Source organism: Etheostoma spectabile, unplaced genomic scaffold (assembly GCF_008692095.1).
Source record: "Etheostoma spectabile isolate EspeVRDwgs_2016 unplaced genomic scaffold, UIUC_Espe_1.0 scaffold00000963, whole genome shotgun sequence".
Taxonomy (NCBI): Eukaryota; Metazoa; Chordata; class Actinopteri; order Perciformes; family Percidae; genus Etheostoma; species Etheostoma spectabile.
The window spans coordinates 1-68,253 of record NW_022602669.1 but is presented as its reverse complement, the minus strand read 5'-3'; the positions used below and the strand labels follow the sequence as shown (position 1 = coordinate 68,253).

At 42.6% G+C, this 68,253-nt stretch overlaps 1 protein-coding gene and 5 non-coding genes across 9 annotated transcripts; 4 read left to right on the top strand and 2 right to left on the bottom strand.

Annotated features, from left to right (window-relative positions):
* Window positions 1-24,093: 24,093 nt before the first annotated feature.
* trnan-guu (transfer RNA asparagine (anticodon GUU)) lies at window positions 24,094-24,167 on the top strand. Its single transcript has one exon. It is a non-coding gene; the product is annotated as a tRNA-Asn (tRNA).
* Window positions 24,168-24,568: 401 nt separating this feature from the next.
* trnae-cuc (transfer RNA glutamic acid (anticodon CUC)) lies at window positions 24,569-24,640 on the bottom strand. Its single transcript has one exon. It is a non-coding gene; the product is annotated as a tRNA-Glu (tRNA).
* Window positions 24,641-29,574: 4,934 nt separating this feature from the next.
* On the bottom strand, window positions 29,575-29,656 carry trnas-aga (transfer RNA serine (anticodon AGA)). Its single transcript has one exon. It is a non-coding gene; the product is annotated as a tRNA-Ser (tRNA).
* A 628-nt stretch (window positions 29,657-30,284) lies between these two features.
* Window positions 30,285-30,356, top strand: trnag-ucc (transfer RNA glycine (anticodon UCC)). Its single transcript has one exon. It is a non-coding gene; the product is annotated as a tRNA-Gly (tRNA).
* A 7,395-nt stretch (window positions 30,357-37,751) lies between these two features.
* Window positions 37,752-37,824, top strand: trnar-ucg (transfer RNA arginine (anticodon UCG)). Its single transcript has one exon. It is a non-coding gene; the product is annotated as a tRNA-Arg (tRNA).
* Window positions 37,825-51,722: 13,898 nt separating this feature from the next.
* LOC116674649 (protein NLRC3-like) lies at window positions 51,723-60,832 on the top strand. 4 transcript variants are annotated; one of them, XM_032507016.1, is made up of 11 exons: window positions 51,723-51,837; window positions 53,263-53,370; window positions 53,873-53,983; window positions 54,237-54,344; window positions 54,850-54,928; window positions 55,105-55,330; window positions 55,467-57,270; window positions 57,368-57,541; window positions 57,815-57,988; window positions 60,051-60,097; window positions 60,221-60,832. In XM_032507016.1, exons 1-11 carry the CDS (start codon window positions 51,740-51,742, stop codon window positions 60,775-60,777), a joined length of 3,486 nt encoding a protein of 1,161 aa, XP_032362907.1. In that variant the 5' UTR covers window positions 51,723-51,739; the 3' UTR covers window positions 60,778-60,832. The 4 variants fall into 4 exon arrangements, with proteins under 4 accessions (XP_032362907.1, XP_032362908.1, XP_032362909.1 ...); XM_032507017.1 differs by lacking the exon at window positions 53,873-53,983; XM_032507018.1 differs by lacking the exons at window positions 53,873-53,983; window positions 54,237-54,344 and having other exon boundaries at window positions 51,725-51,837; window positions 53,257-53,370.
* The last annotated feature ends 7,421 nt before the right edge of the window (window positions 60,833-68,253 follow it).

Below are 68,253 nucleotides of genomic sequence, written 5' to 3'. Positions count from 1 at the left end.
ATTCCATTTTGGCAATATTCTAAAGATGGACTCCACGAAGAAGGATTAGTGCATGTATAGGAACCTGAGCAAGCGTGTGTGATTCAGGCCCGTGTTGCAGGAATAAATAAGTATGCATTATTGTTACATTACCTTGTATGATGTTGGTGTGCTGTGTGTCTAAGTGTGGGTTTGTGGTTAGGTTTGGAACCAGTTGAGCCCAAATTCAAATATAAACGCAGACCAGAATATTAAACCATATTATTATTCCAGTCTGATGTCAGTAATACAACAATGAAAAGAACCAGGTAAACAAATCCAAAGTGATCCAAAGTGCAGAGCGGGACTGGACAGTGTCCGATAACCAGTTAGCCGGGGTGTAGAGCAGGATTGGTGGATGGCTGGAGTCCTTTTTATTTCTTGTAAGACACAATCAGCGGAACAAGGCGATGATGAGGGACACCATCGCCATCACGTCCCAGGCTCCCCAGACTGCAGCGGGTCCCCTCCTGCCCCACAGACTCTCTGAAGGGAGCCCCAACAGCCAGACCAGCCCCTCCAGCACCGCCTACCCACAGATGCTCTGGTCTGCTGCAATCATCAGAGGGCCGATGGCCCCGGAGCTGTATGTCATGGTTTGGGGTTTTAAATTGGGATTATTTTTCCCTTTTTTTTCCTTGTGTTTGTGTCTCAGTGTCCTCCCCGGTCTAGTGTGTCTGTCCTGTGGTCCACTCGGTGTCTGTCAGCTCTGTTTTCTGTCTTGTCTCGCCCTAGTTTTACTTCCTGTGATTACCTGATGTTTTCCACCTGCTCCCCTGCCCTCTCATCACCTGCCTTTTGTTACCTAATTACCCTGTGTATTTAGGTCTTTGATTCCCTTGTGCCTCATCCGATCCTTTTGCCTTTGCCAGCCTGTTTGTCTTGCCTGTCATCCGTCAGCTTTCCCAGCCCTTGTGATCCTGTCAGTGTTTCCAGCAATTCCCTGTGAGTTTTCCCTAGTGTATTTTTCCCTGTTGGATTTTTGCCTTCCCCCGTGCCTGTGTTTGGATTTTATCTCCTTTTTGCTCCTGTGTTTGCTGGACTGTCAGACAATAAACCTTTTTTGACAATTCCCACTACTCTGCATTTGGGTCCTCCTTCCGTTACCGTAACGTGTATGACATCATCGCCGCCCACCAAAATGCCACTGATGTAAGACGCCACTGGTGTGGCGGCGGGAACAGAGGCAGGCCGCTGCTTTGGACATGGCGTCCATTAAGGGGATGCCACACAAAGTGACCCTTTGCTGTTAGAGGAAACGGGTGCAGCAGGACAAGAGGGTCCTGGAGGAGGAAAAGGGTGTGATGGCCCTTCCCAATCTGCTGGCCTGTCATGTCTACTCCTTTTTGTTTTTCAGTGCTGAGAGTGGTCGGGAGGTGAGTTGGGAGGGTCGTCTTTACCTGGCCGGCTGGGCGTGGCCTTCAGAAGGCATAAAGGCCTTCCCTTCTCGGAGTCTAACTTTCTCTCAGCTGGTGCTACTGGAGCCTCCACCATTTTGTTCTTTGTCTGGTTTGTTGCATCTTACAACACACTTCACTTCATTTATCACTCATCCATGCACGGCAAACACAACTGATGTCTTCTATAATTACACATCCCACTGTTACCTTTATGTTGAGTTATGTTATGAGAGTATTTACTTGAATAAACTTTTTGGTATATCTGTGTGAGACCTCCCTTTTTGTGCCGGCTTTTAGCCAGGTGGTAACAAGGGAAAGCCCCAAAGCCAGCCGGGGGACCCCTGCGCCATTAGTGCCAAAACTAGAACCCTCAACACAGGGCACGCCTTTTACAAAGGCCAAATTTTACTGTGAGCTGCAGGGGGGTCCTGGTCACCGACGGCTGATGAGTGGCTCACAGGTCAAGCAGCCCCAGAGGATGCCGGGAAAGTTCCCAGAACCACACAATGGAACCTTAAAGGATGGGGAGGCACGCTGTCCGCCAGTCCCAGCAGTGCAACTCTCCAGGTTCCTCTTCCCCTGGCCCCTCCAGGAGAAAGCACATGTGCCGCAAGCTGTGTTTCTCCTCCAGCTCCTTCTCCCCTGCCTCTCCTTCCCCAGGGCCTTCCTCGAGAAGGTACATCACCCAGAGCCAAAAACTCTGCGCCAGCCCCTGCCCTGGGCTTTCCAACATGAAGATTTCGTCAATCGTAGGCAGCACATCTGTGCCAGCCCTGCTTCTTCTTCCTCCCCTGGCCCTCCTTCCCCTGTGCCTTCCAGGAGAAAGCATAAGCCCCACAAGCTGCACATCCGCCAGCTGTGCCTCCAGCCGGCACAAAAAGACAATGGGCACAGTCGTTTGGATGGGACAAACTTCTGTGCCCTGTACGCAGGGAAAAATGTGGAGCTGTGGCTGGCTGAAAGGAGGGCTCTAAAGTCAAACACAGGGCTGCCAACTCTCACGCATTGGCCGTGAGACACACGCATTTGACTGGTTTCACACGCGCACACGCCACACCCCAGATTTCTCACGCTGAAGTGTCAGCCCGGTCGGTCAAATTTCTGAAAGATGAGTTTATCTATGTTTTTACCTGTTGAGCCACTCGTGATCGACTAGTTGTGCTTTCAGAGACTGTGAGGGGGTTCAAGAGCGCTCCCTGTCTGTGGAATTTTCAAATTGTCGCAAAATGAGAAAAAAAATTTCACGAGCCATCCCAGGTGCATTTCCCCGGCTTCAGGTATGCGCTCTGAGTATCACAGACCCGTCCGTCGCTTCGTGTCCACTCTCTCTGTAAAGATAGAGGTGAGCAGCGCGGCTGGTAGTGTAGCAACTTCAGTCATTGTAGTGGACTCGCTCTGCTGGGGGCAGTGACGCGTTGCATGCATGCGTAGACCTCCGATAAAGAGCAGCGTACGGACACCTCTAAACTGTCAGAGACCAGAGACCCAAATGGGCCTCTATGTCTGTCAGACGGTCTGAATGAGATCCACCTGGGGCATACCCCCAGACCCCCCTAGGGAGAGCCCCATCCCCCCACATATAACCAATCCCAATTTAAACCCTAAAGGATAAAGACCCAAAGAAATTGCTTTGTACGCGGCAAAATATGGGTTGGCCCCCCAAAATCTCACTCCAAGGTTTTGGGAAAAGTTGGCAGCCCTGCAAACATGCTTCTGTAATTACTGTATTTTTGTCTGTCCTTAGTCCCACTGATATAACGCTGTGTTTTTACGGCTCTTTGGGGAATATCCGAGTTTGTTGTTATAAAAAGTGCCGTACTGTACGTGTTAGCATGTTTGCCGTCCGTGTAACTCCAGTCCACTTCTGTGCACAAACATATTTTTAATGAGTGCATAACACTTTATAAACTATTTATGTCTGTCGTAAGTCCCACTGACTTAACGCTGTGTTTTTAAAGCTCTTTAGGGAATATCCGAGTGTGTGTTGTTATAAAAAGTGCCGTACTGTACATGTTAGCATGTGTGCCTTAGACTAATACGTGGGTTAGCATGTTAGCTGGCCACTACCTGTGTATGCTGCCTAATGTTATGTTTGTCACCCAATTGTCTGTCTTCCTCTTTCTCGGCTGCACCCTTATACACACATTTCCGACATTCAAAAAGAAAGCTCAGCAACTTTAACCGGAGACATCTGGTTTCGGTAGATACAACACAAGGTCATGCTAGCATATCATTTATTACAAGATTTATAGACTACTCCTTTGGTGTTATCTTTTTAACTGCAACATTTACTCACCCTTACTGAAAACAACACCCTCAATGATGATTATAAGTCACACAATATTAAGCAAAGCAATTATAAATTCTAACAAAATCCAGGCAAAAGGAAAAAAAAACTGGTTCCTTAACCATGCATTTTCCAGGCAAGCACGGGCAGGAGAAGCATCAACCCCGGCAACTCCAGCATGGGCAGGAGAAGCATCGACCCAGCACGGGGAGCCCCTTTGTCACCTGCAACTCCGGCTACCGGTTAGTTTATGATTGAAAGCCTGAGAGGAACGTGACTTTTCATACACGTGAAATGTAATGTTGTGCAGACAAAAGTACATGGCAAATAAAGCAACCAAGATATTGGCATAAACATGCATGGTAGACATAGTATTAGGAGTAGGCTACTATTGTGCACTTGTGGTTTTTTTACTTGCGTGTGGGGGGGGAATAAATGCAGTCACCTCACATGTAAAACTGAATGTCATGAAGTTGAGATGTCTGGTATCATAAGATATCCCAGACATGCTGATTTTACTTTCTGAGTGCAAAGGTAACGGTTTAGCATTATATTGACAGAAAAAGCTAACTTTTCTAGTCTGTAGTCTGGGAGTCTATTCTGTGCTTAAATTGATATACTTGCATACAATATTCAGTTTTGCAAGCTCCAATATGAATAAATTTTTGAATTTTTTAAATTTTTTTGTCCAGGCCGGAGTAAACAACCTAGGGAGCAGGAGCACCTAGCTCTCCTGAGGGACATGCATGAGTCAGATCAGGAGCAGCGGGAGCGCCATTTCCGGATGGTGTTTGAACACACAGCCCAGGCAAGAGAGCAGGAACCAGCCTTGAGAAGGGAGAGATGGCAGCAGCTGCTGCCTTCAATCTGGCCTTCCTTGGGACTCTGAGCCAGCTTGTGCAGGCCATGCACAGCAAGCGGGACCCTGTTCCTCCACCCATGGACTAGACAGTACACTATTATGGATAAACCCACCCCCAGATTTTGTCCCACTAAAATAATGTGCAATATTTAGTACCATTACACTGTAGCTACCTCCTATATTTTGTATATATAGACTATTTTAGAACTGTGCACCTTACCACCCCACCTTTTTTATTTGCACTACTTACTAAATTACATATTTGTTGGCACGAAAAAAGGAGTTGCTTTTAATCTTTGGACACTATTTTTCACCATTTACAAAGCTGTGTATTTTGCCTTATTCACATAATGTTTGTTCTTTGCATTCTTGCACATTTGTTAAATAAACCTTTTTTTAAGTAATTTAATGTTTCTTTCATTGTGGTTCTATATAAAGGGCTATTAAGGGCTTTTGCATGTCAACAAAGTATGTCAAAGAAAGGTTTTTATACAGCTACTTAAGTAGCACATCAAACCCTCCCTGTACATCCCTGCCTTCTTCCTCTGCACCCTGTGACAATGTCACCACCGGCTCTGCTGGCCCAGATGCATCCCAGTCATTGTCATAAGCCTCTCCATGACTCTCACAAAGATTATGCAAAGCACAGCAGGTCAGAAACATAGATTTCACCAGTTGTACATCACAGTCATTTCTTTTCATAAAACAACGCCACCTTCCCCTCAATCTACCAAAAGCATTTAACAACCAACAACCCGTGCCCTGCAGATTTTCTTGTAAATCTGCTGTTCTGCTGAGAGGCGTCCAGTGTCATTGAATGGTTTTAAGAGCCAATTCTGCAAAGGATAGGCAGAATTCCCCAGGATGTAGTAGCCAGCATTAACCCTTGTCAACGGTTGTCCTTAACCTCAAGAGCAAACGGGTGTTAGGCCTTCCTATGGTTAAGGACTTCACCAAGCCTGCTGAGTACACAGGTATGTGTGTGATGTCAAAACAATTTATCTTGTTTAGATAGCAGCATGTCTTGAGGCTGGCCCAGACCCTGCTGGAAGCACAGAGCCTTCTGGGGCTTTCTGACAGGAGGGTAGACAGGCTCATTGTGCTCTGGTAAAAACTGAGATCTACCCTCCCAGATACCGGGAGAGGCTACGAAGGGGAAAAACTCTCTTTGCTAATAGAAATTTCTCTAATTGAAACATGCTGTTCAATTCATTCTGTGCTCTCATTGAGTCTTTTAGCGGTCTTCTTGGACCGAACTCGGGCCCTGCAAATTGGCCCAGCGCCAGTCTCCTGGTGGAGGCCATTTGCAGCCAGCTCTGCCAGCTCCACCCAAAAGGCCCACGGTCCGGGGACAGGTGGGCCCTGGTCCTCTCGGACTACGTGGCCATCAGAGCGGCAGTGCTAGCCAGCCCGAGGCTGATGGCTCAGACGGACATCCAGCTCGGGGGGGGGGGGGGGGGGGCTGTGTTCTACAGATCAAATAGATTGAATAAATTAGAGCCAGAAGAGGGTTTAAAAAAAATAATAATCTCCGAAGGCAGCGACGCAACACGAGCTGCATTCTACCAAGCAGCATGTCTGAACAAACCCCACGTTTACCAGAAACCTACTGGTTACTAAGTAAATACTACAACCAAAGTTAAAAACAGACCTAAAGCCTAAATGTTAATGGAAACGTGAACCTGAGTGACTGAGGGAGAGAGAGAGAGCAGTTAACATCTCAGTTTTCTGTGTGTGAGAGAGCAGAGCGGGACACACACAGCAACACAAGGAATCTGTATGTGTGTAGGGGAGGGGCGCTGTGACTAGCCTATCACAGAATAGTGTAGGGGAGGGGTGCTGTGACAAGCCTTTCAAGGAACGCAGACACAGTCAGCTAGCCAATGAGGAGTTTTATTCAATCTGAGCACAGATATTGATTCGTATTACTCGTATATAACTCGTACTTGGCAAAAGTGCTTTATCCGTACCGGATACTCGTTTCAGCCAAGTATCCGGCTCATCTCTAGTGAATGCCTTTTTTTAATTAATATTGATGATTATTGTATTAATAAGTGTTTCTCTTTGAGGTTGTCTTGGTTGTGAGTTCATCATCAGACACAAAAGCAGAGACAGTACATTTTACCAGTTGTCCACCGCTAGCTAAATGAATAAAAGAATTGGAGTTTTAAAATAGATATTAAGTAATAGCTGGTACTTTCTATTGCTGAATGAGCTCTATCTGGAGGAAAAAGGAGTTGCACCAAAGAAAGTCATTGGACTGTAATTGACCACTCATAGACTGTCAATGGCATACTTTGGGATGATGGTTGTCTATTCATGAAGCCATGCATTACTTTCAATAGTCAAGACCACTGAAACTTGATCAAAAAGAAGGTTTAGTTGAATGGAATCGGCTGCATTCAGTATTTTAGATGGCAAATCTGTGTAAGGAACCATTTCCACTGCTTCTATATCACAACACAGAAGATGCCAGAAGAAACATCGGTCCTACGGAGAAGCTCATGACAACTGAATCCCAGGATTTTAACTAAAGACTTAACAGTAACAGCTATTTTACATTGTGTTACTAGTTGAAGAATGCTAAAATGTGTTATAAATAATTCTAGGTTGTGTCTCTGGATAAATGATTGTTTTGGTAAATCATTCTTATTACTCTAACTTTAGCATTGACTTGACTGTTGAATTCAGTAAGTGCGACTTGTTGGGCCAGTTGAACATGACAATGCTACACACTAACTGAAGATAGATGGGATTGGATTTACATTCAGATCATCTGAAATGGAGAAACTGATGGTTATTGTGTTCATAAGTGCTTCTCTTTGGGGTTGTCTTGGTAGTGAGTTCATCATCAGACAAACAGTATCTCTGAAGAAAGGCAGAGACAGGCTATGTCACAATTCTTCCCAAAACCAGTAAAACAATCTGACAAAAGATGAGACGAACGCAGACACTAAATCCACCGGGTAACGAGGAAACACAAGGCAGGTGGCACCAGGGCTGGGAATCAGGTGAACAACATCAGGCAATCACAGGGGCGGGAAAACAGTAAGTAGAACAAGACTTGACAGAAAGCCAGACTATCAAAATAAAACTGGAAACAGAACATACAGACACTCTAGGGAAAGACAGGAACACCAATAACACAAGACACCAGGGCCTGTTGCATGAAAGTAAAATAAAGATATCCAGGATAAGTGAAAAAAGCGCAGCTTAACTTAGTGAGATGCGCTCATTGCGGCTTAATCGGTTGCATGTTGCTGAGCCAGGATAAACAAGTAAGGCAAATCAAGGCAGATTTATTTATATAGCTCATTTCAGCAACAGGGCAATTCAAAGTGCTTTACATAAAATCAGTTAAAAACCAGTTAAAAATAAAAACGGATAAAACACCAACCCCCTTGTTTAGTTCTGACTCTGGGGACAGAAAGCAGAACTGTCCCAGACTACCTGAGAGGTCTGGGGGGTCATAGTGTATTAGAAATGTATTTTTTCTCTAAACCGTTTTGTGATTTATAAACTAGCAAAAGTACTTTGAAATCAATTCTTTGAGACACAGGAAGCCAGTGTAAAGACTTCAGAACTGGAGTGATGTGATCCACTCTCTTGGTCTTGAGGACTCGAGCAGCAGCGTTCTGAATCAGCTGTAGCTGTCTGATTTATTTTTTAGGGAGACCTGTAAAGACACTGTTACAGTAGTCAAGTCTACTGAAGATGAAAGCATAGACAAGTTTTTCCAAATCCTGTTGACACATAAGTTGACCCTTGATATCTGCTTAAGGTGATAATGTGGCTGTTAATATTCAGGTCAGAATCCATGACTACACCAAGATTTCTGGCTTTGTCTGTTGTTTTTAAAATTGTTGTTTGAAGCTGAGCGCTGACTTTTAATTGTTCTTCTTTTGCTCCAAAAACAACCACCTCAGTTTTTCCTTCATTTAATTTCAGAAAGTTCTGAGACATCCAGCCATTAATCTGTTCAATGCACTTAGTCAGTTTTGTATTTGACTATAGTCCCTTGGCGATAAGGTTATGTAAATTTGTGTGTCGTCCGCATAACTATGGTAACGTATTTTGTTGTTTTCCATAATTTGAGCCAGTGGAAGCATGTAGATGTTAAATAGAAGAGGCCCCAGAATGGAGCCTTGGGGAACTCTCCACGTCATATTTGTATGCTCAGATGTATAATTGCCTATCAAAACAAAGTAGTTCCTATTCTTTAAGTAGGATTCAAACCAGTTTAGTACTGGGCCAGAAAGTCCAACCCAGTTTTCCAGTCGGTCTAGTAATATGTTGTGGTTGACCGTGTGAAATGCAGCACTGAGCCATTATCTGTGTTAAGGTGGATGCCATTAAAAGATTTTGACAAGAGCCGTCTCAGTGCTGTGGTGTGGTTGGAAACCCGACTGAAAAGTATCAAAACGGTTGTTTAGTGACAAGAAATGGTTGAGTTCAATTATTTTACTTAAAAACGAAAGGTTTAATATTGGCCAATAGTTGCTCATTAGTGATCTGTCTATATTGTTCTTTTTTAAGAGTGGCTTGATGACTGCAGTTTTCAGGGCCTGTGGAAAGATACCTGAAAGAAGAGACGTGTTCACAATCTGTAGAAGATCAGAAGCCAAACAATTCGAAACATTTTTTAAAACACCTGTTGGTAGAATATCAAGGCAAGAGGAGGAGGATTTCAGATGTTGTATAATGTCCTCCAGGTTTTTATGGTTGATCGTATGAAATTCTGTCATATTGGAATTGGTGTTGCTTGAACACTGTGACAACACATATCCTGAACTTGATATGGAGGCACTGACTGTTTGTCTAATCTTCTGAATTTTGTCTTTGAAGAAGGAAGCAAAGTCATTGCAGGCCTTGGTAGAAAAAAGTTCAGATGCTACTGGTACTGGAGGGTTTGTGAAACTATCAACAGTAGCAAACAAAGCAAGTGAATTATTATTGTTTCTAGCGATAATGTCAGAGAAGAAGGACCGCCTTGCATTCCTCAGTTCCAAATTATAAATGCGAAGTCTCTCTTTATAGGTGTCATAATTGACCAGGAGATTGTTGTTTTCGCCACCTTCGTTCAGCTTTTCGACACTCTCTTTTTTCTGTTCTCACCAGTAGGACATTTCTCCATGGAGATCTTTTCTTACCAGAGACAACTTTTACCTTAGTGGGGGCAATGGCATCAATAACAATTTAATTTTACAGTTGTAATGATCTACAAGCTCAGTCACTGAGAGCCCAAAGAGCCCGGAGAGGGCGGGTGTGGAGGAGAAAAGCTGAATAAATGTTTTACTGGTGTTTTCAGGGTTATACCGTTTTCTGATTATCTTTGTTTGGACACTTTTGGGCACAGAGATAGTGCCGCTGAAGAAAACACAGGAAAATTCAGAGAGAGCAATGTCAGCCACCACAAACTTGGAAATGTTCAGATCCTTTGAAACAATCAAGTCCAGAGCGTGCCCCTTATTGTGAGTGGGCTCTGTCACATGCTGAGTTGTGTTTTTTGAGAACTATGGACTGATTGTCCATAGTTCTCAAAAACACGACACAGTTCTTTAGTCCCCCTGTCCTGGGGGTTGTCAACATGAAGGTTAAAATCACCCACAATGATTACACAATCAAAGTTAATGCAGATTTTAGACAGCAGTTCAGTGACGTCATCAATAAAGGTTGCACAATATTTAGGTGGCCTGTAGATATTTAGAAATATAGCTTGAGGGAAGACCTTAATTGAAGAGCCACATATTCAAAAGAAGCAAAATTTCCATGACATATTTGCGTACAGTGGAATGAGTCATTAAACCCGGGGCCCGGGCTTGTCTTGGAAAGAGTCATGAGTGCCACTAGGTGTGCAGCCTGGACCCGGCACACATCAGTTAATGCTTGGTTGATTTTGCACACAAGCGTCCTTATCAGTCTGGGGGGAAGGAGTTAGCTGACATCCTGGCAGAGGTGCCTGGCGTTTTACTTTTGCCCGGGGTTGAGCGATGGGGGAAGGAAGGGGTGTAAATTTGGTTCCAGCATCTACCGGCTGCTTCATCTGGTCAGTGAACTCCAATGTGGGGATGGGGGAAAGAGGTGAAAGGGTGAGCGGAGAGAGAGAGAGAGATGGATCCTCAAAGGGTTCGGGGTTGGTAAGGGGGTTTGAGGGGTGCTGGACGGGTGTAAAGGGGGAGTTGAGGTTTCGTGTCTCTGCTCTGTAGTCTCCCACGGTCAAATCTTTGCTCAGGTGGGGGCTGTGCTGGATCACTGCCGCACTTTGTTATGTCTTCCTCTTGTTTAGATGCGTCTTGTCTCGTGTTCTTGGCAGAGGGAGCAGATGAGTAGCGCAGAGAGTAAAGTAGATTAGAGGTGAACCGCTTTACTCTTGGCTTGTTGAGGAAAAAAATCAGCTTTAAAATTATGTCTGCGCTCCCAGAAAATGTTACAAATGTCAATGAACTGCAAAGAATGTACGTTACATTCAGTTGAAAGCCATTTGTTTAGTGCCAACAGTCGGCTGAATCTCTCAGCTCCTCTTCTGACTGGCGGTATAGACAGACAGACAGACAGACAGACACATCTGCGTTTAGGGAGCTTACTGTGTTCAGCAGTTCCATGAAGTCCAGTTTTGTTAGGGCTGTTGCTAGTTGCACCCTGGCTGTGTCTCAAATCGCGCACTTCTGTACTAAATACTAACTATTTGAGTACATAGTGCGTTCACATTGTCGAAGTGCGGTCAAATGCAGTGTACCCGGATGGTGCACTCAAACCGGTCACAGAGTTAAGTGTACATCAATGCACACTTTCCACACTCAACGGTTGCCATCTTGGCTACGTAGTGGAAGGGGCGGAGCTAACAACCGTTGAAAAACTTTTGATAGCGGCGGCCGAAGACGCGATAGCGAGACCGACGGAGCAATACAAAGTTGAACGTGAGTCTTTTTGCTAAACATATAAGCCACTTATAAATGTATACTTGGTTAATTTTACAGTAGATAATAATTTTGTACCACGAATTATAACGTTTATTAGTACCATAATTTGACGTGCTAGCAAGTTAACCTTAGCTAGCTAACAGCGGCAGTTTAACCATATTGGCAAATAAGTTATAAGCTAACGTTACATGTGTTGTGGTATACTGTTGTTTGTGTTAAACCTTCGTCCCATTGTAGACGATTTTAGTGTTAGATGTATGATCTTAACAAGTTGTACATAATCCGATGTGAGCGTTAGCTCAGCAATACAGCGATCAGCTGATTGTCTGCAGGTAACGTTATGAGTGGCGTAACGCTAATGTTAAAACGTATCTGCTGTTACTGCCTCCACCTGATGTATATCCTGTATATACTGCCTCCACCTGATTTTTATCCTGTATAACCGCCTCTTCAGGGACCAACGAGGAATAGAGGGCCGTCATTTAGGGGTGACGATGGCCATCAGACTGTAGAAGGATCCCCTGAAGAGTCTGGAATCCCCCTCAGGTCCCTGTCCCCATCAGACTAGCTACGGCCTGGGGGGGGGGGGGGGAGCCTGCAGAACTACAAGCATATTTTTAAATAAAATTATATTAAAGTATTTAACTTTGTTGTCTTTTGTATTACACGTTGCATGACTGTAACAAGCATATAATGATATAAAGGAATGGGTCTATTTAAATGTCAATTCTGTTACCTCTGCTTTCACTATTGTATTGCCACTGTATGAAGACCATTTAGAACAAAAATACAACTTATATAAAAGATGTAATGATGGTTTGTCTATTAGATAAGTTGTAAGGGGTAATGCTTCATCACAACAGTCTTATCTATGGGCAACAATGTCCTCATGAAACCGTTGGGCATTAAAATGAACAGTAACGTAATGAATGAATATTTACTTTGCTGATTTTAGAGCAGAAACATAAGTATATACATAAAAGAGTGGACTGCAAATAATAGGTATAATTAATGAATTAAGAGTGCAGTAACAAGAACGAATATTACAATACAGTTGTGTGTACTGTTTTCAGCTAATGGGGGGGTGACATGATGGCGGTGTCGCAATTGTCATCCTGGCGGGACACGGAGCAAATATATCACATTATTTTTGTTAAAATATCAAAAACAAAGCAGGAATTATTTTTCGCGAAACACAATAGCAGACTGGAATGCTCTCCCATGGTGAAATTCCCAATTGTACAGAAGAAGAAGGGATGAAATGTGATCGTCATTTCCGGTAAGTGCACATGGAAGTGCGTGATTTGAGACAACACTCCTCTGTCAAAATGTACGCACTATGTAAGATAGTACGTAGTGCACAAAGTGTACTTCTGTAAGTGCACTAAGGGAAGTGCGCGATTTGAGACACAGCCCCTGTCTCTGCTCCCCTCCCCTCTGTCTGTCCTTGATTGTAGGAGTGAAGCCTGGTGTGCGGGAGTCAGGGTTCCAGCTGAAACTCATCAGACCCAATCACCTCTGCTTTAAATACCGGTCAACCTACCATTCCTTGTCAGATCCTAGTTTAGACAACGGTAGTCTCGCTGCTGACTCTACCATTGGATTAGTTTTTGTGACACTCATCTGCTTGTACTCATTGTTTTTTGTCTGCCACAGCTCTGTGAACCTGACTCCTGCTGCCACTTCACTCCTGCCATTCATCATTCCTGCCATTCACCACTCCTGCTCTCCACCCAGGATCACTGAATTATTGGACACGGTACCATATGCGCTATGCACCCTGGAGTACTATTGGACTTGGTTTTTCACCGTTGCATCCCGACATTGGACATTGGAAATAAACTTGTCTAAACAACTGTTATAGTAGGGTCTGCTCTGGACCAGGCTAGCCGCACAGAATAAATCTCCATGGTTACTAAATCAAAGCTAAATTCATCCAGGATAACTTGAATATCCGGCTTAATCCCTTATCCTGGTTTTGTACAACTAGGCCTCTGATCTCCAGCGGGACAATATTATAATTATTATTTTTTTTAATAAAGAATTATATGGGAAGAAAATAATATTAAAGTCTATTTTTAAATAAAAAAAGAGAATTTTTTAGAGCGCAAGGTTTTTACTTTGAATGTTACTATATTTCTTAAATCTGATCCAGATCACCCCCCTATCATTTTTTGTGAATTATTAATCTGTTGTTGACATGTGCTGGCATATTCATTGGTCCATAAATTATGAGCAGAAACATTAGCTGTTTCTCAATGTCAAGGATTTTTCCTTGGTAGGACTAGTCCTTCCAATTCAGGTCCTCCAGAGACAGGTCAGAGTCGTCCTTAGCATTCAGAGAACATGTCCAATGGAACAGGCTAGCAAGTCCACGTCATTGTGTTCTTAAATCATTGAATTTGTTTCTTAGACTTAGACTTATGTAGCCGAGGAGCTTGCCATGTTCTTCTTCCTCTCCCCCATTGCAGGACACGCTTTCTACAAAACATGGCAAGATGCAGTATATACAGTTAACGTCTTAAAATCTACTGAAGAAGAAGAAATAATGTAATATAGGAAGTCTACTTACTCATCAGGTCAGGAATTTTTTCTTGGCAATGACCATGAAATTCTTTTCCTGGCTGGCAGTAAGCTGATTGTCTGTGAAAACAGTTTGACATGCATGCATTTGGATGACAAAATATATATAGGACATACAGATTGATTTTCAGAAAGTAAACAATACCAGAATGAAAGAAATTGAAAACATTTACCTGTCTTATGGCGTAGGACCTTCTGCCGGTGGACCACAAGCTTTTCTGGACATCAGACACTATTCGTTTCAGTTCGTAGTGTAGTGTGAGGAAGTCTTTTTTTTTTTTTTTAGCTTGCTCTGCTTCAAAAATGAACTCTCAACGTGTTTGAAAAAAAGTATCACGTTGTTTAACATGTTTTTGATTGTGGTGGGTGCGTAGCCTTTATTATGAAGGTACGCTGTCCAACTGCAGGAAAGATAATGAGTTACAAGTCACTAAATCTGACTCCCAGTTCCACCACAGTCCATGTTCCAACTTCGATGATTGATGATATTAGTTGGACAACCCCGTGAAAATAAGGTAAAATGGGAAAGAATAAGCAAACTGTAATTGTGCCCTCTCTCACCAAAATTGTAACTATAAAGCAAAGGAAAACGCACCAAACAAATGTACACCAGTTTTCCCCTTGTTGACATGTTCTCCTTTTGAGCTGATTGGGGTGCTTGAAAGGTTGTGCTTTTTTTGGTGTCTTTGCTGCCATCAAATATTCCACTTTTTGTTCCAGCTGAAGCAACCTGGCAGAGAACAACTTGCAGTGTTGCAATTTGACATATGTTGACCGCTGGTCAGCTCCGTGGAAGAGGAGGCGTTTTGGTCTCCAAGGACAGGTGTATAATCAAGTGTGCCGGTCAGCACAGTGGAAGGGGAGGCGTTGTGGGGCCCGGGGACAGCCTGGAAGCACGTTTGCCGGTCGGCTCAGTGGAAGAGGAGGTGTCGTGGGGCCCAGTGACAGGAGTAGAATGAAGTGGCTGACCTGCCGTAACCTTACTGCTGGTCAGCTGAGTGGAAGAAGAGGCGCTGTGAGGCCTACACTCTCAGAAAATGAAGTACATAATTGTACCTTTAGTGGTACAATGGCTTGTCATTGGGGCTGTACCCTCAAGGGTACAGTTTTTGTACCCTTTGCATAGGGTACATATTTGTACCCCTGTGATTTGTACCTTTACAGTACAAATATGTACCCTCAAGGGTACAACTTTTGTACCCCTATGATTTGTACTTTTACAGTACAAAAATGTACTCTTCAAAAAAGGGTACGACAATGGCTTTATTTGTTTACACACACACACGCTGAATTAAAATCAGAATTAATTAAATCCTTATTTGTTTCATTTCACATTTACATTTCATTTTAAACACAATTTCTAACTGTGACATATACATTATCAACTGAGTCCATTTCATCTCCTGGTTTCAGTAAAGTCCATTCTTTATCAACTTTGACACTGCATGCATGAAAGTGACGGTCATAGGACAGAGGAATTAACATTTTCCCACAAAGGATCCACATGGTGTCTATGTTAAAGATGTACTTGATTAGCCAAAACAATGGCATACGCTCAGAATGCAGTACATCTATGACAAATACATCTGACAGCATACTTCACATTGTTGACTGTTACTTTAGACACACATTGGATAGCTTTCTCTGTTAAATCTACATCACAGAGGTTGTGATTGACCATCAGGGCTCTCTCCTCAAATGTCATGCACCATAGCAAACACAGTGGCCCATAAATTTGTATCAGTCTTGAATAATGAATTAAGTAATGACACTTTGGAGTAATAACACATCTTTAATTTCTGTTAGGAACTCTTGAACATGTGCATTTAACAAAAGAATTCTCTCTTCTCACCTTTGGAGCCATAACAATCTCAGTAATCTCGACACAACAGAAAAACATGCCAATATGTACAATCGGGGGCACACGGTGGCCCATAACAAAAGGCAAGAGCCTAAAAAGGCCCCACTATTGAGAAGCAGATCCAGTAATACCAACATGCTGCAGTCTTTCTGATAACTGTACTGTTTTTTTCAAGCTCACTGACTGAGAGCCCAGAGAGGGCGGGTGTGGAGGAGAAAAGCTGTATAAATGTGTCACTGGTGTTTTCAGTGATATACCGTTTTCTGATTATCTTTGTTTGGACACTTTTGGCACAGAGATAGTGCCGTTAAAGAAAACACAGGAATGATCAGAGAGAGCAACGTCAGTCACCACAACCTTGGATGTTCAGACCCTTTGAGACAATCAAGTCCAGAGTGTGTCCCTTATTGTGCATGGGCTCTGTCACATGCTGAGTCAGTCCATAGTTCTCAAAAACACAACACAGTTCTTTGGTCCCCCTGTCCTGGGGGTTGTCAACATGAATGTTAAAATCACCCGCAATGATTACACAATCAAAGTTAATACAGATTATAGACAGCAGTTCAGTGAAGTCATCAATGAAGGTTGCACAATATTTAGGTGGCCTGTAGATATTTAGAAACATCGCTTGAGGGGAAGATCTTAATTGAAGAGCCACATATTCAAAAGAAGCAAACTTTCCATAACATATTTGCGTACAGTGGAATGAGTCATTAAACAAAATGGCGACTCCACCTCCTTTCTTATTCACTCTATTCTCGCTCATAAAACTGAAGTTAGGGGGAGCTGACTCGATGAGAACAGCAGCGCTGTTATTATGGTCTAACCAGGTTTCAGTTAAAAACATAAAATCTAGATTGTGTTTGATAATAAAATTATTGATTTAAAAAGGATTTTCCTGCCAAAGACCTGACGTTTAGTAAAGCTAGTGTTAGTGTGTTTTCATTTTTTGGGACAGGCTGTAGCTGACGAGGAATGGATGCTAGATTTGCTAAGTTTGCAGTTAAGTGCTTATTCACCATTCTTTTTCTATTACCTATCACAACATAAATTGAGGAAGAATTGAATACATAGGGCCCGGGCTTGTCTTGGAAAAAGTCACGAGTGTCTCTAGGCCTGGAGCCAAGGCCCGGCACATATCAGGTCATGCTTACTGGATTTTGCACACAAGCGTCCTTATCAGTCTGAGTGGAAAGAGTTTGTTTACCTCCTGGCAGAGGAGCCCGGCGTTTTACTATTACCCAGGGTTGAACCTGGCGTTTTACTTTTGCCAGGGGTTGAGTGATGGGGGAAGGAAGGGGTGTATATTTGGTTCCAGCATCTACCAGGTGATTCATGTGGTCAGTGAACTCCAACATGGGGTAGGGGAAAGAGGGAAAGGGTGAGTGGAGACAGCGATGGCTCCTCAAAGGATTCGGGGTTGGTAAGAGGGTTAGAGGGTGCTGGATGGGTGAAAAGAGGAGTTGAGGTTTTGTATCTCTGCTCTGTGGTGTTACAGGGTCAAATCTTTGCTCAGGTGGGGCTGTGGTGGATCACTGCCACACTTTGTTGTGTCTTCCTTTTGTTTGATTCGTCTTGTCTCGTGTCCTTGGCAGAGGGAGCAGATGTGTAGCGCAGAAAGTAAAGCAGATTAGAGGTGAACAGCTTTACTCCTGGGTTGTTAAGGGAAAGTCTATCTGCTTTAAAAAGATGTCTGCGCTCCCAGAAAATGTTAAGGTTGTCAATGAACTGCAGAGAGTGGACGGTACATTCAGTTGAAAGCCATTTGTTTAGTGCCAACAGTCGGCTGAATCTCTCATCTCCTCTTCTGACTGACGGTATAGTAAGGTGACCAGATTTCTCAGACAAAATCGGGGACATTTTCAGCTCCGAAGCGTATTTACCTCCAAAACAAGTAATGTTTTACTTTTGTAAAACTTAAAACGGGGACACTAGACCGAGCTGTTCTCATTAAGGGCTGAGCCCCCCCAAGGTCTGATCCTAGACCCACCCCTGCTGCTACTTCATACTCCACTCCACTACACCTCAGAGGGAATGTTTCAAGATAGAAAGTCCTAATATTTCAAGATAAAAAAATCCTAATACTTCAAGATAAAAAGTCCTAATATTTCAAGATAGAAAGTCCTTATAGTCCTAATATTTCAAGATAGTAAGTCCTAATATTTCAAGATAGAAAGTCCTAATATTTCAAGATAAAAAATCCTAATACTTCAAGATAGAAAGTCATAATATTTCAAGATAGAAAGTCCTTATAGTCCTAATATTTCAAGATAGTAAGTCATAATATTTCAAGATAGAAAGTCCTAATAGTCCTAATATTTCAAGATAGAAAGTCCTTATAGTCCTAATATTTCAAGATAGAAAGTCTTAATATTTCAAGATAGAAAGTCTCAATATTTCATAATGTTGTAATGTTTACTGAACTGCTGACAGCTTTTGCTTTATTGCTCAAGGCTTGTTTCTGCAACAGCTCATTGAGAATCAGATACAATAAAAACTATTGAGGACATATTTTCCTTTGACATTGATGCAGTATTAAACGAGATCGCTGCAATGGAAGTTAACGGGATAATTGTCCAGCTTGTATTTACGTTCATAACAGACTCAGATTAATGTTCTAAGTGTCTGACAACATTATCGAAAGGATTTCTAAGGAGGTTCGTTTCTGTTAAAGATTAAGATCCTTTTTAAAACATAAAAGTCCGCGAAATTGCGTTCGCTAAACCCACCAGACTCCATGTAAATAATCAGTGAGTTTAGCATTGTAAAACACGGCTTCTAAAACCTCTCTGAGCACCGCGGGCTCTGGCTGTCTTGAGTGTGCGTGTGTAGGGTGTGCGATTATCGGCTCCGTTTTGTCAGTTTTTTCTTTCTTTCATTCCAATTTCGGGTCTGTCAGTCACAGTGAAAACCGGGGACATTTCCGGGGACAGATCCAGCCGGGGACAGGTTGCTAAAATTGGGGACTGTCCCCGGAAACCGGGGACGTCTGGTCACCCTACGGTATAGGACCACTGATAAACACATCTGCGTCTAGAGAGCTGACGGTGTCCAGCAGTTCCTTAAAGTCCAGTTTCTGCAATTCAGACTGTTGCTTTACAACATCATTTGACCCTATATGCAGAAAAATGTTCTTCACAGTTGGGTGTTCTGCTATGATAGCTGGGATTTTTTGGGTAAAGTCAGACACCGTGTCTTTGGGAAAACAGAGTATTTTGGTGTTTTTACTGTTTTTTAAATCTTTTACAGCAGAGTCACCCACAATCAGGGTTTGAGGCAGAGTTGTTAGCTTTTTACTTTTTGAATTGCTCTCAGTCCTTACCCTGCTGTGTGGTGATGAGACGCAGTCCCGGTCATCAGATGTCTGTCCAGCGTCCTGCAGCAGAGGAGCAAATCTGTTATCCAGTTGCACACCAGGTTGTTGGGGGGGCATTTTGTTGCTTATTTTCCCTTTTGCAGCTGTCCACGGCTGTGTCCTACTAGGTAGAGGGGTTGAAGAGGCGCTCTGCCCAGATGATAGTGCAGGCCAGCCGGTCATATCACAAACCTCAGGGCGCTGTGCCCGGCCCGTTAGTCGTCCTCCCATTTCCCAGGAAAATGATTTACTCTTAGGCTTCGCACCAGACGAGTTCCAGGGAGGACCGCCACTTGTTGATTTATTACCAGTTCCACCCTCCTGTTTCTTTGTAGTCTTGTTGGTGCTAATTAGCCGTGTGTTAGCATACTTCTGTCCATTGTTATGGGTCCATGGTAAAGTGGTGTCATTCCACAAGATCCGTTAACTTCCACGTTCACTTCTAGAAGGTGAACCTTGGTTTCCAGAAGTGCAATCTTCTGAAGGAGTTTGTAGTAGTCTTCTACGGAGAAAGGAGGCATCTTGCTGCTAATTAGCTTTAGCAACAATCACTGTAGGACAGGCTTGAGCTATTGGTAGGCCACGCTCACGCAGAAAAATTTTAAAATATGGCAATAGCCTACTATGTCTACAAAAATGTATAGTCCAGTGTTTTTGAAGTGTCCAAGAGCCGCTGCTCATAGTTTCTCAGAGGAAAAGCACGATTATCAGCAAAAATATGCAAGCAGAAGCAGGAGCAAGCAGCAAAGCGTCTGCACTGTAAGAAGCAGGAAGTAATTCAAACCCTCCAGTGCCAGTAGCATCTGAACTTTTATCTACCAAAGCCTGCAATGACTTTGCATCCTTCTTCAAAGACAAAATTCTGAAGATTAGACAAACAGTCAGTGCCTCCATATCAAGTACAGGACATGTGTTGTCACAGTGTTCAAGCAAAACTATTTCCAATATGACATAATTTCATATAATCAACCATGAAAACCTGGAGGACATTATACAACATCTGAAATCCTCCTCCTGTTGCCTTGATATTCTACCAACGGGTGTTTTCAAAAGTGTTTCAACTTGTTTGGCTTCTGATCTTCTACAGATTGTGAACACGTCTCTTCTTTCAGGTATCTTTCCACAGGCCCTGAAAACTGCAGTAATCAAGCCACTTTTAAAAAAGAACAACCTAGACAAGTCACTAATGAGCAACTATAGGCCAATATCAAACCTTCCGTTTTTAAGTAAAATCATTGAAAAAGTAGTCTTTTCAACAACTCAACCATTTCTTGTCACTAAGCAACAGTTTTGATACCTTTCAGTCGGGTTTCCGACCACACCACAGCACTGAAACGGCTCTTGTCAAAGTCTTTAATGACATCCACCTTAACACAGATAATGGCAAAATTTCAATCTTAGTATTACTTGATCTCAGTTCTGCATTTGACACGGTCGACCATGACATATTACTAGACCAATTGGAAAACTGGGTAGGACTTTCTGGCTTAGTACTAAACTGGTTTGAATCCTACCTAAAAAATAGGGATTACTTTGTGTCAATAGGTAATTATGCATCTGAGCGTACAAATATGACGTGCGGAGTTCCGCAAGGCTCCATTCTGGGGCCTCTTCTGTTTAACATCTACATGCTTCCACTGGCTCAGATTATGGAGAAAAACAAAATAAGTTACCATAGTTATGCGGATGACACACAAATTTACATAACCTTATCGCCAGGGGACTATAGTCAAATACAAAAACTGACTAACTGCATCAAACAAATTAACGACTGGATGTGCCAGAACTTTCTGAAATTAAATGAAGGAAAAACTGAGGTATTTGTTTTTGGAAAAAAAGAGGAACGATTAAAAGTCTGCGCTCAGCTTCAAACAACAATGTTAAAAACAACAGACAAAGCCAGAAATCTTGGTGTAGTCATGGACTCAGACCTGAACTTTAACAGCCACATTAAGACAATTACAAAGTCAGCCTACTATCACCTAAAGAACATATCAAGGGTTAAAGGACTTATGTGTCAACAGGACTTGGAAAAACTGGTCCATGCTTTCATCTTCAGTAGACTTGACTACTGTAACGGGGTCTTTACAGGTCTCCCTAAAAAATCAATCAGACAGCTGCAGCTGATTCAGAACGCTGCTGCTCGAGTCCTCACTAAGACCAAGAGACTGGATCACATCACTCCAGTTCTGAAGTCTTTACACTGGCTTCCTGTGTCTCAAAGAATTGATTTCAAAGTACTCTTGCTAGTTTATAAATCCCTTAACGGTTTAGGTCCAAAATACATTTCTGATCTGCTACTACACTATGACCCCCCCAGACCTCTCAGGTCATCTGGGACAGGTCTACTTTCTGTCCCCAGAATCAGAACTAAACAGGGTGAAGCAGCTTTCAGTTTCTATGCTCCTCCTATCTGGAATAAACTCCCAGAAACCTGTAGATCCGCTGCTACTCTCAGTTCTTTTAAATCAAGGCTGAAGACCTTCCTTTTTATGCTGCCTTTCTTTAAATTAATGCTAATTTCTTTCTTATGCTGCACTGTAACTTTTATTCTTGTGTTTTATGTGTCCTAATGTTTCTATTTTGTTTTTAACTGTCTATTCATGTGTCTTATTGATTTTTAATGCTTATGACTTTTAACTGAAATGTGCTATAGAAATAAAGCTGCCTTGCCTTGCCTTGCCTACGTCCTGCTACGTCCTGCTACGTCCTGCTGTGCCTTGTAATGCCGCACAGCGTCCTGCTATGCCATGAAATACTACAAAGAACTTCTACAAACTACTAATTTTTTCTATTTTTGTTATTGCCACTCTTCATTCTAACCCCAACCGGCCCGTCAGACACCGCCTACCAAGAGCCTGGGTCTGACCGAGGTTTCTGCCTAAAAGGAAGTTTTTCCTCGCCACTGTCGCACTGTTGCTTGCTCTGGAGGAAACTATTAGAACTGTTGGGTCCTTGTAAATTCTGGAGTGTGGTCTAGACTCACTCTATCTGTAAAGTGTCTTGAGATAACTCTTGTTATGAATTGATACTATAAATAAAATTGAATTGAAAAATTGAATTGAATTGAATTAATTAAGCAAAATGAACAGAACAAATTGCAGCGACAAGAAAACAGACTTGCTGTTTAATTTTGTCAACAAACAGAGAAGAGATTAATTTTACAGGTCTGTTGTGTTTTTGTTGTTCACATCAGTGTGCTATGATGTGAATTTTTACCCTGTGTCTTCCATGATGCAGCCCAGCTAAGCATCTGGGCACCTGCAGTCCCCTGTAATGAAGACAAGGAGGAAGAAGAGCATAGATGAGTGGGAAAAGGTGACTCAAAGGAAAGGACAGTAAAGGAAAAAAATAATGTGTTAATTGGCATTTACAACCCAAGATATAACACTTCACATGCTGCAGCGAGAGTTATGATCAGCAAAGAAGAATAGACTTTCCATAGAACTGGCACCTAGTGACAGAGGTATGGAGAGCCTATAGTGTGTGCACTGAGCTCTTGTCCTGACGTTAAATAATAGGCATAATGGCTCTTCAACATTAGTCAGAGCCCAGTGTTCAGTGGCAGCAATGTTCTAACCACCGCCCCCTCCTTCTTGGACACAGGTGACTTGTCACCCAATAGAAGAGTCTAATGACAGAAGAGAACTGATGGACACGGATCCAACACCCAACTCTCTCTCCAACACCCCCCCTCAAAACCATCCCTCCTCCTCTCAATCCTTCCCACATTGATCTTGCTTGGATCATTTATTCAGTTAAGCGCCTGGTTTATTAGATCTCTCTATCGCCCCCCTGCATTATCAAGGTTTCATGTTATCTTTTACCTGCAGTGATGGCCTACATTCCCATACTGGAACAAATACCCATTGGAAAACTTTATTTTGAGATGGGGACAATATTAATATACAATGCTAAAGTTAACTTGGGCTGCACCAAACATGGTGTACTTAAAACCAGAATTAAAGTAATGATAATGATAAAATAAGGGCTACAGCCAGCAGCAAGTTTAGCTTAGCATAGAGACTGGGAGCAGGGCTCTGTCAAAACGGTGACAATAGCCTTAAAAGTTGTTAAGTCTGTACAAAAACAAAAGTGTAAAAACAACATAAGTAATGAAGTTAAATCAGTACTTCTACTTTTACCAGAGTATTTGTTAACACAATTATCTGTACTTCTACTTGAGCACGGGCAGTGAGTACTTTTGCCATCTCTGACGGCCTCTGTATTGTTCTGTTTAGAGTATGTATATATTGTGTGTATAGACTAGTGTGTACATTTTTTTGTTTCGGTTGTTTTGTGTTTTGTGTGTAAGCACAGTGTGAGCAACAATGCTCCAAAGAAAAATTCCTCGTATGTGTCCTCATACCTGGCGAATAAAGCTGACTCTGATTCTGATTCTGATTCTGATTCTGATTCTGGTATGCAGGTCACTTGATGTAATCCAAGCAAATACATAAGGCTCCACCCAACAGTTTTGTGATACGTGGCGTGTAACTGTATGTCAATGATCAAGTTTGTTGCTGTGACCAAGAAACCACCAGCATGTTGACTGATACATCATCAGTTCCCAAATTGTCTTGGATGCCAAATATTTGAATTCAAAGTCAGAATCCAAGTGACATTTAAGAACAATACAATGCACGTCCAGCTTCTACATTTCCAAATGAGTCAGCTTCCCCAATTTCTGAGTAACAGGAAAATAGCCTGATAAGCATACATGTGCAGCGCAACCTCAAAAAGCCATAAAGCGAATGCTTGTGGCTTAAAGATCGAGCTCCCGCTCAAAACAACGCAGACAGGAGCAGTCTCTGTGGCGCAATAGGTCAGCGCAGTCGGCTGTTAACCGAAAGGATGGTGGTTCAAGTCCACCCAGGGACGTTAGATGCTTAAATAACCTGGAGTAAGCCAACTCTAGGGTTTATCATTCTGCAGGTAAATATAGAGCAGCCAAAGATAACCCAAGTGGCCTTACCTATATCTGAAGGTACAGTTCTGAAAACCATGTACTGTACATATTAATCTTTACGGTCATTGGTATGCAGGTCACTTGATGTAATACAAGCAAATACTTAGGCCAGATAGAGACAAAAAGTGAGAGAAAAGAAAAAGAGACTAGCTGTCTAAAGGATAAGCAGTTGAGATAGTGTGAGTCTTTGAGAACTGTAAGTCATATAACTGATGTTGTCAGTTCATTTAAACTAATGAGGAAGAATTTGACAAATCAAAATCAGGAACTTATTCTTTCAAACATCACACCTGAGTCTCTCAAGTCCTGACCATTCCCTGACCGGGAATCGAACCCGGGCCGCGGCGATGAGAGCGCCGAATCCTAGCCACTAGACCACCAGGGAGTCACATCTATCAAAGTTATCTTTGATAGATGTGAGTTTTCTTTTCACTTACTGGAATGACTCATATTGTTTTAGGCGAGGAGTGGCGCCTGGCTAGAGCTTCAGAAGGCAGGACATGACAGATTACACATCTGTCACATAGTCAGTTTGTAGTCTTAAATACCAAGTCTCTTGCTGTTCCTTGACTAGTCGGCCCCCCCTGCTTTGCATCGCTCTAGGTATGTAGAAAAAAAATCTGTTATGCACCTTTGCATTGCACTAAAATGTCAAAATTTGGACCTGAATCCAACAATAACATTACTTGACACTCACATACATTGGTTTTCAGTTAAAAATGTTGGTTAGGGGTTTAGTTACTGCTTGAAAAAATGAAAAGAATTGTTATTGAGATGGAGGAAGATGAAGTGTTTATGACCCATCAATGATGACAAAAGGATACATCCACTGTCGTGGTCTGATTTAAAGGAAATGGTCCTCTTTAAAACGTTAAACTAATGAGGAAGAATTTGACAAATCAACCAAAAACTTGCTCTTTTAAATCTGTATCTGTCAAGTCCTGACCATTCCCTGACCGGGAATTGAACCCCGGCTGCAGCTGTGAGGGCCCCAAATCCTAGCCATTAGACCATCAGGGAGTTACATCTATCTAATTTAATTTAACATATTGTTGGGTATATTGTTTTAGGCAAGAAATGGCGCATGGTTAGAGATTTAGAAGGCAGTGGTGCAAAATGCAAAACTGCCTGTTTCGATTTAATTACATGGTAATAATACAAAAACAGAGCTGTAGTGATTACTTGGAAATGCTTCCGGTAGTTTCTGAAATAAAAACCATGAATCAGTGGTGGAAAATGCAAAACTACCTGTTTCTATTTTATTACGTAGTAAGACAGAGGTGTAGTGATTACCTGGAAATGCTTCTGGTAGTTACTGTCAAACAACCATGAATCAGTGGTGGAAAATGCAAAACTGCCTGTTTCAATTTTATTACATGGTAATATTAGAATAACAGAGGTGCAGAGATTAGAGGTGGAGAGATTACCTGGAAATACTTACCATGAAATATGTCTTGTCCTTCACGTACGTAACGCAGTGCAATCTGACCAGCAGCTAAACACCTTCCACCATCAAGCACTGGCGACCGGGATCCTTGTAACAAGTTTATTTGAGTAACAAAGGGTGAAACTGGGAGAAAACACAATGACCAGTTACTTAGATAGTAATGAGTCACAGATATTAAACAAAGATAATTGTAAAAACAATATAACTACACAACAGGCTAGCAAAAATGTAAGATGAAATAAAGAAACACGTAATGTATTGTTATACAGTGTACGTAGTATAACCTATGTTGGGTATCTAAATAAACTAAGATATATTTACATGTGGCATTACCCAAGATAAAAGTGGCAAACTAGCTTACTGAAGTATACCGTCAGTTAGGGCTGAACAATATTGTGTTTTAGCATTGACATCGCGATGTGCGCATTCGCGAAAGTCACATTGCAGGACGTTACGATGTTGACGTTAATACTTTTTTGCTGCTTGATAGAAAAGTAACCTTTCACCGTTTCTCCTTTACATGATTATTACCATCCGACCATTCCCCTTTAAGACAGGTAGCCATGTGGGCAACGTGTGTATGTGACGTTAGTCCGACGGGGTTTGGTATGGGAAGTGAGGCTCTCCGTGTGTAGAAAAGTAGCCTACCGTTGGCAACAGCTGCCTCTGACACAGTGATGTCATAGTATTTGATGGGTAGTGAGTGACGCTACAGTAGTTGGGGTTTTATGTTCTCCTCAAATACAAACTAAACCCCCTGATTAATGCAACATAATCACAACGTCTCCCGACCATTTCCCACCGCAGAAAGCTGCAACCAGTCAGGCTAAAGCTAATATAGTTAGCTTAAAGAAACAAGCAGAAAGCTGCTACCAGCCAGGCTAAAGCTAAAATAGTTCGCTTAAAGAAACAAGCAGAAAGCTGCTATCAGCCAAGCTAAAGCTAATATTGTTAGCTTAAAGAAACAAGCAGAAAGGCGCTACCAGCCGGTCTAAAGCTAATATATTTAGCTTAAAGAAACAAGCAGAAAGCTGCTACCAGCCAGGCTAAAGCTAAAATAGTTAGCTTAAAGAAACAAGCAGAAAGCTGCTACCAGCCGGTCTAAAGCTAATATAGTTAGCTTAAAGAAACAAGCAGAAAGGCGCTACCAGCCAGGCTAAAGCTAAAACAGGGCTGCCAACTCTCACGCATTGGCCGTGAGACACACGCATTTGACTGGTTTCACACGCGCACACGCCACACCCCCGATTTCTCACGCTGAAGTGTCAACCTGGTCGGTCAAATTTCTGAAAGATGAGTTTATCTATGTTTTTACCTGTTGAGCCACTTGTGATCGACTAGTTGTGCTTTCAGAGACTGTGAGGGGTTCAAGAGCGCTCCCTGTCTGTGGAATTTTCAAATTGTCGCAAACTGAGAACATTTTTTTCACGATCCATCCCAGGTGCATTCCCGGCTTCAGGTATGAGCTCTGAGTATCACAGACCCGTCCGTCGCTTCGTGTCCACTCTCTCTGTAAAGATAGAGTTGAGCAGCGCGGCTGGTAGTGTAGCAACTTCAGTTCATGTTATTGGACTCGCTCTGGGGGGGGGGGGCAGTGACGCGTTGCATCCGTGTAGTCCTCCGATGAAGAGCAGCGTACAGCCTCCTCTAATCTCTGTCAGAGACCAGAGACCCAAATGGGCCTCTGTGTCCGTCAGACGGTCTGAATGAGATCCACCATATCAGCGGAGCAATGACATGTACAGCTGGCTATATTACACCATATACTATATTATACTATATATAGCTACTATATTACAACTCTCCGAATCACGTACAACAGAGATGGGGGGAGTTATATTTTGAATGTGCACAAAGTTGTAAATATGAGCAGAAATCTGGTGAAACACATCTGAGCTATACTATATGTACTATATATATATATATATATATATATATATACGATACTGCAACGTTGGGCCACTATTGTGCATCTCTAACCTCTGCATCTCTAAATGTAACTGTAAATAATTAATTTGATGTTTTTTAAAATGAACAAATAGTCTTTATTTTCACAAAAAAGTAAAAACAGTAAGTGGGGCACAGAGGATGAGGGCCAAACATTACTGAGCCTTGGCACAAAGGTTAAAGGATTAGAATTTATGCAACTCAGTGGTTCTCATTCTTTAGAATTTCAGTGGTCTTAGTTGATCCCTCAACATTAATTTAACTTTGGGTCCCTGGTCCCTACACCAGGGACCCCTGGACCTGTTCACCACAGACCCAAATCTTCTCAGCTGTTGCTGACATGTGCTCCTGTCTCTTCATGTGATTCATTATGTTTGGCACATTGTGTGGGTCAGTTCTTATATCATAAGAAGTTAATAATGTAAATGCTGAATGCCCTAAAACCTGTTGATACTACAATGCAAAGGCTCTTAACCCTACAGTTTTGCACATATCATGCAAGACTTGTTTTCTCCATTTTTTTTTTGCAAAAAAACTCTCCAGAAAGTGCCATTTAATGGTTTATTTTTCAAATTTTTTCCCTGGGGGAGCATACCCCTAGACCCCCCCAGGGAGAGCCCCATCCCCCCACATATAACAAATCCCAATTTAAACCCTAAAGGATAAAGACCCAAAGAAATTGCTTTGTACGCGGCAAAATATGGGTTGGCCCTCCAAATCTCACTCCAAGGTTTTTGGAAAAGTTGGCAGCCCTGTAGTGGTGAGCGGGTCTGAAGCTATCCATGTCCGTCTGCAGCTTCAGGACCTGGAGCTCACCGCCAGTGTTTCAGTTTGACTGTTAAAAAGTGTTGAGATAATTAAAAAGTATTTGTTTGGAAGCAGGCTGGCTGCTAGTTAGCCAATGCTAGCTTCTATGCTAAATAAATAAGCCTGACAGAGCTGTCCCTCACAGAAAAAAAACACAGGTAAAATTAAAAAAACACTGCATAAACTTTGCTACTGTGTGTTTATTTAAACATAGGTACACCTACATGTAGGGTGACGAGATTGCAATATAAGCCTTTATATTAATATTAGCAGCGGAAGCGTGCTGGGCTCATAACCCAGAGGTTGATGGATCGAAACCATCTTCTACTATTTCCTGTGCTTTGTATCTTCAGTAAGTATATATCCAGTCTGTTGATGTTTAACACAGCAACTGATGTTGCAAGTGTCTGAAGTGAAATGTCTCCACCTGCTGAAGAGTAAACTTAATGGCATGTTGAGATTATTTCACCCATAAAAAAAGAAACTTCAGTGCTCATACCTTTTATTCCCGCTGTAACACACATAAAAACTGGAGTGTAATACAGTAAATATACTACACTACAAGTAATAAATACTGTAAATAGAAACCGTAAAACATGTACGTTCAAAGTGCTTGTTGTGTTGTTTACCAGTCAGATTACCACAGGAGGTAATATCTGTTGCAGCTCTTTTAAAGACTCTACCATAATACCTGCTGGAGATGTCAGGTCCTCATACATGTAAAGCATGAGCTCTACCACTGAGCTACATCCCCTGAAGATTTTAAAATTCTTTTGACTTTTTTCTGAGATAGACTTAGACTTATCTTTATCAATCCTTTTGGGATGACTCCCGCAAGGAAATTGAAAAATGCGGTGGCTTGAATTCAAACCTGGGCAAAATGCTTGCAATGCTATGGTATAAATCATAGTCGAAAAGTAACACACCCGTTGCCTTTCTGCTGGACAATACAACGTTCACTGCAAATCTTGTAAGACAGATTGATAAGAAATACCTTGGTGGAGACTGGTTGCTTCCAGTACCTATGAGATAAGACAATATTGTTTATGAAGGCACATCTGCGATTTGGTATGCTGTGATGTGTCATTGGTTGGCTACCACTCTTAAAAAACAGCACTCGTTGTCGGCAGGATTTGAACCTGCGCGGGGAGACCCCAATGGATTTCTAGTCCATCGCCTTAACCACTCGGCCACGACAACGTAACAAGCAGCTCTATACCTGTTTGCACTAATGTTCATAAACGTTTCTATTGGTTAAGACTGTAACTTAAGATGTCATTGTAATCACATTCAGATCACCTCAAATAAAGACACTGATGATCATTGTGTTCATAAGTGCTTCTCTTTGGGGTTGTCTTGGTTGTGAGTTCATCATCAGACACTAACACATGCAGAGCAAGTACATTTCAGCTGTTGTCCACCGCTAGCTAAATAAATAAAAGAATGGGAGTTTTGGAATAGATATCCAGCACTAACTGGTACTTTCTAATGCTGAATGAGCTCTATCTGGAGGAAAAAGGAGTTGCCCCAAAGAAAGTCATTGGACTCTAATTGACCACTCATAGACTGTTAATGGCATACACTGGGATGATGGTTGTCTATTCATGAAGCCATTCATTACTTACAATAGTCAGTTTTTTTGTTTCTTGTTATGTCTCGGCAAGAAGTATTATACTTTTGGGTTGTCTGTCCATCTCTACATCAGAATCAGAAATTCTTTATTGATCCCTGAAGGGAAACTCTGGAAAAGACTGCTCCTTCGAGCCAGATTTGAACCAGTCTCATTGCCCAAATGTATTACAAGATTTGAAGTGAACATCACATTCAAGCGATGGTGGTATAGTGGTGAGCATAGCTGCCTTCCAAGCCGTTGACCTGGGTTCGATTCCCAGCCATCGCAGTAACTGTTTTTGGGTTGTGGTACTTTCTTTTTTTACAAGAAGTCAGCAGAAAGGTTACTTGCCCAACCTGGTTTGATAAAATCTCTTTGAGCTGCATGATTAATGGCCAAAATGATAACGACAATTACTTTGATCAATATGGAGATCACGATTAATTATCACAACTATTTGTTGATTTTCTACTCCAAAGTGCTGGAAAGGAAGGTTTCACCAATCGTTGAACCTCAGGTTAACAAGGAACAATCTCAGCAAAGTTATTGACGGATGATTCTAGTTACTTCACCAAGTTCAGGCCAAATGCCACAGCTGTAAGACATCACATTGGTTGCCTTCCAGCTATGTAATTTGTGCAAATGGCAGTGGTGGGATTTGAACCCACGCCTCCAAAGAGACTGGAGCCTTAATCCAGCGCCTTAGACCACTCGGCCACAAGATCTGCAATTATCAACTTTCCACATCATGACAAACAGGCACCGTAAGCAACGTTATGCTTGTTAATGTTATTGGAAAACTTGATGTAATACAAGCAAATACTTAAGGCCCCACCCAACAGTTTTGTGATATGTGGCGGGCAACTGTATGTCAATGATCAAGCTTGTTGCTGTGACCAAGAAACCACCAGCAAAATGACTGATGCATCATCAGTTTAAAAATTTTCTTGGATGCCAAATATTTGAAGTCAAAGTCAGAATCCAATTGAGATGTAAGAACAATACAATGCACGTCCAGCTTCTACATTCCCGCATGAGGCAGCTTCCCCAATTCATAAGGAAATATAAACAGGAAAATAGCCTGATAAGCATACATGTGCAGCTCAACCTCAAAAAGCCATAAAGCAAATGCTTGGGGCTTAAAGATCGAGCTCCCGCTCATTAAACATCAGACAGGCGTAGTCTCTGTGGCATAATAGGTCAGCGCAGTTGGCTATTAGGTGGAAAGATGGGGGTTCAAGTCCACCCAGGGATGTGTGTTGCTTTGATAACCTGGAGTGTGCCAACTCTGGGATTTATCCTCCAGCTGAAGACCATAGAGCAGCTCGAAGATCACCCAAGTGGCCTTTAGAAACCATGTACATATAAAACTTTGCGGTCATTGGTATGCAGGTCACTTGATGTAATACAAGCAAATACATGAGGCTCCACCCAACAGTTTTGTGACATCTGGCGTGTGCAGTAACAACACATCAAGTGCATCCAGGACCTGCCTGGTGTGCAGCTTCATACAGAGACGGGTACTATCAAGAAGGGGGGTGTTGTCCTGACCAAGTATCGCTGTGCCAGAGGGTCCACGTCTCTGGAATCATTTCATTGCCACCTGAACAAGTTCGTTCTATCTAAGTAGTATGTGTTTCATGATTGTACTTTTGTTTTTGAATGGTAAATGGACATATTTTAAAGAATAATTTTAGAACTGTGCTGGAATTTGCAATAAAAAACAAGACCTTTCCCATTTTGACAAACTGATTTGATCACTTGAGGTATTTCAATGAAGTCTTTGGTCTTTGACAGTTACCTTGCAATCTAAAACTGTATATCCTATTGTCTCTAGAACAATAGTTGGCAGTTGGAGGAGTAATGGCTCTTTACAATGAATATGCAAAAGAAGATGTTCACAAATTCAGTCCAGGTAAATGCTCAGCCCATATTCACACAGACCTACACCTACTCACTTAATGCTGGTTACAATATTCTAATAATCAACAATGCCAGAGAAAAATGACAAAGAGTGATAACAGTTAACAAGCATTACGTTAGTTAAGGTCCCTGTGTGTGTTACGATGTGAAGCATGGTAATGTGCAGGTAGTGTGGCCGAGTGGTCTGGGGCGCTGGATTAAGACTCCAGTCTCTCTGGAGGCATGGGTTCAAATCCCACTACTGCCTTTTGCAAATGTTACATTGCTGGAAGGTAACCAATTTGATGACTTGGCGTTTGGATGAGGTTATCCCTTGTGACATAGCTTAGTGAAGTACCTAAAGACCCCTTTCTGACTCTGGATTTTATATCTGTACTTGCAATGCCCTGTTTTTAATGACCACCCAATCGTAAGTGTTCAATGTGAAATACTCATTCATTAACAAAATTGTCGGTAACTGTGACGGGGTACATGTCAGCCGTCACGGTACCGATACGCTACCTATACCATCCAAAGACTGAGACTGCAGGTATGTATTATGTGCCCGTATATGTTTAACGTGTTCATATGTTTCATACATTTTTTACAATGTTTAAAATCTTCAGTTAACCTAGCCAGTCTCCATTTCCCCACAGTAATCTCTTAGCTTTCTTGTGCGCACATTTAAACATCTAACACTACAGTGATTTACCTGCTTATCTGAACCTGTTGCCTTGTTCAGCAGAGCAGAGTGGCGCAGCGGAAGCGTGCTGGGCCCATAACCCAGAGGCCGATGGATCAAAACCATCCTCTGCTAATTGATATGCTTTGTCTCCATATAAAGTCCACTCCTAGGCTGCTGAAAATTAAAAATGCATCTGTTTGTGAAATGTTTCCTCCTGCTGAAGGGTACAGTCTTTATGTTATGTTTATTTCATCCATTAAAATGGAAATTAGAGTGCTCATACCCGCTGTAACACCCTTTAAAACTGGAGCATTAATATTGTATAGATAAAGTACAATAAAAACTGAAAAATGTGTATGTTTGAAGTGGTTGTTGTGCTGTCTACAATAGCCTGAGGTATAAAAGGGAGAGCATACTGCTTAGTTTGTGTCACAGGAGGTCTTAGTCTAACACTACGCTCCAAAACCCTTCAAGTCAGATTACCACAGGAGGCCTTGGTCTACCACTATGTTCCATAACCCTATCAGTCAGATTAACACAAGAGGTCTTAGGCTGAATCTCATTTCTCTATCTTACCCCTACCCCTTTCCCTACGTCTTGAGCGTTCACGTGAGTGCTGTCCCAATAATGTTTTTGATCGAGGGGTAAGGGGTGTATGGCCCTAGGAACCATAGACAATGAATGAAGAAAATCAAGGGAGAATGCCAGCTTACTTGAAACCGAGGGGTAGCGATATACAATGTGCAACAGGCAACAATGGCTGCCGCATCGACCAGAGAGATGCATTTCTGGTATTTTCGGCTTAAATAATTGATTTAAAAATTACGACAGTCTTGTTTTGTGGTCTATACAGTCCTGTCCGTACATGCTTGCAACCATGTTCCTAACTGAAACTTTTTAAAAATCGCTAGCTTGCTATGCTCACGCCAATCGCTAACCACTAACGTTAACGTTGACTTTTGAACGAAATCTATTGGATATTTTAAACTTTTTTAGCAAATAAAAAACTGAAAAGTGGTGCGTGCTAAATTATTTGGCCCCCCTGCGTTAATACTTTGTAGAGCCACCTTTTGCTGCGATTACAGCTGCAAGTCGCTTGGGGTATGTCTCTATCAGTTTTGCACATCGAGAGACTGAAATTCTTGCCCATTCTTCCTTGCAAAACAGCTCGAGCTCAGTGAGGTTGGATGGAGAGCGTTTGTGAACAGCAGTTTTCAGTTCTTTCCACAGATTCTTGATTGGATTCAGGTCTGGACTTTGACTTGGCCATTCTAACACCTGGATACGTTTATTTCTGAACCATTCCTTTGTAGATTTTGCGGTGTGTTTGGGATCATTGTCTTGTTGGAAGATAAACCTCCGTCCCAGTTTCAGGTCTTTTGCAGACTCCAACAGGTTTTAATCCAGAATGCTCCAGTATTTGGCTGCATCCATCTTCCCCTCAATTTGAACCATCTTCCCTGTCCCTGCTGAAGATAAGCAGGCCCAAACCATGATGCTGCCACCACCATGTTTGACAGTGGGGATGGTGTGTTGAGGGTGATGAGCTGTGTTGCTTTTACGCCAAACATATCGTTTTCTATTGTGGCCAAAAAGTTTGATTTTGGTTTCATCTGACCAGAGCACCTTCTTCCACATGTTTAGTGTGTCTCCCAGGTGGCTTGTGGCAAACTTTAGACAAGACTTTTTATGGATATCTTTGAGAAATGGCTTTCTTCTTGCCACTCTTCCATGAAGGCCAGATTTGAGCAGTGTACGACTGATTGTTGTCCTATGGACAGACTCTCCAACCTCAGCTGTAGTTCTCTGCAGTTCATCCAGAGTGATCATGGGCCTCTTGGCTGCATCTCTGATCAGTCTTCTCCTTGTCTGAGCTGAAGGTTTACAGGGACGGCCAGGTCTTGGTAGATTTGGGGTGGTCTGATACTCCTTCCATTTCAAAATGATCGCTTGCACAGTGCTCCTTGGGATGTTTAAAGCTTGGGAAATCTTTTTGTATCCAAATCCAGCTTTAAACTTCTCCACAACAGTATTACGGACCTGCCTGGTGTGTTCCTTGGTCTTCATGATGCTCTCTGCGCTTTCAACAGAACCCTGAGACTATCACAGAGCAGGTGCATTTATACAGAGACTTGATCACACACAGGTGGATTCTATTTATCACCATCAGTCATTTAGGACAACATTGGATCATTCAGAGATCCTCGCTGGTTAAATAAAGGTTTAATCAAAATAAAATGAATCTGTAATATGTCCAAACATTCCTCTCTTCATTACTGACATACTGGAAGTCGGCCATGTTTAAATGGATACTCTCCAGTTATTGTTGTTTGGTAGATTAGACACAGTAGATAAAAAAATAAAATAAAATAAAAAACTAAGGATAGGCAGAACAGAAGAGATGGGTCTTCAATATAGGATTTGTAATGTAGCAAAATACAATCCTTCACCTTAAAATCAAGTACATTTTAAAAGATACTTGAAAAATACACAACAAAACTGCTCATTACAGTAGCGTAAGTAATGTATTTCCTTATTTTCCACCTCTGCCAATACCTCACTGTCCAGTGTGTATTAAATGTTCCAAACTGAGTGAACTATGTGAATGTCCCCTCATCTGATATACGTATAAAGGGATGTCTTTCTTCTACAACTGTGTTACTTCTTGACATTAATAGAATAATTCTACAACGTATGAATTTCTGGTGTTGATGTGCATTTGATCCGATGACGCCGTGACATCTTCATAACTTCAGAGTCAGAGAGACGTCAGAACCTGTCCAACCTGTTCCCAGAGCCAGTCAGTGTGAGAGAAGTCCCCCATCAGATGATGGAGTTCTACTATCTGTCCACTAGATGGAGCTAACTGACCATCTAATGAGCTAAAGATCAGCAACTTGTACAGCAGCAGGTATCTCTCCAAGTGGCCTCCATGTGACATACATCAACGTATACGTTGTACTTTTGAACTTCTGGAGGGAGTTTGCTGCACTGAAAGTAAAGGGGCCGAATAATTTTGCACGCACCAGAAAAAAGTTTAAAATATCCAATAGATTTTGTTCCACTTCACAATTGTGTCCCACTTGTTGGTGATTCTTCACAAAAAATAAAAATTTTATATCTTTATGTTTGAATCCTGAAATGTGTCAAAAGGTTGAAAAGGCACTGTATACAACCTTTGCACACAGTCTTTTGTCTCCCCTTTTCATGGGGTCATTACAAAGCATCTAGTGTTGATCTTAGCCTTTGTGTGAGAACATAGGTCTCCACATACATAGATTTTATTAAGATTGACGACCAAATTGTTAGTTTTTCTGAAATTTTGCAAACCATTGCAGCTCCTTTCATAGCCTTGTTGGCACAGTAGGCAGTGCGTCAGTCTCATAATCTGAAGGTTGTGAGTTCAACCCTCACATAGGGCAGTTTTTTTTCAAAGCAAAAAAAACACAACTGATACTAAAAATACAGTGACAGGTGGTTGAACACTGGCACAAGCACATGAATGGAATTTGTCATTCTTTGGTTATTTCTGAGATTGATACAATAAAAGGAATTATTTAAGAGTGGTAGCAAACCAATGAAAAGGGTTATAGAACATATGTGGTATGTCCTTGGACATACTATCCAAGCAGGGAGATGACTACAGAGATGTGGGTGCTAGCAAGATGGATGTAGGTTGCCCATTGTTCATTTAGACTTACCAGCAACATTGTTATGATACAAACCTGCTTGAAAAACAGCCACAATTCTTTTTAAAGACTTGTGCATGGAACACATGAAATGATAGTGTCTGAATTGGTCAATGTCCATACAGACATGTCAAATGGACCATTCATCTAGCAATGTGCAACTCTACGCCTGAACAGGGAATTGAACCCTGGACCCTCAGATTAAAAGTCTGATGCTCTATCGACTGAGCTACCCAGGCTTCTGAAGCTGCTGGCTGTGGAAAAAATAATCTCCTGAACTACAGATTGAAGTTTAAGTAAATGAAGACCATTAAGCTGTTGCCATGATCACGGTCTTCTGGACAGCAGGAGGGTAGACCATAATTTGCACAATGCCTGAGAACACCAAATGTTATTGCAGAAAATGGTTGAAAATTGGCTAAATTGACCAAAACGGTTAAAAAGCTCAAAGTCCCAACTCATCATGGCGACTAGCAGACTGTGAACATCCAGCAAACCTGCATGACAGATGACGTTAGCGAGCACTTCATACATATCCCAGAATCAAGCTGTTGCCTTACCAGGGACTTGAGCTGTGGTATTCTTTTTCGCTGAAAACGTTGATAACCTATTGCGATTTGTGGACAAATAAACTTTATTGCTGGTGAGTACAATAAAACAACTCTCCCTCTTGATCCGCTTCCTCTTGACGGGAAAAATCCACCAGATGACTTGCCATCCAAACAGGGAGATCAGCACAGAGATTTGGGTGCTAACAAGATGGATGTAGGTTGGCCATTGTTCATTTAGAGATAGCACCCGCATTGTTATAATGCAAACCTGCATGAAAAACAGCCACATTTCTTTTTAAAGACTTGTGCATGTTACTTACATGATACAACAGTGTCTGAAAGTGTTCAGAATTGCCGAAGTGTACAACTCATCCAGCTCATCCAGAACTCGGACATTTTTGCTCAATTTGGCCTTAATTGTTTCTGGACATCTGTTCTTTTTAAACAGTTAAAAAGCAGGCCGGTTAGCTCAGATTGTTTGAGTGTGGTGCTAAAAATGCTAAGCACCGGCAGACACTTTAGGGGTACTAAAATCGCCAAACCCTACGCCCAAGATCATCTGTATCCACCTTTTGTATGCACAAATCGGCCATTAACGCAAAACAAGTCTCAATCTCTATAGCTCTGTTTTTTAATGTCTTTTGTAGCAAGGCCAAAAACATACAGTTGTAAGGTTGTCTGATCAGTAAGTGCAATATGAGTCACAGGTAACTAATGTGCCTAGCATTCAATCTATTTCCTTCAACAAAAGCTAACTGGCCACGTAATTAGTCTGCCTTTTTTTAAAATGTTACCTCGCTCCTGAATTTCAGATAAACCATGGCAATTCAGATTTGGAAATATTACCTTTTCTTGCAACCACGTGGCCTAATGGACAAGGCGTCTGACTTCGGATCAGAAGATTGAGGGTTCAAGTCCCTTCGTGGTTAGAAGCTCCTGTCTACCTCCAGAAACAGAATGGGAGCATGTAGCATCTTGGCTTGGATTCCCATGACTTTTTTGCAACGCCGAAAACATATGCAGTCCCTACAAACCATACACAACCAGGTGGCCCATCCAGAACTGGCCCAATTTTGCTTGATTTCGCCTGGTTTGTTTCCGGAAATCTTTCTTTTTCAAACACTTAAAAAGCAGGCCGGTTAGCTCAGATGGTTTGAGTGTGGTGCTAATAATGCTAAGCACTGGCAGACACTTTAGGGGTAATAAAATCACCAAACCCTACACTTAAGATCATCTGTTTCCACCTTTTGTTTGCACAAATAGGCCATTTACGCAAGTGAAGAAGTTCTTGTATCTCAAAGGCATATGAGGTTGCATACAGATGGAGAGAAGGAGGAGGAGAGAGGTACCTAGTGCATCATGGGAAGTCCACCGGCAGTCTAGGCCTATAGCAGCACAACTAAGAGATGGTTCAGGACTCACCCAAGCCAGCCCTACCTATAGGATTTATCAAAGAGGAAAGTCTTAAGCCTACTCTTACATGTGGAGATGGTGTCTGCCTCCTGAACCCAAACTGGAACCTGGTTCCACAGGAGAGGAACGCTCTGGCTCCCATTCTACTTTTTGAAAACCTGCTCTTTACTCGCTTTTTCCCACATCCTCTGAACGCTTAGCTAACTAAATGACTTAAGTTGGCCTGTAATTGTTGCTTTTTCATCTTTGTTGTGATCGTTGTGTGCCTACAATAGCACACATGTGGATATTATAAAAGAAACTGCCTAGCAAACCCTTGCAACACTTTTAAAGGTTCCATTGTTTAATGGTTAGCACTCTGGACTCTGAATCCAGCAATCTGAGTTCAAATCTCAGTGGAACCTGTTTTTAAGTTTCATGTATGCTTCGGTTGAAGTTAAGTGTAATATCTTGTTTGTGTTGTAGTATCTATAGAGATTTGTGGTGTAGTATGGAACCATTGTCCTGTCTTTTGTGTATTATGAAACTTATTGCCGTCTGTCTTGGCAGGACTCCCTGGAAGAAGAGTTACTGTAGCTCAATGGGATTGTTCCTGGTTAAATAAAGGTTTAATCAAAATAAAATGAATCTGTAATATGTCCAAACATTCCTCTCTTCATTACTGACATACTGGAAGTCGGCCATGTTTAAATGGATACTCTCCAGTTATTGTTGTTTGGTAGATTAGACACAGTAGATAAAAAAATAAAATAAAATAAGAAACTAAGGATAGGCAGAACAGAAGAGATGGGTCTTCAATATAGGATTTGTAATGTAGCAAAATACAATCCTTCACCTTAAAATCAAGTACATTTTAAAAGATACTTGAAAAATACACAACAAAACTGCTCATTACAGTAGCGTAAGTAATGTATTTCCTTATTTTCCACCTCTGCCAATACCTCACTGTCCAGTGTGTATTAAATGTTCCAAACTGAGTGAACTATGTGAATGTCCCCTCATCTGATATACGTATAAAGGGATGTCTTTCTTCTACAACTGTGTTACTTCTTGACATTAATAGAATAATTCTACAACGTATGAATTTCTGGTGTTGATGTGCATTTGATCCGATGACGCCGTGACATCTTCATAACTTCAGAGTCAGAGAGACGTCAGAACCTGTCCAACCTGTTCCCAGAGCCAGTCAGTGTGAGAGAAGTCCCCCATCAGATGATGGAGTTCTACTATCTGTCCACTAGATGGAGCTAACTGACCATCTAATGAGCTAAAGATCAGCAACTTGTACAGCAGCAGGTATCTCTCCAAGTGGCCTCCATGTGACATACATCAACGTATACGTTGTACTTTTAGCTGTTAATACTTACTACCTTGATACTTCCTCTATAACAGCCCCTGTTTCTCATGTGGCCCCTTGGGAAAATGAATTGCCCCCCCCCCTTTCCCTAGGACAACGTATATAGGAGGCTGGCTAAATTATTCACATACGTCTGCTCATACGGGCTCTTTAGGTGTGAAGAAGCTAGCTTCTAGTCTGGGCTGGGAACATTAGCTGTAGAAGCTAGCTGCTAGTCTGGGCCTAACCCTAGTTAGCGGAGCATCTGTTCCCTGGAATGTTGTTGTTTCTTCAGTTTTTTGGAGCTGGCACAGCATCGTGAAAACGTTGATCTACTGTCAGCTGTTGTCAGAGGACGCAGGGGAGGGAAACAAGAAATAAAACTCTCAAAACCAAAACTGCAGATCCGCTCACTGACAGTCATGAAGTCGTTTCCTGTATATCGGTAGTTTAATGTAAAAGATATACAGACACTTATGATCCTTTTCTGTGTGAAAGGCCGCACACACCTTGTAAAAAACATACAGACTATCGTGTTTATCCGCTTGTAGAGCAGATAGTTAAGTTCTGGCTGTAATAGGCCTGTGTGGTTAACTCAGCTGCAAACCCCAATATTAGATCTCTTTGGTTGGTCTGGAGTCTGGTCAGGTCTACCCGGCAACACTGAAGCCCGGGATGGGATAGGAGCGACAACTCTCCAATACGCACCACCACGCTGCTCTCTGGCCGCTGTCGCCAGTTTGGTGATTCTGGTGAACCGTAGTGTTGAACATCAGCTCCACTTACGTTACACGTGCAATGGAGCCGGCCAGCAGAGTTAAAATACTTCTATTGGTGGATTATAATACACCGGGCCTAAAGTAATTCAGCAGAGTCAGGGACATGTAAACCAGAAAGGGGGTAATCCCATAGACCGTTAATATTAATAATATAATCAATATCTATACAGTCTATGGGTAATCCCATGCATCCCCTTTATTTCTTTCAGCTAGAATATAAAGTACAGCTTCCAGCATGAAGCGTATCCCACAATCCACTGCAACATGAGGTCACACAGGTGGGACGCTGCCTGTGCTCCAGAGACCCGTCGACAAATGTGAGTAGACATTAAATTCATTTCTGCTGCAGTCAGGAGAAAGATGCTTTTATTGTTTTAATTTGGAGATATTCTCCTCACCCAAAAGGGAGGGAGCGGAGAATGTAAAGGTAAATGTCAAGCAGTGAAAAAAAAAAGTACTAAGGTAGTAAATATTAACAGCTAAATGTACTTTAAGTAACAAAAGTAATATGTCACACGGAGGCCACTTGGAGAGATACCTGCTGCTGTACAAGTTGCTGATCTTTAGCTCATTAGATGGTCAGTTAGCTCCATCTAGTGGACAGATAGTAGAGGTCCATCATTTGATGAAACTCAGTACACAGAGACCTCAAACTGTCTGACAACAACAGGAAGGTGACAAATGTGAAGGAGGATCAGTCATATCCTGATCATCCAGACAGATTTGACATCTTGCCTCAGCTTCTGTGTAGAGATGGTCTGACTGGTCGCTGTTACTGGGAGGTCGAGAGGAGAGGAAGGGTTGATATATCAGTGAGTTACAGAGGAATCAGAAGGAAAGGAGGCAGTGAAGACTGTGTGTTTGGATTTAATGATCATTCCTGGACTCTGAACTGGTCTGATGGTGGTTACTCTGTCTGGCACAATAAGAGAAGAACAGATCTCACTTCCTGCTCTGTCTCTAACAGAGTAGCAGTGTATGTGGACGTTCCTGCTGGCTCTCTGTCCTTCTACACAGTCTCCTCTGACTCACTGATCCACCTCCACACCTTCAACACCACGTTCACTCAGCCTCTCTATCCTGGGTTTATGGTCTGGTCTGGTTCCTCAGTGTCTCTGTGTCCTCTGCAGGACTGAGAGTCTCTCCTGTGGACAGAAACACTGACTGAAGACCAGCTGCTGAAATCAAAGTTCAGTCTGTTCACCATCACACACACTCTGCCCTGTGAAGCAGATCTGAGACTCAAACACAACAACATTCATCTGAAATCATCTCTGATTATCAACATTTGAACTGTTTGACTAAAACACTTCAGGATATGTCACATCTAAAAATTAATCAACTTGTATTGGTCACTATTATGTCCTTTATACTTTCAATCATATTGTAAAATATTTAAAATGTGGTAAACAAATGTTTCTATAAACAATCATCATATAGTCTAATGTTTCTAAATGCTTTTAATAAAATCTACAGTGGGTACGGAAAGTATTCAGACCCCTTTAAATTTTTCACTCTTTGTTTCATTGCAGCCTTTTTCCAAAAATCAAAAAAGTTCATTTTATTTCTCAGTAATGTACACTCAGCAACCCATCTTGACAGAAAAAAACAGAAATTTAGAAATTTTTGCATATTTATTAAAAAACAAAACTGAAATATCACATGGTCATAAGTATTCAGACCCTTTGTTCAGTATTTAGTAGAAGCACCCTTTTGATCTAATACAGCCATGAGTCGTTTTGGGAAAGATGCAACAAGTTTTTCACATCTGGATTTGAGTATCCTCTGCCATTCCTCCTTGCAGATCCTCTCCAGTTCTGTCAGGTTGGATGGTAAACGTTGTGGACAGTCATTTTCAGGTCTCTCCAGAGATGCTCAATTGGGTTTAAGTCAGGGCTCTGGCTGGGCCATTCAAGAACAGCCACGGAGTTGTTGTGAAGCCACTCCTTCGTTATTTTAGCGGTGTGCTTAGGGTCATTGTCTTGTTGGAAGGTAAACCTTCGGCCCAGTCTGAGGTCCAGAGCACTCTGGAAAAGGTTTTCGTCCAGGATATCCCTGTACTTGGCCGCATTCATCTTTCCCTCGATTGCAACCAGTCGTCCTGTCCCTGCAGCTGAAAAACACCCCCACAGCATGATGCTGCCACCACCATGCTTCACTGTTGAGACTGTATTGGACAGGTGATGAGCAGTGCCTGGTTTTCTCCACACATACCGCTTAGAATTAAGGCCAAAAAGTTCTATCTTGGTCTCATCAGACCAGAGGATTTTATTTATCACCATCTTGGAGTCCTTCAGGTGTTTTTTAGCAAACTCCATGCGGGCTTTCATGTGTCTTGCACTGAGGAGAGGCTTCCGTCGGGCCACTCTGCCATAAAGCCCCGACTGGTGGATTGCTGCAGTGATGGTTGACTTACTACAACTTTCTCCCATCTCCCGACTGCATCTCTGGAGCTCAGCCACAGTGACCATTGGGTTCTTCTTTGCCTCTCTCACCAAGGCTCTTCTCCCCCGATAGCTCAGTTTGGCCGGACGGCCAGCTCTAGGAAGGGTTCTGGTCGTCCCAAACGTCTTACATTTGAGGATTATGGAGGCCACTGTGCTCTTAGGAACCTTAAGTGCAGCAGAAATTTTTTTGTAACCTTGACCAGATCTGTGCCTTGCCACAATTCTGTCTCTGAGCTCTTCAGGCAGTTCCTTTGACCTCATGATTGTCATTTGCTCTGACATGCACTGTGAGCTGTAAGGTCTTATATAGACAGGTGTGTGGCTTTCCTAATCAAGTCCAATCAGTATAATCAAACACAGCTGGACTCCAATGAAGGTGTAGAACCATCTCAAGGATGATCAGAAGAAATAGACAGCACCTGAGTTACATATGAGGGTCACGGCAAAGGGTCTGAATACTTATGACCATGTGATATTTCAGTTTTTCTTTTTTAATAAATTTGCAAAAATTTCTACATTTCTGTTTTTTTCTGTCCAAGATGGGGTGCTGAGTGTACATTACTGAGAAATAAAATGAACTTTTTTGATTTTTGGAAAATGGCTGCAATGAAACAAAGAGTGAAAAATTTAAAGGGGTCTGAATACTTTCCGTACCCACTGTATATGTTTCACCATTTGTTCATTTGATCATATCATGATTTCATTCATCAGTTGTCTCTCTTTACTGGGATTGATACACCCCCCCATAATAAAAAACTATGTACCTCAGTGCATTCTATTCAAAATAACTATTATATTTCCTTCACATACATAAAGACATTTGCACCATAAATTAATGCAGAAAAGACACAAATTGTTGCACAAAATGAAGTGTCCCCCCCCCATGTTGAATCCAAGGTTGTGTCTTATTTTCAACTGCTAATTAAAAGGTAAAGTTTGCGTCCACTAAAGGTTCAGTTGTTGTCTCTGACAGACTCAGATTATTATTCTAATAATATTATGGGATGGATCCCTACAAAGATAGACCTTTAGTTAAAGACTAAGATCCTTTTAGTTTAACATGAAACAGCCCCGAAATCACCATCACCAAACCCACCAGACTCCATGTAAATAATCACTACTTTCAGCGTGTATAGAGCAGCATATCTCCACCAGACTCCATGTAAATAATCACTACTTTTAGTGTGTATAGAGCAGCATATCTCCACCAGACTCCATGTAAATAATCACTACTTTTAGTGTGTATAGAGCAGCATATCTCCACCAGACTCCATGTAAATAATCACCACTTTTAGCGTGTATAGAGCAGCATATTGCCACATTTATTTCAGCTTGAATGTGTGATACACCCTTAAGGGATAACATAATAACCAGCGTAGCGTTTAGTACGAATTTCAAATTTTATTGGTAAGCAATATTAACGTATCGGGGAAACAAAGAAAGCGGAACCAATGTGCGGGGATCGGTACACCACGGGGCCCAGGTGACGGACACTTTCCTCCTCTTTGGAGACGAGGATGGCGGTTTGTTTTCTCTCTCACTGATGCCGTAATTCTGCTTTCCAGGTTGGTGCTCGGTAAAAATGACAAAAGATGGTTTTCTTCTGCCGTGCGTATGGTGAACTGAAGCTGTGGTGGGTTAGTTATGGAGTTTATGATGTGGAAAGGCGAGCTACCGAGCTGCGTTTGTAACCGGAAACGGGTTTCGTAAACAATGGAGCTAGCGGCTAGCTAAAAGGTGTGTATCCATAGACATATAAAGAGTAGACGCCGCATCGACCGCTACTGCCTATTGGCGCTGACGAGCCGTGGGGCCGCCATCTTGGACCGGTGTTCCGGTTTAACGAGAGTCCATGTTAACTGGCGACCGTCAGCCAAAAGCGTCTGTTGTTGTCGTAGTGACGACAGCTGTTGAAAACGGGAAGAGAATACGTAGCTGTCCACGTGAATGCATTTTTGTTAAGTTGTCATTAAAATGTTCAACATAACGACGTGTACGTTACTTCTCTGATTTGTCTTTGGAGTCTAGTCTGAGGAAACTTGTCCGTCGCGTTTGGAACGTGGTTTGCTGTTAGGGACAACAAACACAGCGTTGCTCTTCCTGTTAATGTCAAGAATACGTTATATTAAATACACCTTTTCGTCTTCAGATCCTGTTTAAGTAAACACATGTCACGTAGAAAAGTATTTAGCGCTTTTAAAAGTATAAAAAATGAATAATGAGTAACAACAAGACTCAGGATCAGGAGGGGGAAGGTCATCTACGGGAGGAAATTAGAAAAGAGTTTGGAGCAGAACAATGCTAGGGACGTCTGGAGAGGGCTGCAGAACATCTCCGGCCACGGCAAAGCTGTGGGAAGAAGCCAAGCCGGAGGAGACAAGGACTGGGCAGATGAGCTGAATCTGTTTTTTAACAGATTTGACTCTGCCTCCTCGCCTCCCTCTTCACACCCCCCAGCCCCCTCTTTCACACCTCCCCTGGCCTTCTCCTCCTCCCCCCCTCCCCTCCTCAGCCTGCCACCTTCAACGACCCGCATCAGCAATGAACCCACCAGCCCGCTCCTCCCCCCTCTCCCCGGTCATCAGTTCACCACCCCCCTCTCCCCCTCCCTGAGACCCTCACCTCCTACCATCCACACACCCCAGTCATCCTCCACCCACTTCTCCATAACAGATGATCAGGTGAGAAGTCAACTGAAGAAGCTCAAGGCAAGGAAGGCCTCGGGCCCGGACGGCATCAGCCCAAGTCTCCTCAGGGACTGTGCTGACCAGCTCTGTGGTGTGTTCAGGCACTTATTCAACCTGAGCCTGAGCCTGGAGAAGGTCCCAGCCCTGTGGAAGACCTCCTGTGTGGTCCCGGTACCAAAGTCACCGCGACCCAAGGAGCCAAACCACTTCAGGCCTGTTGCCCTGACTTCTCACCTGATGAAGACCATGGAGAGGATCATCCTGCGTCACCTGCGACCCCTGGTGGGCACACAGCTGGACCCCCTGCAGTTTGCTTACCAGCCTGGGATTGGAGTGGACGACACAGTGATCTACCTGCTGCACAGATCGCTGCTTCACCTGGAGGACAGCGGGAGCACTGTGAGAGTCATGTTCTTCGACTTCTCCAGTGCTTTTAACACCATCCAGCCTTCGCTCCTCAGAGTGAAGATGGAGAGTGCCGGAGTGGACCAACATCTGGCTGCATGGACTACGGACTACTTCACCAACAGACCACAGTATGTGAGGCTCCATCACTGTGTGTCTGACGTGGTGCACTGCAGCACAGGTGCCCATCAGGGTACGGTGCTCTCCCCCTTCCTTTTCACCCTCTACACCTCGGACTTCACACACAACACCACCCACTGCCACATCCAGAAGTTCTCTGATGACACAGCCGTTGTTGGTTGTGTCTCTGAGGGGAACGATCTGGAATACAGGTCGGTTATCAAGGACTTTGTCAGCTGGTGTGAGCTCAACCAGCTTCAGCTTAACACGAGCAAGACAAAGGAGATGATAGTCGACTTCAGGAGGAAAACATCCCCTTTCTCACCGGTGAGCATCCAGGGATTGGACATTGATGTAGTGGAGAGCTACAAATTCCTGGGTGTTCACCTAAACAATAAACTGAACTGGACTGATAACACCCAAGCACTCGACAAGAAGGGCCAGAGTCGCCTCCATCTGCTGAGGAGACTCAGGTCCTTTGGAGTGTGTAGGACTCTCCTCAGGACCTTCTATGACTCTGTGGTGGCCTCTGCCATCCTCTACGCTGTGGTCTGCTGGAGGGGGGGCAGCTCGGACCGGGACAGGAGCAGACTCAATAGACTGATCAGGAGAGCGAGCTCTGTCCTGGACTGTCCTCTGGACCCCATAGAGAAAGTAGGGAGAGGAGGATGTTAGTCAAGCTGACATCCATCATGGACAACACCTCTCACCCCCTACATGACACTGTGGGGTCCCTGAGCAGCTCCTTCAGCAGCAGACTGATACACCCACGGTGTAAGAAGGAGAGGTACCGCAGGTCCTTCATCCCGGCCGCGGTCAGACTCTACAACGCCTGCACTACCTGATAGTGTTGTAGTTTCTGTTCCTGTTTTTCTCCCATCTACACCACACACTTCCTGTTTATCTTTAATATTGGTATTTATATTATTTTATTACAAGTACTTACTTTTCAATATTTATGGTCTCAGGTTAATATAATTTAAATTATGCTACCGACTCTTGCTTCTTTGCTCTAATTACACATTCAACTTAATTTTTAACGTCACTTACACCGCAATATTGTTTCTCTTATCATGGCAACCGCACTTTAAAATTCCTTTTGTTTGACGGCATTTTACTTACTCAGTCTACCATATTTTCATTGTCTATTTCTTGCCTGTATTTCTTGCCTTGTATTTCTTGCCTTGTATTTCTTTCGTGCTTACTTGTTTGTGTGTTATTGTTTCGTTTTTTTGTTTTTTGCTGTTGCTGCTATGCTGCTACTTGTAACGACAGAATTTCCCCGTCGTGGGATAAATAAAGTATAATCTAATCTACATCTGTGTTACTTCTTGACATTAATAGAATAATTCTACAACGTAAGAAATTCTGGTGTCGATGTGCATTTGATCCAATGACGCCGTGACGTCTTCATAACTTCAGAGTCAGAGAGACGTCAGAACCAGTCCTACCTGTTCCCAGGAATCTTTTAGTTTGCCTATAATCTGCATTTATTTTGGAGGTGGACATATATTTTTACATATAAAAAAGTATTTTATATGAGCTTTTACTTTGAAAAGTAAGATATATAGCCTATTGTTTAAAGCATTTTATTCCAGATGCAAGCTTTTATTTTGAAATTTAGATTTCGGGTATGGCACCAGGCGGGACGGCATGACATGGGACGCTCCAGGCTGCAGCCAAACACTCTTGGACCCAGTCAGGGGAGACTGGTATGTCATCCGTCCCGTCTCATGCGGTCCCGTCTCATGCCGAGGCGTGTCCAACGGTAAATTTAGAGGGTCAAAAATACAAATTGCGAATAATTTTGCCAGATGGAGTCATGGGCAAATTCGTGACCACATGTGTTGCAATCAATTGGAAAACGTTAAAAACTGTTAAAGTAGGCCTAACAATTTTGCCATAGGCTACATATAGTCTTTTCTGAATGTTAGGGTTGTGTTGTTCCATAATAACGTAGTCTACATCTGATGAAACCTGCATCAACAATGCAGCCATTTCTGCCAACTAACGGCAGCAAGCATTTTCTGAAAAAGGATAACAAGGATCTGCACACCGCAAGAACAAGAATACAAAAACAATCATGTTACACTCTTTCCAAGACTCGTTTTAATTTTACATAGCCTAATATATAGTTTTCAAACTTCATGGGACATTGCTGCAAATACAACTGCTTATCAGCATGGCGAGAACACTGTATGCTCTACTGGCGCTGCCTCGGCTGTCTGGGCAGAATGCGGTCGGGTCTCTGAGACCCGGGGCAGAATGCGGTTGTATTTTTTTACTACCGCGGCCTCGGCTGTCGGATCTTTGGTACCCGGGCCAGAATGCGGTCGGGTCTCTGGGACCCGGGGCAGAATGCGTTCGGATCTCTGGGACCCGGGGAAGAATGCGGTCGCGGGTCTCTGGGACCCGGGGCAGAATGCGATTGGATTTGTCTTCCACTTCCGCGCCAGCGGTTCTTCTATTGTATTTTGTGTTTTAGGCCTATTGTATGAAAGGGGGAAAAAAATTAAACACAAAACCAACTGCTTGAACTCTGTCGGGAGAGATTTTTTTTAGTTTTTTTAGTATAATCTGCATTTATTTTAGAGACGGACATATATTTTTAAATAGCCTATTTTAAAACACACCAAATATTTTATTCATTAGCATGATAGTTGACGTGAGCTTTTACTTTGAAAAGTAAGAGATATAGTATTTTATTCCAAAAGCAAGCTCTTATTTTGAAAAGTAGAAACTTGGGGATGGCAGAAGGATTTTTTTAGTTTGCCTATAATCTGCAATTATTTTATAGACGGACATATATTTTAAGTGTTTTTATTCATTAGTAGACTATCATAGTCTGCATTTATCTTATAGACATGTTTAGTTAAAAAACAAACATGTTCATACTTTTAATATTTGGTGTTTTTTTAATTAAACAGTAACGGCCACCACACAATTAATAAAATAATTTTAATATTTAAAGTATTTTATTCATTAGCATGATAGTTGACACAGGCTTATTTTATTCCAGATGAAAGTCTGCAGTTATCTTGTCAACACAACCATAACATTCAGAAATGAGCAAACTATATGTACGGCAAAATTGTTACTTTAACAGTTTTTACGTTTTTTCAATTGATTGCAATGTGGTCCCGAATTTAATTACCCGTGATTACATCTGGAAAATTATTCGCGATATTGCATTTGTGACCCTCTGGATTTACCGTTGGACAAACCTCTGCATGAGACGAGACCGCATAAGACGGGACAGATGACATGGGACGCTCCAGGCTGCAGCCATATATATCTTATATAGATATGTATCTTGAGTCAGTGTGAGAGAAGTCCCCCATCAGATGATGGAGTTCTACTATCTGTCCACTAGATGGAGCTAACTGACCATCTAATGAGCTGAAGATCAGTAACTTGTACAGCAGCAGGTATCTCTCCAAGTGGCCTCCGTGTGACATATACATCGACGTATACGTTGTACATTTAGCTTTTAATACTTACTACCTTGATACTTCCCCCACAACAGCTCCTGTTTCTCATGTGGCCCATTGGGAAAATGAATTGCCCCCCCCCCTTTCCCTAGGACAACGTATGTAGGAGACTGGCTAAAGTAATTTACATACATCTGCTCATACGGGCTACTTAGGTGTGTAGAAGTCTTCCTCTGGTCCTTCACTCCGTCCTGTGTTGTGACCCAGATGTTACCTCCAGGTTAAACTGTTGGTAAGTAAAACTTTTCAGCTGATTTCTGATCTGTTAGTTTCATCAAACTGTAAAATGGGTTGAAGAGTTAAGTTTGGACAGAGTTAGGGTTAGGGGGGTTAGGGTTAGGGGTAAATGTAAATAAAAATCACACAGGGGGCAGTAAAATGTCGCCCGTGTGATTTAATATTTGATATGAGATTATTGTGTGACTGTGGAACTGAATCCAGATTCTCTCCCTCCCCCCACTTCCTCTCTCTCTCACTGGTCAACTTCGTGCTCTTTGCAATTCAGCAGTTTTTTAATTTTACTTTGTCTTGTTGTGACGCAGATGTTTCCCCCACGTTAAACATCTGGTAAGTTCCACTTTTCAGCTGATTTTTGATCTTTCATTAAACTGTAAAATGTGTTTTGTTGGAGCAGAGTTGAGCTTGGTTAGGGTTAACTGTAACAGTGATTAATCCTAACAGCTGTTCAGGACCACCAGCTGCTCTAACAACAGGAGCTAACCAATGCTAACCATGCTAACCATAATGGAGCTGTTTCCAAAATCAATATTTGAGAAATCAAAGGTAGCTCTGCTGGCAAAGTGAGTGTGAGGACTAGAAATGTATCTTCCCTATTATTTATATTCAGAACACACAACTCATGAAAGAATCTGAAGTTTCTAGTGTTTGTTCTGTACTGCAGTTAAAGTAGTAATACACACTGTCAAAGACTACTGCGTTAGTACAAGTTAAAGACCTACTGAGTTAAAAGTACACAAGTATTATGAGCTAAATGTATTTAGTGTGTCAAAGTAAAAGCTGTAGAAAGTCTAGATGTGTGATTCTTAGTATTAAAGTCTATGTAGTCATGAGAAATGGAGGGCACATTCCTTTTCTCTGTCAATGTAAAGGCCGACATTTAGTTAGTCGGTTCAAACTGGGAATTCCAAATAAAGGAATGTGTTTTGTGTCAACTTTACTCTCATTATAATATTGTGTGTGTGTGTGTACCCCATAGTCCAAGACACACAGGAAGCATGATCACCATATTAGTCCAGGAAAGTTCCACTATGCAGCATGAAGGCATGAAATGGGAAGGCTGGATCATGTGTGTGTGCTGGAGGAACATCTCCCGGGAGAGAGGAGGGAGAGGAGGAGATCCTTCAAGCTAGAGAGTAGGAAACATCAGGGAAATGGTCAGTTGGGGTACACATGTTGGACGGTGTACCCACGATGGTTTGTGTTATGTAACTTAAATGCTGAAACCATTTGTTCTGGCAAACGTAAATCCGATAAAAGGAGATGCAGGAATTATTAATGAATTGTGGAGTCAGATTTGACGGGCCTTAGGGTCTTTGATAGGCCTTAGGGTCTTTGACGGGCCTTAGGGCCTCTGACGGGCCTTAGGGCCTTTGACGGGCCTTTGATGGGCCTTTGGGTCTTTGATGGGCCGTATCAGATACAGTCATTAGTTCTTCCATTTCCTCTAAGCCCTAGACATTATGTAACAGCTTCTTGTTTTACAGAATCAGCTACATTCATCAGCTGTTCCACTTCCCCCTCAGCCCTAGATATTAGGATAAATAACAGCAACATCACACTGCTGCTTACAGCAGAGTTGATGTTGCTGATCTTTAGCTCATTAGATGGTCAGTTAGCTCCATCTAGTGGACAAATAGTAGAACTCCATCATCTGATGGGGGAGCTTACATCATCAGTGAAAAATGAAGGATGTGTCAGAACTTGTCAAATAACTTAGATCCATGATGCATTATATTTAAACCAAAGCCATCTTCCAACTACTGAGACCGACTTGGTTTGTGTGTGTCTGAAGGAAACATCAGCTGACTCACTGTTTTCTACAGCATCTGGTACATGTTAGAGAGGAATGAGGGACTAATGTGTCCTGTGATGAAAAGGTTGTCATAGTAACAGAGGTGATGTTTCCCAGCAGGTGTGGACTCTGCTATGAGTCAGTGTGAGGACTGTGAGGACAGAGAGGAGGGAGCCCCTCCCTCTAAAACCACTCTGTGTGGGGACCATGACAGCCAGACCAAAGCTCAGAGGTGAGATGATGATGGACTCTTCTCCATGTTAGAGCTCAGCACTCACATCACTCCTCCATCAGGATTCACTCTTAATATATACGTCTATAATATTAAATACTGATGTGAGTAGTCAACAAAGAGACGACTTATGAAAGACTCAGAACTTAAGCTCTTTAGTGTTTGACCCTCCTGTTGTTGTTAGGGGAGCGGAAGGTGGACCCAAATGCAGAGTAACAGAGAACTTAAGCAGGGTTTATTTCAAACAAGAGTTCATCCAAGCACAGGGAACAAACAAAATCCAAAAACCCACAATCCAAAAAACGGGGTGGGGGGGCGATGGCAAGGCAGGGAAGACTTCACAGGGAAAAACTCACGGAAAAGCGGGAACAGGCAGCAGGCACAGTCGGGCAGGAGGGCAGACGAACAAGACAAACATTTCACGCAGACTGGCAAAGCTGGCAGGACGATCTGACACAAAACAAGAGGAACACCGGGGTTAAATACAAGAGGTAACAAGGTAATGGGGAACAGGTGAGACACCAGGTGGATCACATTAGGGCGGGGCAGGACAATCAGACAAACAAAGTGAAGCTAGACAAGACAAGATAAGACAAGACAGGAAGCTGACTATCAAAAACAGGAAGCAGAACACACAGATACAGGGAAACATAAGACAGGATCCATAACACCAGACTAGGGAGAAAACCGAGACAAAAACACAGGGAAGGCCAAACGGGGAAAACAACCCCCAACAAAAACCCAAACCACAACAGTTGTCCTCGGGTCAAATCTGATCCAATTTAAAGTTTCTATATCAGAATTTTGTGTTTCTTTCAACCAACAAAATAACATGGATGGTTCTCTATGCTCTTCACAACTAAATGATCAGTTCACTACTTTCTTTGAATCTGAGTGTTTTATTCAATTTCACAGCATTTAAAGAAAAATTGTCGATTTAACGTTGAAAAACGTAAGAAAAAAGGTCAAAAACTTGTAAAAAAGTGACAAGCAAGGCACTATGATATTCAATAACCATCAGGAAAAGTGAGAAAATCTTAAAAACAAACGTCAAAAACCTTTGAAAAATGACAAAACATTGAAACATTTTGACCCAGAAAATCTAAAAGTTGCATCCTGGTCGACGGGGAAGACAACACGAGGGTTAACACCAGATTTTGGGAGCAAGTTTGTTTATTTGACTATTTTACTGTTATTATTTTGTCCTATCAGTTTATGATGTTGGAACTTGTTATTTTAACACGAACCTTCCACAGATGTTATTAGCCTCCTGCTATAATCTATATATATAATATATATAATAATCTTGTATTTTCACATAAATGTTCATGAATATGCTCTGTCCCTATTCTAAATTAATGAATCTCAAATCTCAGATTACATTGTGGTGAATAGTAACTCATCCACAATCTTTGTTTGTATCAGGATGCAGCAGCAGAAACCTGGACCTGGACCCAGCTGTGTGTCCATGAAGAGTGACTGGTCTATTGATCGTCTTATTAACTTTAAAGATGGACAATCTGTTGATGAAAGGTAAGAATTTCAAACTGAACTTTGTTATTACCTGACTCTCTCAGAGCTTCATAGTCGGGGTTTGGTGATGCCACATAATGTGGTTTTGATCTGATGCCCAGTGATACCAGGACCAGGACCACCAGCCAGCTCTGAACTGCCAAACACCTTTCTTACCACGGCTGAAAGTCTGTTTTCAGGAACATGAGTTGATTCATTGCAAAACATAATGTATACGATCATAATAAATCTTTGGGCTTTGGGAGGATATCAAGTCCAAGTGAAATCACAAGTCATTGTTGTTGAGGTTTTGATTTTGTGAACTTGAGTCTAAAGTCCTCAGACTCATGTTGAGTCAAAGTGACGTGAGCTTCTGCTTCAGAGTGCAGCACTAAGAGAAGTTACATGTTCACAACATGGTCTACTCTGAGACAGATCCATTCATAATATTCATCCTGACAACAACATCGATAAATGTAACTAGTTAAAAGTATTGTTGTCATCTTAAACTACTTTTCATTAGTCTGCAGCAAAGATATAAACCAGGACCTGGACCCAGCTGTGTGTCCATGAAGAGTGACCGGTCTATGGATTGTGTTATTGAGTTTAAAGATGGACAAGTTGCTGATGAAAGGTAAGAATATGAAAATGAACTTTCTTATTATCTGCCTCTCCTGAGAAGAAGAACCCAGACTTGGTCCAGAGCTCTGTAGTCTGTTGTAGGACTCAAGGATATAATGTGTCAGCAGTGACATCACAGCGTACACCTACTGTAAAATGAACTTTTTACTTTGTTAGTCAAGAGTCAACGACTGAGATGAGACGGCATCTTTCATCAGATTACATTTTGATTACAGTTACTGATCCACGGTCTTTGTTTGTATCAGGATGCCGCAGCAGAAACCTGGACCTGGACCCAGCTGTGTGTCCATGAAGAGTGACGGGTCTATGGGTCGTCCTATTACCTTTAAAGATGGACGAGCTGTTGATAAAAGGTAATAATTTATAATTTAACTTTGTTATTATGAGACTCTCTCTGAGCTTCATGGTCTGGGTTTGTAATCCTTTGAAAACTTGTCATTTTCAGCATGTAGCTCGCTAGCTTGAAACAAACAATAAAGGTGACTAACTAACAGCGAAGGTAAAGCATGTCGGCTCCAAACAAATCCTCAAACTGATGGTATATTCAACTGCACTTCTTTAAAAACTCTGAGAAACTGTCGTTGCATAGTACCATTCTGCTATTTAGTGGCTCATATTGTGACATTGCTGTCCCTGTTAAAAAAAGATTCTTCCTCTGATTTGGGAATATCCGTACAGTGATCCTCGATATGATGTCATTGATGCATTTGGTGATTTAGCCAATGACTCCGTCCATGTATGAGTCTAAACTATTGTCCTACGAGATGTGCTACCATTATACCCATAGTTGTCATTGTGTCATCATCAGGACTGTGCACAGATCATTAAATGTTCTTAAACTTGATGTTTTCTCTACAGAGTTCACCAGGAGAGCTCAGAGGGCCTCGGTGGTCAGTCTGACCTGCAGCAGCAAACAGACCTGGACTCCATATTTATGGTGTGTACATATTAAAAGAACATTTTCATTATTATCTACAGATTAAAAGTTGAACTACCATTCAGATCCCAATAGTCTCCATGCTGCTCTTTTCAAACCAGCAGGCCTTCAGACTGACAGATGAATCACATGTTGAGTTCTTTAAACTAAATGTTAATTTTATCATTCTGGTCCAGCTGCTGGAGGAGAACATCGTCACTTTTGTAAAGAACGAGCTCAAGAAGTTTCAGAAGGTTCTGAGTCCATATTACCCAGAATGCTTAGAGAGTCAGGGGAAGGATGAGGAGGTTTTGGAGGGTGAGGATGAAGAGCGGAAGACGAGCAGAGAAGCATTTCTGAAGATCACACTGCACTTCCTGAGGAGAATGAAGCAGGAGGAGCTGGCTGACCGTCTGCAGAGCAGTAAGAGGATTTTAACACATTTAAAAATGGGCCATCTACTATTGTCTGAAAAGATGCATTCAAATATATACTTATTATTTGAATGTTGAAATATGTTCTTTGACTTATTGATTTTTCTTGTTGTGTGTTCATTCAGGAAGTCCTTCTGGAGTTTGTCAGCGTAAACTCAAGACTAACCAGAAGATAAAGTTCCAGTGTGTGTTTGAGGGGATTGCTAAAGCAGGAAACCCAACCGTTCTGCATCAGATGTTCACAGAGATCTTCATCATGGAGGGAGGGGCTGCAGGGGTCAATGAAGAACATGAGGTCAGACAGATTGAAACAGCATCCAGGAAACCAGACAGACCAGAAACAATAATCAGATGTGAAGACATCTTTAAAGCCCCACCTGGAAGAGATGAACCAATCAGAAATGTGATGACAAAGGGAGTGGCTGGCATCGGGAAAACAGTCTTAACACAGAAGTTCACTCTGGACTGGGCTGAAGGCAAAGCCAACCAGGACATCCAGTTCATATTCCCATTCACCTTCAGAGAGCTGAATGTGCTGAAAGAGAGAAAGTTCAGCTTGGTAGAACTTGTTGATCACTTCTTTAGTGAAACCAAAGAAGCAGGAATCTGCAGGTTTGAAGAGGTCCAGGTTGTCTTCATCTTTGACGGTCTGGATGAGTGTCGACTTCCTCTGGACTTCCTCAACACTGAGATCCTGAGTGATGTTACAGATTCCACCTCAGTGGGTGTGCTGCTGACAAACCTCATCAGGGGGAATCTGGTTCACACTGCTCGCCTCTGGATAACCACACGACCTGCAGCAGCCAATCAGATTCCTGCTCAGTATGTTGACATGGTGACAGAGGTCAGAGGGTTCACTGACCCACAGAAGGAGGATTATTTCAGTAAGAGATACAGAGACAAGAAGCAGGCCAGCAAAATCATCTCCCACATCAAGACATCACGAAGCCTCCACATCATGTGCCACATTCCAGTCTTCTGCTGGATCACTGCTACAGTTCTGGAGGACGTGTTGAAGACCAGAGAAGGAGGAGAGCTGCCCAAGACCCTGACTGAGATGTACATCCATTTCCTGGTGGTTCAGTCTAAAGTGGCGAAGGTCAAGTTTGATGGAGGCGCTGAGACAGATCCAAGCTGGAGTCCAGAGAGCAGGAAGATGATTGAGTCTCTGGGAAAACTGGCTTTTGAGCAGCTGCAGAAAGGCAACCTGATCTTCTATGAATCAGACCTGACAGAGTGTGGCATCGATATCAGAGCAGCCTCAGTTGTCTCAGGAGTGTTCACACAGATCTTTAAAGAGGAGAGAGGACTGTACCAGGACAAGGTGTTCTGCTTCATCCATCTGAGTGTTCAGGAGTTTCTGGCTGCTCTTCATGTCCATCTGACCTTCACCAACTCTGGAGTCAACCTGCTGGCAGAAGAACAAACATCATTATGGCTGCCTAAAGTCTTCAGAGAAAAACCTAAACTAAAACATCTCCACCAGAGTGCTGTGGACAAGGCCTTACAGAGTCCAAATGGACACCTGGACTTGTTCCTCCGCTTCCTCCTGGGTCTTTCACATCAGACCAATCAGAATCTCTTGCGAGGTCTGCTGAAACAGACAGGAAGTATCTCTGAGACCAATCAGGGAACAGTGGAGTACATCAAGAAGAAGATGGATGAGGATCTTTCTGCAGAGAGAAGCATCAATCTGTTCCACTGTCTGAATGAACTGAATGATCGTTCTCTAGTGGAGCAGATCCAACAGTTCCTGAGTTCAGGACGTCTCTCCACAGATAAACTGTCTCCTGCTCAGTGGTCAGCTCTGGTCTTCATCTTACTGTCCTCAGAAGAAGATCTGGACGTGTTTGACCTGAAGAAATACTCTGCTTCAGAGGAGGCTCTTCTGAGGCTGCTGCCAGTGGTCAAAGCCTCCAAAAAAGCTCTGTAAGTACAGTGATAGTTGGACTCATAAATCATGACTTAAAGACTCCGATGTCTTTTAATCTTCTGCATTTCTTTTTCCTCATTACGGTCTCTCTAGGCTGAGTGGCTGTGACCTGTCAGAGATAAGTTGTGAGGCTCTGTCCTCAGTTCTCAGCTCTGAATCCTCTAGTCTAAGAGAGCTGGACTTGAGTAACAACAACCTGCAGGATTCAGGAGGGAAGTTGCTGTCAGCTGGACTTCAGAGTCCACACTGTAAACTGGAGACTCTCAGGTCAGGATTTATCAACCCATTCAACTGATGACCATTTAAAATATGACTAACTTTAGTTGATAAACAGCTGATGTGTTGCCTTATGTCTGTTGATACAAAACAGTGGCAGTAGTTTTGAGATTAAATTACATACTGCAGATGATTTTAAAGATTTATTATAAATCTGTTATAAAATGTACCTACATGAAATTACATGAAATACAAAATATGAAATTTAAACATGGCTCCACGTGTTGACAGAGGCTTCCTGTGTGTTGTTCTGTGTGTTTGCAGTCTGTCAGGCTGTCTGATCTCAGAGGAAGGCTGTTCTTCTCTGGTCTCAGCTCTGAGCTCCAACCCCTCCCATTTGAGAGAGCTGGACTTGAGCTACAATCATCCAGGAGACTCAGGAGTGAAGTTGCTGTCAGTGGGACTGAAGGATCCTCTCTGGAGACTGGACATTCTCAGGTACACACACTGATCAACATAAAGGAGATATAATTATAGGAAGTTTTAAAGGAGAAGATCTCCAGGAACTAAAATGCTAACTCCCTTTGTTAAGAGTTGATGTAGTTTGGACCAATATCTGTATGTTAAAGGAACTCTCCGTGGTTTTAAGAAACATCCTTTTCCCCTCTTTCCTGGGATCAAATCCGTTTCATCTCGACAGAGAGAGGTCCAGGATAGGGTTAGCCTAGCTTAGCACCAAGCAGTGTGCTTTCTCCGCTGTAAAAAGAGTCTGTAGATGAAGCATTAATCTCCTCATTAGGCAAACTAGTTTTTTTGAGGTTTAAAATGTCAGTGGCCCGTGCTGCATGGCTCATGTGATCGATCAGAGACGTACACTGACTTCTGGACCAATTATTTCTCTAAGTTCCTCTTGTGATGGGAGAGTACGAGTCAAAGGCTGAATCTCATTTCTCTGTCTTATCCCTACTCCTTACCCCTTCCCCTCGTTTTTGCCCGTTCACGCGGGACTTCGTGTCCCAATACCTATTACAACCGAGGGGTAAGGGGTGTATGGCCCTAGGAACCATAGACAGTGAAAGAAAAAATGTAGGGGGAACGCGAGCATACTTGAAAACGAGGGCTAGCGATATACATTGTGCAACAGGCAACAATGGCTGCCGCATCGACCAGAGAGGTAAATGTAAGTATTTTTAGCTTAAATAATTTATTTAAAAATTACGACAGTCTTGTTTTGTGGTTTATGTAGTCCTGTGCATATATACTTGCAACCATGTTCCTAACTGCAACTTTTTAAAAATCGCTAGCTTGCAATGCTAACGCTAATTGCTAACCGCTAACGTGTACGTTGATTTGCACAACAGTCCCGCATTTCTCTGCTTTGAATAGACTGTATACATTGCATAGATTGTGTATATATATATATATATATATATATATATATATATATATATATATTAATATTAACGGTTTATGATACATTGCTACATGCTTTACATACAGTATACCGTCCTGTATCAGCTTCAGACTGGTCTGGAATATCAGAACAGCTGTAGTTAATTTGTTTGTCTGTGGTCTTGTGTGTATTTTTTTAGTTTTACACATATGAGTGCCTTTTTATGTGTGTGACATGCAAGTTATGGTTAAAATATTTGATAATGGTTCTGTAACATAATAATTAATGTAACGATTTTGCCTGTTATGTTTAATTTATCAGCAATAAAGACAGATTTTTGTTAACAAAATGTTTTTGTGAACATCAATGACATTCAAAAGGGTGATAACTGAAACAGATATACACACCATGGTGTATATGTATGTATACATGATACATGTGTATATTGCAAACAGACCTAAGTACTACACAGATAAGAACATCTGCCTCTGCACCACCAAAGTGAACATAAAATAACTGTAAAACATATAAATATATAAATGCATATGTCACTGTTGTCCAAACCCACACAGTCGACAGACAGAGACGCCATCTTGGAAGTTTGTGATCAATACTGTATGGTGATGTAACCAAGTGGTGTCCCATTTCATAGGAGTATGTTTCACCTCTACCCTATACCCCTTGGTTTCAAGGGCCAAGGGGTAGGGTTAAGGGGTAAGTGGTAAGACAGAGAAATGGGATTCAGCCTAAGTTCAAAAGGTCTCGCTAAATCCTCTTTTCTAGTCCCTGTGGTGCAAAAACAATATATGTGTGTGTGAGAGTGATGTAATGTTGATGTTTCTAATCACGTTATTCCACACAGTAATGTCCTGGGGTCAGGGAAGGTTATTCAAAGGTGATGTCATGGCTGTAGGATAGTACTGACGGTCAGGTGTAAAATACACAGGCCGCCACAGCCTCAGATAACCTGCTGGTTAATATGGAAGCTGCTATTACTAACTCCCTTTAGAGTCCAGCTGTTTCTCCAGTTGTTAAGTCAGGGCCCCGTCATCAGATCCCAGGGAAGAAGTTCCCAGACTTGCTTTAGAGTCCTGCTGTTTCTGTGTGAGAGGAGTAAGCCCCCCCCCCCCCCCCCCCCCCCCCCCCCCCCCCCCCCCCCCCCTTCAGGGTGGAGCCTGCTGGAGTCAGATGGTTGACACCAGGTCTGAGGAAGTGTAAGTCTGTTTTACATTTCATTCATTGAACTGTGACATCCCTCATTCAACCCTGTGATGTCATCACCAAAGAGCTGATTGGTTTATAACTGCAGCTGTGTTGTGTCTCGTTCTCTCCATCAGATTCCTGTGAACTCACAGTCGACACAAACACGGTGAACAGAGAACTCAAACTGTCTGACAACAACAGGAAGGTGACATTAGTGGAGGAGGATCAGCCATATCCTGGTCATCCAGAGAGGTTTGAGTCCTGGTATCCTCAGCTGCTGTGTAGAGATGGTCTGACTGGTCGCTGTTACTGGGAGGTCCAGACGAGAGGAGATGTTGAGATATCAGTGAGTTACAGAGGAATCAGGAGGATAGGAGACAGTAGAGACTGTTGGTTTGGACGTAATGATCAGTCCTGGAGTCTGATCTGCTCTAATTATCGTTACTATGTCAGTCACAATAACAGAGTAACCTCCATCTCCTCCCCTCGTGTCTCTGAGAGAGTTGCAGTGTATGTGGACTGTCCTGCTGGCTCTCTGTCCTTCTACACAGTCTCCTCTGTCTCACTGATCCACCTCCACACCTTCTACACCACATTCACTCAGCCTCTCTATCCTGGGTTTGGGATCAGGTCTCCTGGTTCCTCAGTGTCTCTGTGTCCTGTGGAGGACGGAGAGTCTGCTCCTGTCTAAGGACCAGACAGTTGAGTCAGATCAGGATCATCAACATTCAGATTATTAAATACAATCACAGTGTCTGATGTAGACACACAGACAAACAGACAATTGTGTATATGCATAAATCAAAAAGAAAGTTGATGTGTATATGCATTATTAAAAAGAAAGTTAATGTGTGTATGCATTAATTAAAAAGAAAGTTGATATATGCATTAATCTAAAAGAAAGTTGATGTGTATATGCATAAATAAAAAAGAAAGTTGATGTGTATGTGCATTAATCTCTGGCATTCACCTCCGACCACATTCTCTCAATCATATGGTTCTCTGCAGGTTTTTAAGGATAGTGTAAGTCTGCCAGCTCTCATTAGAAATCCAATTGTGAGAAACCTGGATTAATTTTTAACAAAACATTTACTTCACCCTTGTAGAAGGAGTCTGAAGGTAAGGCTGCCTTTGAGTATTGTGTCTGTATTCTGCCATCTTTTCCTGTATGAATAATGCCAGATAAAACTTTTCCCCCACAGTCAACTCTGACCTGATCCCAGAGTCCATAGGAAAGTACAGCAGGTCTGAGGACAAATCACAGACAAACATGAAATATAACCTTTACACATAAACAGCATTAGTCTAAGCCATTAATCCCTAAAGTGCAAATTAAAAGTCCAAAGCTTTTAATTTTTTTTCTACTTACACACACACACACACACACACACACACACACACACACACACACAAGGTGGTGTGACATTATGGGCTTTTTTTTCATACTTGTTTTTAGCTTTGCAGAGGCGCATTCATGATCCCTAATACCTTTCTAAACCACTTACCCTGGTCCCTGACCCCTTCCCCAGAACTGGTAGCTCCTTTCCTCGGTGGAGCAGGTCGGGCCCTCTGCTCTGGCTGACTGGAGGTCAGCGGATTCAGACGAGGAGGCCTCAAAGACCAACTGCTTTTGCAGCATCTGGTCCTAGTCTTCTGGGAGCGAGGCCTCCAAAGACAAACTGCTTTCGCAGCGCCTAGTGTCTGCCGAAGCCGCTGGCCTCCAGCTACCCGGAGCAGAACCCTGAACTTAAAGACTCAACACGGCTTGTACTTATAAGGTCCTCTATAGACGTTTTGTGACCTCACACATGATGTCATTGGGAACTCACAGCTGATTGGCCAGTAGTTCTTTTGCTGTGTTATAGAATGCTTTGATGTCATATACCGTAGACAATTCCAGTTTATAGGACTTATCTCATTTTATTTTTATTTATTTTTGAGGGATAAAAACAAAATATATTGTAAAAAATTATGAGAATATACACATCACACTATAAATGTGTAAATTAATTTAATGTGTATAGAGCAGACATATTTTCACATGTAAATGGGTAACTATGGGTTTATTAAACCAAAACTAGAATTGTGATGGTTGGAAAAGTGAAAAAACGACACAAAACGGCTTTTCATAGTTTTATTTAGTTTATGTCGACTTTGAATGAAGTGCGTTTTTACGATGCTAAAATTACTGTTTATTTACATGGAGTCTGGTGGGTTTAGCTATCACAATTATGTGGATGTTTTTATGTTTAAAAAAAGCATCTTACTCTTTAACAGAAAGGTCGACCTCCTTAAAAAGCTTTCCATAAAGTTGTCAGACACTTGGAATATTAATCTGAGCCTGTCAGTGTGTTTAATGTATTCATATTTTCGTTATATTCACAATGTTTATTCTTCTCATCGGGTAGGATTGCATTTTTCTTAGGCGGCATATTCCCCTGGGCCTGGTGGTATCTGGCTGCACCAGAGCACCTGGGATGTCAGGCTTTAAATCCCCACCTCTGAAAAGTGCCGCTTCTTAGCCGGATTACGTCTGGCCATGTCATAAATAATAGAGGCGAGGCTTCAAAACTGAGAATATAATGAATACAAATGAATACAAATTTCCAAGCCTCGTTGGCATGCCGACCACCATCTACAGTAGGTAAATCACTAGCTAGCTATGCATGAGTACCTCATATCTTTTACCAGGTTCAGGTGGTTAATAGTTATGGTCAAATGAAGCTTCATTAAGCTTTCTGAACAATGGTCTTCATTTTCTGAACGCATTCACTCAGTAGTGTTTTATTATTGGTTGTGCATCTGTGATTGCCCTAGAGGTGCTCTCAGTCCAGCACCTCTCCCGCTCATCTTTGTTTGTTTTACACTGTCCAGCAAAAATCACTGACACCATACCTCACACTCATCCATGCATACACCATGCATACATGTATACAACCTTTGCACAGTCTTTTGTCTCCCCTTTTCATGGGGTCATGACAAAGTATCTAGGGTCAATTTTAGCCTTTGTGTGAGTACATAGGTTTCCACATACATTGTTTTTATTAAGATTGACAACCAAATTGTTAGTTTTTCTTAAATTTTGCGAACCCTTGCAATGCTTTTCATAGCCTCGTTGGCGCTACCCAGAACGTATTTGTCCACTTTTCATCTCCTTTTCTTACCAATCAAACCCAAAGCTCCCTTCCATTTTCTGCCAATCACGAGAGACTTCATATCCATTTCTTGCCAATCAAAAAAGCGCCTCCTCTTGGCAAGCCCATCTCCATTTCCTACCAATCAAAAACACATTTCTGCTTCAATGGCAATCGCAAGAGAAGAAGACTCATTGCGGTAGAAAATGTAAATAGTTAGATTTGACTATGCATACAATACTATGATGTATTGTGATTTATATGTTATGTGTGTTTTACTCTTTGTACAGAAGTAGTTTGTTGATTCTCTTATTTTCCTCCCTGGTGTAAAACCTTTGTATAGTCAGTAATTTCTTGTGCTAAACAATATTTATTTGTTACCTAAGACATATTGTTTTGTTGAGATCAATAATGTAATAAAGTTGGCATGTATTATATTAATTGGCTTCATTTCAATATTATTCCAAATTATAGTGTACACCTGCTGAGCATATGACTTGCCTTTATACACCCTACTTCCCTGCATTGATTACTGTAAGACATACTAGCTTTTAGAGAAAAGAGAACTAAAAATGCTTGGTTTACCTGTCATACATTGTTTAAAGAAAAAAAAAATTATTATTACTAAACAATACTTATTATAAAGACTAACTTTTAATATTGACCAAATATAGCACGATTACTAAATGTATGCAGTGCTAAAAACAGATATATTGTTCAAAAGTCAATCTAAACGTTATAAATTATTTGTTTAAATTGTTTCCCAACCTTACTAATATCTTATTCCTCCAAAACTTTGTTTAGTAGAACAATAAAGTTGTGGACAGTGTAATTGGATCTTCTGGCACTAGGTGGGGATCGAACCTGTGACCTTTGAATCTTCGTTAAACTTCCCTTATTTCCCAGAAACATTCCAATTTCAGCAATTAAATTAAAATCTGACTTCATAGAAACTATACAACTCTTACACTTTGTGGGTAATTTAGCATCTTTCTCATCTTTTCTCTCATTTCTCCTTTTTTCCTCCTTTTTTCCTCTTCCTTTTCCTCTTTTTCCTTCTTCCCTCCCTCTTCCCCTTTTTCCTCTTCTTCCCCCCCCCTTACAGACTATTGTTCCCCAGCTTTGGCGCAGTAGGCAGCGCGTCAGTCTCATAATCTGAAGGTCGTGAGTTCAACCCTCACACGTGGCAGGTGTTTTAAAAAACAAAAAAAACACTTCTGCTGCTAAAAATACAGTGACAGGTGGTTAAACACTGGCACAACCACATGAATGGAATTTGTCATTCTTTGGTTATTTCTGAGATTGATACAATGAAAGGAATTATTTAAGAGTCGTAGCAAACCAATGAAAGGGGTTATAGAACATATGTGGTATGTTAGACCTTACTCTCCAAGCAGGGAGATGAGTACAGAGATTTGGGTGCTAGCAAGATGGATGTAGGTTGCCCATTGTTCATTTAGACTTACCAGCAACATGTGTTGATACAAACCTGCTTGAAAAACAGTCACAATTCTTTTAAAGACTTGTGCATGGAACACACATGAGATGGCAGTGTCTGAGTGTTCAGGTATGTCAAATGGACAACTCATCTAGCGGAATGTGCAACTTTACACTTGACAACTTGGCAATTTTTCATATCCTGCTTCAACGGCACGGAATAGAAAAAACTGGGGAAAAAATGTGAGGAACAAACAGGACTCTCCTTGTCGTTGGTCTAGTTTATGATTCTCGCTTAGGGTGCGACAGGGTCTGGATGAAACTACTTTGCATAGAAGTGGAGGTATGGATTGAATAATCTGGTTTATTTATTGAGTGTGATGGATGAGAGAGTGTCACCTATTTGGCAAATTCATCACAATATTACTATTACTTTTACTGGCAAAATCAAGTCTGTGTTTTGGTAAAAATACTTTGTATCAAATGTTTCCTGTTGGCAAACGATATCGGGAAACTGACTAAAGCTGCATTTCCTTTTTACGATATGAATGTTAACCTGCAGTCCTGGAATGTTAAGTTGCAGTTCTGGAACGATAGGTTGAAGATGTAGAATTTTAAGAGTTGCGGTACTAAACTGTTAATTACAGTTCTAAAATGGTACATTGTATTTCTAGAATGTTAAGCTGCAGTTCTAGAATGTTAAGCTGCAGTTCTTAGAACAATAGGTTGAAGTTTCAGAATTTGAACATGCATTGTCACCAGACTTTAGTTTGATCTGAGGAACAGAAGGTCGCACAGGCCATGATCGTAGAAGCCGGGCTCATTTTAGACTGGTAAATTACAGGGATTTTTAAACTGGGATGGACCTGCTAATCTTGACGTGGTCCTTTGGGTCCCCGGACCCATGACATTGTTGTTTGGGTCCTGGAGACCCTTGACGTTCCTTTTCGGGTCCCAGGGACCCTTGACATTGTCCTTTGGGTCCCGGGACCCTTGACATTGTCCTTCGGGTCCATAGGACCCGTGGCATTGGCCTTGCGGGTCCAAAGGACCTGTGGCATTGTCCTTCGGGTCCCGGGGACCCTTTACGTTGTTCTTTGGGTCCATAGGACCCTTGACATTGTCCATCGGGTCCATAGAACCTTTACATTGTCCTTTGGGTCCATAGGACCCTTGCGTTGTCCTTCGGGTCCATAGGACCTTGACGTTGTCCTTTGGGTCCATAGGACCCGTGGCATTGGCCTTGCGGATCCCAAGGACCCGGGCATTGTCCTTCGGGTCCAGGGGACCCATGACGTTGTCCTTCGGGTTCCAGGGACCCTTGGCATTGGCCTTATAGGTCCTTGGGACCCGTGGCATGTCCTTCGGGTCCCGGGCACCTTGACGTTGTCCATTGGGTTCCAGGGACCGTGGCTTTGTCCTTTGGGTCCCGGGGACCCCTTGACGTTGTCTTTGGGTCCTAGGGACCCGTGGCATTGTTCTTTTGGGTCAAATGGACCCGTGCCGTTGTCCTTTGGGTCCCGGGGACCCTTACGATGTTCTCGGGTCCATAGGACCCTTGACATGTGGCCTTGAGTCCATAGGACCCTTTACATTGTCGTTCGGGTCCATAGGACCCTTGACGTTGTCCTTCGGGTCCCGGGGACCCTTGACGTTGTCCTTCGGGTCCATAGGACCGGGGCATTGGCCTTGCGGATCCTGAGGACCCATGGCATGTCCTTCGGGTCCAGGGGACCCATGACGTTGTCCTTCGGGTTCCAGGGACCCTTGGCATGGGCTTATGGGTCCTTGGGACCCGTGGCATTGTCCTTCGGGTCCCGGGCACCCTTGACGTTGTCCTTTGGGTTCCAGGGACCCGTGGCTTTGGCCTTATGGGTCCTTATGTCCCGTGGCATTGTCCTTTGGGTCCGGGGACCCTTGACGTTGTCCTTGGGTAGGGACCCGTGGCATGGTTCTTTTGGGTCAAATGGACCCATGGTGTTGTCCTTTTGGGTCACGGAGACACGTTGGCGTTGTCTTTCGGGTCCCTAGGACCCGCGACATTGCTTCGGGTCCCAGGGACCGGAATTGTCCTTCAGGTCACAGGGACCCTTATGTTGTCCTACGGGTCCCGGGGACCCATGACGTTGTTGTTTGGGTCCCGGGGACCCATGACGTTGTCCTTCGGGTCCCAAGGACCTGTGGCATTGTCCTTTGGGTCCCGGGGACCCTTGACGTTGTCCTTGGGTTCATAGGACTGTGGCATTGTCCTTCGGGTCCCTGGGACACGTGGCATTGTCTTCGGGTCCCGAGGACCTTGACGTTGTCCTTCGGGTTCCAGGGACCCGTGCATTGGCCTTATGGGTCCTTGGGACCCGTGGCATTGTCCTTTGGGTCCCGGGGACCGTTGACGTTGTCCTTTGGGTCCTAGGGACCCGTGGCATTGTTCTTTGGGTCACATGGACCCGTGGCGTTGTCCTTTGGGTCACGGGGACACGTGGCGTGTCCTCGGGTCCCTAGGACCGCGACATTGTCCTTCGGGTCCCAGGGACTCGTGGAATTGTCCTTCAGGTCACAGGGACCCTTGGCATTGGTGGTACACTCAATCGGACGTATTATTCTGCTACCCTCTCCATCGTCTGCTTTTGAGTCCCTGGGATTCTGGCCAATGGCTTGTAGTTGTAGTAAAAACAGGAAAGGCAAAGGCGAGTGGAAAAGGGAGGTTAAAAATAAAAACTAAAGGCTTGACATCAGTCTACTAATTATTTTCATTACACACACACACACAATATACACTTTAGACACATTGGTCTTCTGTGTGTCGTCATTTTTTTCACGTCATCTTGGTTTGGACCTGTGCACTTGTTGCACGTGGCTCAGCACAGCCGGGGGAGCAGCTGCAGCATGGCCGTCGTTTGACTCTGGAGTTGAAGCTGCATCGGTTCGAGACATTGCGAGCGGTGGTCTCCGCTGAAGCCAAGGTACAAAAAGGAGAAAACCCACAAGAGGCCTGCGACGAACACGATGACGACAACCACACACACAGTGACTGTGATGGCGGTGGGTGGCGTCACAAGAAGACAAACACATACAAACCACAGCGGCGAAAAAAGACTACTGCTGCTACGACGCGACGACAAAGATGATGACAAGGCCAAGTGGACGTTGAAGTTCAAGACGAAGAAGGAGAACAAGTGAATGAAGAAGAAGAAGTAGAGGAAGAAGAAGACAAAGACAAAAAAGTACAAGTAGGAGAAGACGACGAAGAAGAAGAGGAAAAAGAAAGAAGAAGAAGAAGAGAAGATGGTAGTGAAGACGAGGGGCAAGAGGAGGTGAGGAAACATTTGTTATTGCCACGCTACCGAAAAAGACAAACCCGACCAAGAAGAAGACACAACAGACGCTGCTGTTGTGGCTGCCACAAATCTCGAGGGTCAAAGGAGATGCGCCACAGCCGGAAAGTGGAAAAAGATGGACGTCACGGGACCTGCGAGCCTACCTCGGGCTGCTGCTCCTCGCGGGCGTGGTACGGTCCCGCAACGAGGCCTTGGAGAGCCTGTGGCACGAGGAGAGCGGCAGGGCCATTTTCCGCGCCACAATGCAAAGCAAGCAGTTCC

Coding starts and splice junctions, on each gene's coding strand:
- LOC116674649 (XM_032507016.1), top strand. CDS start 51,740: ATGAGTCAGTGTGAGGACTGTGAGGACAGAGAGGAGGGAGCCCCTCCC. Junction 53,984..54,236: donor GGACAAGTTGCTGATGAAAG/GTAAGAATATGA, acceptor TGTTTGTATCAG/GATGCCGCAGCAGAAACCTG. Junction 57,989..60,050: donor TGGAGACTGGACATTCTCAG/GTACACACACTG, acceptor CCCCCCCTTCAG/GGTGGAGCCTGCTGGAGTCA.